Raw genomic sequence first — 70421 nt, 5'->3', positions numbered from 1 at the left:
GGCAGGTTAGAAAATACCAGAAAATCTGCTGAGGACAAGTTTCCATCCAAAAAGGCAAAGGGCTGCCCAGGAATGAGTCACTCAGGAACATTTCAGCCCAACTCCCACCAGGGATTTGCAGACAAAAGGGATTTATTTATATTTTTAGCTGTTTGGGTTTTTTTAACTCCCCCTCAATGTTTTTGCCACTTGAACAACTTCTTTCAGCACTCATGTGGAATTTTCAGAAGAAACAGCTCAAGGAAAAGCAAGAGGGGGGGGGGGGGGTGGAAAAGAGCTGGGGAGGAGAAAAGTTTGCACAGGAGTTGGACTTTGATGATCCTTGTGGGTCCCTTCCAACTCAGTGATTCTGTGATTTCACATCCCTCCCTCTTCCCCTGAGTCTGGCTATTGTCCTCTTCATCCCAAACCAGCATTTCTGACACACAGAGAGGTTAAACACTGACTATTTCATAGAAATAACTGAATGGTTTGGGGCGGAAGGGACCTTCAAAGATCCTCCAGTCCAACCCAATAAACAGTGAACATTCCATAGAAATTATAGAACTATTTGGACTGGAAGGGACCTTTAAAGATCATCCAGTCCAATGCTTGAAGGCATTCCAGGCAGTCCAGATATATGCCCAGGGATGCAGCTCCCAGTGCCTTGGGAGTGAGGTTTTAAATGAGGTCTGCTGCAAAATTTGGTGTGATCAGCACCGAGTAGCCCCGTCAGAAACCTGCATTAGTGACAAAAGGCACATCAAGAGCCCCACAGCAGCATCTACACCTCCACATTCCCTCAGAGGAGGTGGTTTGGGAGGGGCATCCAGCTAGGAACAGGTATCAGGAGCTCCACAGCCTTGGACATCTATGGAAAAGCACAAAGCTGAGAAATTCTGTCAAAAAAAGAGAAAATACAGCAAGCAGGGGACTGTGCAAAAATAGGAGACATAAACAGCTGAATTAGGCGAGCTCTCCAGGCACTCTGACCTTGCCAGTGCTTAACTTTCCCACCTTAACACCGTGCTCTCAGAACGCTTTTTTTCCCTGAAATTCCGTGGAAATAGCGCTGCCCACCCGCCTGCTCCACAGCTAGAGAATCCCAGCTGTGGCATTCACATTCTCTGAAAAATCCCTTCACCCAGGATTTTTCTCCTGGGAAGCTGAGAAGCCTCAGAGAAAAAGGAAAACAATTCTTATCTCATTTGCTTCTCCTCTGCTGTGCTCATGTGGAATGTGTTTGGAGATTGAGATGGTTTACCCACAGGTGATTGTTCCATTGGATTCTGCTGTGAGTTGTTTTCACTCATTGGCCAAACAGTGCCAAGCTGTGTCAGGGCTCTGGAGAGAGTCACAAGTTTTCATTATTACCTTTTTAGCCTTTTGTAAGTATCCTTTCTATATTCTTTAGCATAGTATAGTTTGGTATTCCTTAGTACAATATAGTATCAAAAAGTAATAAATTAGCCTTCTGAGAACGCGGAGTCAGACTCATCATTCCTCCCTGCCATGGGGGTTCCTGCAAATACAATACCCAGTGCTGAGTGAGTGCAGGCTCTCAGGGCTGCCCCAGGCACAAGGGTCTCTTTATAGAGCAGCTCTCCAGGCACACAGCACCCGGAGCAGCCTGGGTGAACCGGCAGAGAAAAATAAACATCCTTCTCCTGGAAGTGCCTCACACAATTTCATTAAGCCAGGCTGCAGCGGATGTGTGTTTATTGAATGGAGAGACAAAAAGGGGGGAAAGAAGGCCCTGGGCTGCTCTGCTGAGGGGGGATTTAATGAAACCCAACCAAGCAAGAACCACCTCCGCCCTGCTCGAAGCCCAGTGCTAAAAAAAGAACCCCCAAAGTCATTTTTAGCCACGATTTCCGTGAGCGCGCTGCGGGCTCCAAACCAATCCCTGAGGAAGGAAAGAAAGGTGTCTTTGGGAGGGAGGGGCGCAGGAATTCCAAGCAGCATTCCTGCCTGTTTTGCAGCAGGCCCTGGATGCTGGCCCACCTTCGAGGTGGGCTGTGAATACAAAACATTTCCCCCCTTGTTTACCCTGCTCCCATCCTGGCCTGGCTGCCGCTCGCTAATTAAGAAATTAAAATGAACCCTCGGCTCCACACATTCCTCCCAGGGAAGGGATTTCTCTTAAAATTTCAGGTAATTTTTCTCTTCTTGTGTTGTCTCTTTTTTCAATTGGAAGTGGCTCCAGGGACACTGCTTAAAATGTTTCAATTACCAAAACTCAGCTTCCAGTCTTGTTGCTCAGAGAGGCTGTGGCTGCCCCTGGATCCCTGGAAGTGTTCAAAGCCAACCTGGACAGGGCTTGAAGCAACCTGGGATAGTGGAAGGTGTCCCTGCCCATGGAATGAAAGGAGCTTTAAGATCCTTCCAACCCAAATGACAGGATACTGTGGAAAAATAATGCTGATGATCCTTTCTGCAGCATCTCTGCCACCAGTGATGCAACATTTCTTTTATCAAATGACCCCAAGTTCCCGTTTCTCCACTCAAAAAGAGGTCATGCAGTGGAGATACTTCACAAATGTCACCCTGCTGTGCTTGAGAGGCACAGAAAACACAGCCAGCCATGCCTGGAGGATGTAAAAATGTTTTACTTGTGATCAGGACAGAAATATAGCAATAAAAACTTTAAATGCTGCTAGAAAGGTCTGATTTTAGCTTTCAGAATCACAGAATGCTTTATTCCTGCATTCAAAAAGATTTGCAAAGGGAGGTGAGTGGTTTTGCTACACATGGCTGGGCCGGGGCAGAGGAGCAGAGACAATTATTATCCCTAATAAAGAATCCATACAAACCTATTAAGGCTTTGTTCCTCAAGGAGTGAAAGTTAAGCTCTAATCCAGCACAGTTCACTCTTACTTTTGTTTGTTTAATTAAAAGCTAAACCTAAAGAAAATGGCAAGAAAAGGGGAAAAAAAGGAACAAAAAAAAAAATCCCCCCAAACAGTCACCAGCACCTGGTTATTGCCAGAATCCAAGGGTATGGAATCTGACTCCCATTGCCTTCATCAGCTCAGGATTTGACAAATCAAAGATTATTTAGATTTTTCAGGGCCTCACAACAGCTCAGACAAGCCAAAAGCTGAGCACTCCAGCCTCAGCCTTATTAGCAGCCATTTTCATAGCCATAAACCAAAAGAACAATGTCTCATTTTCTAATTAATGCAGATTGTCATTAATAGATCCCAACAAAGCTGCCTTTCATTCCTTTCCTCGCTGGTGCATTTGGTGAAGCACTTAAAGGGGGCCAGCCCAGTGCACGCACAGAACTGTTTTAATTACATCCTGTGAATTTATTTTTCCAGGGAGAAATATTTCTCAGGGAAAACGTCTATAAAAGTAACTTTAGAAGCAAAGTAATTTTGTGTGTGTTTCCTATAGGAAATCTGTTTAGTTTAAGTCCCAGGTTCTAACACTCTCTTTCATGCAGCAGCGTGACCTGGAGAATGCTGCTGACAGCCACGGTAAAATCCTGGTATCTCCTTCTGAAATAAATTCCTGATGGATTTGGGAGCTGTCTCTTAATGGGACCTGGCCTCCTCCCCTTTGGTTGGATTTCCCTGGCAGGGGGGTCACAGACACCCCCCCAAAAGGAGCACCTCGCCTCCAGGGCTGCTCCAGGTGTGGGTGTTGTGTTTGTGAGTTAATTTTACTGTCATTTGTTTAACCAAGGGCTTGGTTGGAGTCTCCCAGCTCCAAGGAGAAAAACTTCATGGATTTTCCAGCCATCAAAGTGAGAGTTCCCCAGAAATGTATCCTCCAGGAGGGGCTGTGCTTAGGTTTTAGTGTTTATTTCTTTCCCTTAGGAAGCGACAAAGCTGGAATTTCCAGCCCATGGCCCCTTTGTCACCCTTAAACTTCTCCTTTATGGGTTCTGCTGTTGTTCCACCTTCCAACTTCATCCTGATCCCCTGGAGCTGCACCAGGAGCAGCTTCCCTCACCTGAGGAAAAGGGCCTGGCTTCCAAAGGGAGGGAAAAGCAGCTTTTCCTCTGGATTAACAACAAGGAATTGGAACAACTTCGGCGTGTGCAGTATGTGCTCTGGCTGGTGAGGGAACACGTGTGACCAGACTGCCCTTCCCAGACTGCAGCACTGGAAAATCCGCCTGGCTGTGTGCACGGAGCTGTGGAACTGCTGGGGCTGGAAAGGCCCTCTCAGACCACAGAGTTCAGCCATTTCCCAGCCCCAGCAAGCCCACCACTAACCACATCCCCCAGTGCCACATCTACACGGCCTTCCAGCCCATGAATAAAAGCCCATTTCAGGCATAAGGTAAAAAACTGAAAGAAAGTCCAGGGAAATCAGCAATTCCACTGGCAGAGTGTGAAGGATCAGCTCTGCCAGCTACAAAACCCTCTCCTGGTTCCTTCCTCCTTGTGGTGACAGAATGTTTCCACTTCTCACTCCGGGCAGTGCATTAGTGGTACCACAAATGGGTCTGTAAGGACCAGTTTTAATTTGGGGAAAGCCAGTCTTTCAATGCCACAAAATGTGCTGCCACATTTCCACAGCCAAACGCACGTGGGAAATGGGCGGGAAGTGCCAGAGGCCAATAATACAGGAGAACCATGGAATCACAGAGGGATTTGGGTTGGCAGGGACCTTAAATCTCATCCAGTTCCACTGTGGCCACGGGCAGGGACACCTTCCACTATCCCAGGGTGCTCCAAGCCCCATCCAGCCTGGCCTTGGACACTGCCAGGGATCCAGGGGCAGCCAAAGCTGCCAGGGTCTCAGCACCCTGACAGGGGAGGGTTTCTTCCCAATATCCGAAATAAACCCACTCCCTTTCAGTTTAAAGCCATTCCCCTTGAAGTTCTGGCTACAGGAAGGATTAAGTCCCCTGAATAACGCCTAGAACTCCTGGAGAGTGGAAGGTGCTGTGTTGAACAGAGGGAGCACAGAACAGGAAGGCTGACATTTCCAAAACACATTCCACTTGGATTGGTCTGAGGGACAAAGTCGATCTTGGGGCCAAGGGCTGGAGGTCTCCATATGGATGAGAAGTCCCAGGCTGGAACATCCCATCCTTCTGCAGGAGATTGACACTGACTCCAGGGGACACCTCAGGTTTGTGCTTTTAACCAACTCCCCCTGTAGACTGTGAAAAGATTTAGTGCCTAATGTGAGAAGAAATCATGGAAATCCTGAGGATGCACAGCAGGCTGCAGCTCTGCCCCTTGCCTGAGGCCTTCTTTGAAGGCTTCCATGCACCAAGGGTTCAAAACAGCTTTTTCCATGGCTGATCCTTCCCTGCTGGCTCTCCTGGCAAGGCAAGGACACCCAGCTCTCCGTGGCAGGGGACAGAGCAGGTTTTATGACCCATCTCCCAGGCTTGTCCCTGGGGAAGAATCACCCCGTGAGAGCGCTAGGATTTAGGTCATTTCCTCCTTCCTTCTCTCCAGGGGTTTTCATTAGCATTGCCATTGCACTCCTTAATTTGACCACACTCCTGGCTTCCAGGTTAAGCCCCCCCTTTCATTTTTCCCCCTTGTTCTGATCCCTTTAAGATCCAGCTGTAAAACTCTGCAGACCTCGTGTCGTAACACACCATAATCACACTCGGGCTGGAGTAACCTGGCAGAAATCAGCTCGTTCCTGGGGATCCATGGGGATTTGGAGCAGCATCCCATTCCTTGCTGAGCTCCAGCAGGGCGGCTGGATGCTTCCCACGGCAGGTTTTCTTGGCAGGGCTCAGTGGCAACCACTGGGATGAGATGAGGCACCTTGTGGAGGGTCCTGTATTTCTGTAAGACAGGAGGGGAAAAACAAGATTCGTTTTGTGTTGTGAGTGTCCAGGAAAGCGATCTGTGTGTGAAGAGAAAAGCCTGGGAGTAGAGAACATGGAGTCACGAATCCTTTGGAGCACACACACACACACGTGGGCACGTTCTTCCACCAAAACTAGGCTTTCACTCACAGGTCATGAAATCCTGGAATGGTTTGGGTTAGCAGGGATCATAAAGCTCATCCAGTACCACCCCTGCCATGGGCAGGGACACCTTCCACTATCCCAGGGTGCTCCAAGCCCCATCCAGCCTGGCCTTGGGCACTGCCGGGGATCCAGGGGCAGCCACAGCTGCTCTGGGCACCCTGTGCCAGGGCCTGCCCACTCTCACAGGGAACAATTCCTAATTCCCAATATCCAGACTAAACCTCATGTCTTCCAGTTTAAAGCCATTCCCCCTCGTCCTCTCGCCGATCCTTCCCTTCCTTTGCCCTGCAACGTGCTGCAGCCCTGTCCTTACACATTTTCCCTCCTGGCTGCACTTTCCAGGCCCTCATCCAACCCTCTGAGGAGCTTCCCATGGAGTGGAGCAGGTCTTGGATTAGGTGCCTGGAGTGAAACCCGTCCCAGCCAGATCCCATGGCGGTGGTGTCCTTTGGGAGCCTGGGTTTCAATCCCAGCCTTGGCTCCCTCTCCAAGCTCTCCACAAACCTCTCCTGGTTTTGCTTGGCCGCTCCAGAGCTGCCTGTGGGCTCCGTGGTGGCTCAGGTTACTCGCTGATGGCTTGCTCTCCTCCCTCTGCCTTTCAGGAAGGGTTCACTCCAGGATTTATAACAGGTTCTTGGTAGCACCCTCTGTACTTCAATCTGTGAAACCATTTCAGTTTAACCACCTGTTTTCACACGCTCATAATTTCACAAAGCATCCACCTTTTGGGATAAAATTTTCCATGCTTCAGCTCTTGCCTGAGGTGCTAGTTTGTTGGGTTGGGGTTTTTAAACTTTAAATACAATTCCAAAAGAAAAAGTAAGTTTGATCCAAATCCATTCCACATTTCTGTGCTTGGCCCCAGGCAAGAAACTTTCCCTGTTAAAAAAAAAAAAAAATTAAAAAATTCTAACCACACTTCTTGTTGTGGAACTCAAAGGGAAAAAAATTCTGCTCGAGAGCTGCCACAAACACTGCAGGAAAAGGATTGGAGCCCAGCCATGGGCTGAAAACCCTGATCCACCCCAAAGACTTGAAAATGAGGTGCTTCTCCTTGCCTTGCTGTCAGGCTGTGGGTGGTACAGAGCCTGGGGTTCCTCTGGCACCAGAGCCCATGGCCAGGCTCTGCCCCAGCCTCTCCTGGAGCTCTTCTATAAAAATGGAATTTTTTTCCTCATGCTAGCAAGTCCATCATTAATTATGGGTGGGCTCAGAGTGCCCTGGGATCAGGAGGAGCTTCCCGGTGACATCAGCCACTGGGCAGGCTCAAGGGATTGCCGGGGTTTGGGGGAGAAGCCAGCACAGGTTGTAAAATATATCCCAGGTTTTCCTTGGATTTTCCACTCCCTGCTCTTCAGGGCACCCTGGGAAATGGAACACAAAATAATAACAGCAGGCTGCGAGATCAAGCAGTCAAAGTAGTCAGGAAATGGTTTTTAAAAGCTTTCCATTGCTCCAGAAATAATGCCTCAGCTTCCCTGTGCAGTTTGTGTTCTCCCCGGTGCTGACAAACACATCTCTTGTCCTCACTCCTGTCACCAGAGCACCAGACAGGCAAACAGAACATTCCTGACCCCAAAACAGGGCTCTGGCTGCCCCCAACAACATTCCCTCCTCCTGCCCTGTCCCACTCATTGCCTCCATGGATTAACTCCTGGGGGCACAAACCTTCACTCTCTGCTCCAGCTTGGAAGTCCATAACCTGGAAGTATCCAAGGCCAGGCTGGACAGGGCTTGGAGCAGTCTGGGATAGTGGAAGGTGTCCCTGCCCATGGCAGAGGGTGGAGGCTGGATGGGCCTTAAGGTCCCTTCCAACCCCAGCCAGTCTGGGATTCTGTGATTCCTGGAGTGCAGAAACACAGTTCAGCCCAGGCTGGATATTTTTCCCAATATCCCATCAAAAGGAGTGGGAGCTGACCACATGCCCATGTTGATTAATCCCTGCTGGGAGCACTGGGAGTGTGTGAAGGTGTGGAGGTCACCCAGGACAGGCAAAGCGGGGCCAGGCCCACACTTCACTGTTTGATTTAACAAAGGGAACTCTGCACTTGCACAAAATAAGGACAAATTTTCTGGCCAGGCGCTGGGAATGAGCTGGAAGTGAAATCCAGTGGGCATCAGACACTTCACACAAACCCTTGGCAAATTTCAGGGTTACCTGGGCACCAAAATCTGCCCTTGATAAACCAACGCTTCCCCAAAAGTGCAACAGAACCTCCTGCCCGCCCGCTCCTTTCCTGCAGGGCCTGTATGGCCATCACTCCATGAATTTGGGAAGGGCTTCCTGCCTCCTGGAGGGGCTCCAAGCACACTTTTCACCATGGGATGGCTCCCCACAAAGCCCAGCCTGATGCTGAGGGCAGCAGCGGTAGCTCCCACATATTCCCCATCTCTGGAAGCAGCTGGATGCCTTGGGGTGGTCCCGTGCTCCTGGAGCTCTGGGCAGTCCCACACAGAGAGCAAACACAGCCCTGACACCTGAGAAAGTGACACTGGAACTAAATCCCACCTTCTCAGCGTTCCCACACGGCTCCCGGTGGCTCCAGCAGCAGGTCTGCAGGCAGCACAATAGAACAGTACTTGGGTGTGAGAGACCTGGGGCTCCCACCTTGCTCCAAAGACAAGGATCCCATTAATGGCAGCTCCCAGTTCCCAGCCCAGAGGGGTTAAACACAAAACCAGCCCTTTCTTGACACTTCACTGGAATGCCGGAGCTCAGGAGCACTGAAACTGGAGGAGAACACCTTCCCTTCCTGCCAGGTTACCTGAGCAGCACCAAGCTGTGGTGGGTGGCCTGGAATTCCTCCTGGCTGCAGGGCTGGTCCCCTGCAGGAATACTGAGACCTTTTATTTTGATCTCCTCTCCTTTTCCTGTGTGTGGGGACAGGCACAGTTTTCACAATGAAAACCCTTCACCCTTTGGAAACTCCACTGGCTCTTCTGCTCAGCAGCTTCCCCCAGCCAGGCTGCTCAGGATCGTGGCTGGATGGGGTCCTGGTCCAGTGGAAGGTGTCCCTGCCCATGGCACAAGATCATCTTTAAGGTCCTTCCCAACCCAAACCATTCTGGGACTCTGTGCTCACGTTAAATACAGGTCTCTTGGAGCATCCTCCAGAACTGACATCCCTTCGCTCCCCTCTCAGGACATTTGTGTTTGGACCCAAACTGTTGGGACCTTTATTCAGCTGCTGCCCTCCCAGGAGCAGCAAGAAGCAGGAATAAAGCTCATAGTGAGACTAGAACAAATAAACCTCCCTGTACAGCAAACTGCACATCCCCCAAAGGGCTCTGCATCTTTGTCCAACCTAAATAACGCCATCTCTCCTTGCAGGCCTCTCCTCCACGTGCAGCTGTCAGGGAAGAAAACCCCACACCGGAGCAGGGAGATGCCCAAAGGAACCTCTGGACCCATGGGAAGCTTCTCCTGGAGCAGGGTCCTTGCAGGACGTGTGGCCCCATGGAGAGAGGAGCCCACCCTGGAGCAGTTCCTACAGGACTGGCCTCATGGACAAAGGGACCCACGCTGGGGCAGTTCCTACAGGACTGACCTCATGGACAAAGGGACCCACGCTGGAGCAGTTCCTACAGGACTGACCCCATGGACAAAGGGACCCACACTGCAGCAGTTCCTGAAGGACTGACCCCATGGATAAAGGGACCCACGCTGGAGCAGGAAAGAGTGTGAGAAGTCTTCCTCTGAGGAGGAAGCAGCAGCATAGCCCATGAGTGATGAGTTGACCCCAGTCTCCATTCCCTGTCCCCCTGTGCCATTGGAAGGAAGGAGAGAAAACCAAGAGTGAAGTTGAGGCTGGGAAGAAGGGAGGGGTGTGCAGAAGGTGTTTTTAAATTTCGGGTTTATTTCTTGCCCCACTCTGATGAGACTGATAATAAATAAATCTAATTTCCCCAAACGGAATCTGTTTTTCCCATGACAGTGATTGGTGAGTGATGTCTCCCAGCCTTTATCCCAACCCCTGAGCCTTCCCTTACATTTGTCTTTCCTGTCTGGTTGAGGAGGGAAATGATCAAGCAGCTTTGGCAGGCACCTGGAATTCTGGGCAGCCAGGGTTAACCCACCGCAGATGGTCAGGGGAGTAACTTGGGTATTGTGGAGAGGAGCATCTGGGGCTCTTTCTCTTCCCACTGCCACCTCTCCAGTTAAAATAAAAAAAAGTAAAATAAAAGTAAGCAGCATTGTGCAAATGGTTAAGAGCTGTGTGTCTGCCTTTAGCAGGATGTGAGGAGACAAAGCTGCTGCCACAGGGTGCCCACAGAAGCTGTGGCAGCCCCTGGATCCCTGGAAGTGTTCCAGACCAGGCTGGATGGGAGTTGAAGAAACCCAGGGTAGTGAAAGGCGTCCATGCCCATGGCAGGGGGTGGAATGGGATGAGCTTTAAGGTCCCTTCCAGCCCAAATCCTTCCAGCCCTGGGATTCCATGAAAGCCCAGGTCTCTGTGCTCTGGCCATCAGTGTCACTCGTGGTTGTTTCTGTCCCCTCCTGCCTCCAGCCCCCGGTGCTGACCCAGGCTCCAGCTCAGGTTCACTCCGGTTTCCAGCCCTGTAACGTGCACTGGAAGTTCTGCCCAGATTTATTTGAATTGGACAGGAAAACTTCCTTTCTCCCTCCCGAGGTTAAAGCCAGAGTAGCTTGGAACCTCCAGCTCAGAGCAACTGCTGCTTATCCAAACAGCTTCTCCTTCCCAGATGTGGATCCCCAGCTCCTCCCTAGCTCAGCAGCTCTTGGGCTCCAGCAGCAGCAGATGCTGCTCCAAAAAGCAGAGAAAATCTGAAAGCACAGGAGAAATGAAGCACTCTTGCCACCGAGCTAATCCCAGGGAAAGCTGCTGGCCAGGAAGCAATCCCTGCCAGCCTGGGAATGAGGAGACACTGGGCAGCTCCTGTCCCACTTCCCACCCCTTTCCTTCTAGACCCACTCAGTTCCCTGTTTGTTATCAAAGCTCTCTGCTGAACTTTGAGGTTTGTTTAGGAGAGTGGGATAGAGGTGGGATGCCATAGTTTTGTCCTGGAAGCAAGAAAACATTTTCAGTTCAATGTAAGAAAAGCAACCCACCCTTTTTCAGGGAGGGGACAGGTCCTGTTACGCCCTGGCCATGCAGGATCTGCTGTCCTTCCCAGGGAAATGAAATTCCTGCTGTTTGTGTATCTCTTTAGGCTGGATCTGTTATTTCAGGTACTTTAATAGTTTCTCCTTTTCCTTCTCTGCCTGGGCCCATTGCCTCACGCTCCTCACTAGCCAAGAAATGCCCAAAAGAGGAAGACAGCTGTGAGGGCAAAGCCCACCTTGCACGTTCCCCCAGACCTGAACATGCCCAGCCAGGAGCCCCAGTGACCCAGCCAGCACCTGAGCAGGAGTGACCTGGAAAAAGCAGCCAAACCCATCCATCCCTGCCCACTCCTGGGCACACAACAAAGCCAAGCCTGTGGGAACCAGCAGGGCATAAAACAAGGCTGACCTGAGCAACCTCTGCCTCACAAGTCATAAATCTTGGTGGGGGAATTCCTCTCCCTTTTCTCCTGGGAAGTGTTTCCCTCCAGTGGCTGCCATCAGCTCATGGATTTGGGTAGGAGGGGGTGGGAGCTAATCCTTTTTTCATCATGTTAAATTAAACTATAAACCATACCTCTTAATTAAATTTCTCCCTGGAAAACGGAAATGTCATTTTGCCATGTTTTTTGACAAAACAGGGCACGGAAGAGATGAACCCTTGGTGTTGCAGGGAGTTTTCCAGGGAGTTGTGGGGGGTGCCTGGGGCTCTCCAGGAGCTGAAGGGGACTCCGTGGCTGGGAGATCTCAAATGCATCCCTTGTGCTAGACTGGCTCACCTCCATGAGGGCGAATCTGGGAGGAGGGAAGAGCACAAATTCACCTGAGGCAGAGTTCAGTCATTTTAGGTGACTGAAGTCTTAGTGCCAACCCATCCCTTTGGACTCTCCTGCTGGAGAAGGACACATTCCCAAAAATCCTTGAAACACTTCTACACAGCCACAGTGCTGCCTTTCTCTGCTATACCATCAGTCTGTGGTGGTTGCTTCCCCAGTGGATGGACCTGAGAGGAATGAGGGATTCGTCTTTACAAACCAGCTGTCTGGTTTATCTCCCAGGGTCTGCTGGGAGATAAAACCAGCACTGGGAGATAAAAGAAACAATGGGAAGGATTCCACTGATTGATGAAAGGAAAAATATATTTGCTTTTACAAATAGACTTCAGATTTGCTGACAAATGAAACTGGACATTGAAAGATGGAAGAAACAATGGGGGAGAAAAACCCCTAAATTCCATAAGAATTAAAAATTAAAAGGGAGGGTTATACATTAGAGAGAAATCTCTGGTATCAGGCAGAAGGTTTCAGGAAGTCTGTACCTCTCAAGTACTTCAGCCAATGGGGAAAGAGAGAAGGGAAATGAGGCTGGGAAACTGGGATAAAAAGGAGGCTGCATCCTCCAAAAATTGGAGAGACCCCAGGGGAATGCCCCATGGCCTCTCCCTTTATTCTAGCAAAGTTACAGGACTCCTCTGTCTCCTTTTTGGACATAAACCTCTGATGTTTGTGGATTAATTTTCCTAACAAATCCAAGGTGCTTTGGGGGGAAAAAAAAAAAAATATTAAAAAACATCACTGGAATATTTCGTATTTCAAGCAAAACTGCTGGAGCAAGACCAGCAAGAGCAGGCACCAGCTCAAGGGAGTGAGAAACCCCGCCTGGACTCGGGGACATCACAGCTGAGTTGGAGATGGGACGTTCCACACATTGCAAATTCCTGATCCCAAGGCAAAACCAGCAATGCTGGTGAGGATAACGAGACAGGAGCAGAGGTGGAACTCCTTTCCCAGGTCAGCAGACAGCCTGGAGCCACAGCCTGGGACGACACAAAGCTCCAGCAGGCACCGGAGGCCAAAGCCTGCACAGCACTTCCACACGCGCTCACTGCCCAGCACGGCCAAGTCCCGGCAGCACAGCAGGAGCGAGCTCTGTCCCTGCTGGGGACACTGCAGGGCACCAGGGGAGTGGGAATTTGGGGGTCAGGGTGTCCAAAGGACCCCCAAGGATCATTGATCCAAGCCCTGCACGGACACCCCAACAATCCCCCCCTGTTCATCCCCGAGAGCTCCTGGCAGCCTCAGGGCCGTGCCCATTCCCTGGGGAGCCTGGGCAGTGCCCATCACCCTCTGGGAGTGTTGTGGTTCAAATTTATTTTATTGATTCCTTGTTAAGTGGTTTGCTCTGTTGTACCCCCATGTTCTCCTCAAGTTGGTTTACCCCTGGGTTATACCCTCTCTCATGCCATTCCCCGCCCTTTGTTCCAGATCTTTCCCTGCCTGTCAGGGCAATCCAGCCCTTGATTCCCAAACCTTCCCTGCCACTTAAACCTCGGGCCAATCCCTGACTGCCCTACCCCTTTGGAATTCCCCCACTCCTGGAAGCCCCATTGGCCCCTGTGACCCATCCTCTCCACCCTCCTACCCCAACTGGCCCCAGACACTGGATGTAATCCCCTCACTCATCCCCTGAGGATTCCCTATTGGTAGCTGTTTGTATCCACCCCATGACTTGTATCAGTACAAAGCCCCTTGGACAATCCAGCTAGGGGCTTTTTGGCCTGCTCCCTTCACCTGGAATAAGCTGTTCCTTGTGGAACCTCAAGATGGAGAGCCTCCTCCTTTCTCCTCTGTCTGCTCCCTGTCATGGCTTGTGCCTGGCACCTGAGAGCAAGTGGCTCTAAAGGTTCTGCCTCTGCTAAATCCCCATCCCGAGGCAGTTCCCCATTCCTGGCGTGGCACCGGAGTTCTAAGAGCTAGCCCGGGTTCCAGCAGCCACTTCAGGGGAGAAAAACCTTTTTCTAATATCCCACCTGAGCCTGCCCTGACACAGCTCCAGCTGCTCCCTCAGGTCCTTGTGCTCAAGAAATCAGCAGGATGTGGAAGCAGCTCAGATCGCTGGGGTGGCTGGGACACTGGGCACTGGTGGTTCTGGGCAGCAGAGGGTCCCTCTCAACCTCAGCTGGACCCTCCTGTACCTGAATTCCATCCAAATCCCCCGCCACACACCTCAGCTCCAGCCTTCCCTTCCCTTGCACATGAGACCTCTGCCATTCCCACCGTCGGGAACAGCCTCCCACTCCCAGAGCCCTCACAGACGGCTGAGTTCCAGTGGAGACTCCTGAGCTCACCCCATGTCCCTTCCTTCCAGGCTCCTCTGTCCCCGAGTGCTCCTGGCCTGGGGAGGTCCTGTCACCCCCCCGTGTCCCTCCCTGCCCCAAAGCCACCAAAGGCGCTTTGGGATCCTGCCACCAGCTGCACCTTTGCAGCTGAGAAACATTCCCGGAGGCATTGGGGCTGGCAGCCCCTCCCGACCTGCACGGCACAGGAATGTCAGGCACGTCGTGAAACGCAAATCCCGCTTCCCAGAACTGTCAGGCTCCATTAGCGCCCCCGAGGCTGACAATGAGAAGGGCTTTCGATCCCAAACCACCGCTCCGGCAAAGTTTCCTTTGCTAATGAACCACCCACAGGCTGAAACCCAACTCCAGGGCTGTGCACACACACATCCCCAGCTCCTCCTCCAGGCAAAGCTGCTCCCTTGGCTTCTTCGGGGCTGCCTCCTCAACCTGCCTCAGCTCCGAGGTGTTGTTCCATGCCCGGAACACAGAACAAATCCAGAGAGCTAAGGCTGCGTGATGTTAAAATGATGTTAAACCTTAACACCAAGCATGTTTGAAGTGATGCTTGGTCAGCAAGCGCAAGAAAATGGGCATGTGAAGATGCAAAAATTCATCCCTGAGCTCTTCCAGGCCTCTGAGCCCAACCTCCCCACCCTGAGAAGGGACAGGCACTTCTAACACAAGGACAGATGGACACAAGGGTCACGTCACCAGGCAAAGGCCACCCAGAGCCCACCAGGAGGGACGCAATGAGGGGAGGCTGAAGGGGCAGCTGAGGGAAAGGAAAAACCATGGTTGAAATCCTGTTCAAGCCAGAAATCCCTCCATGTCTCTGGAGAACACCTGCTGCTGCTCTCACTGCTTTCCTGCCTATCCCAGGCTCCAGCAGCACCACGCTGGATTTTATGGATACAGAGGCCATAGGAGGGGACCATGGGATGACACAGGCTGGGGGACAGGTGACAAATACCCTTTAGGGGTGGCTTAGAGCAGTGGGAAGCTCATGGGACAAGAGTTTGAGCAATCCCAGCAAACCCCGTACTGTACCATCCGAGTTTGAAGGGAAAAGTGACCACCAGGCTTTCACCAGCAGTTCCGGGGGTGTTGCTGGACATCCTGAACCCCTTTTCCTTCATGTGCTGAGACCCAGGATGCAGCTGAGGTATTGGAACAGAGCCATGCAAACACAAAGAGCTCAGTGTCGCAGGCAGTTGTTACAAGAGATCAAAAAATTTCTCCTCTTCCTTCCCAAGCCCCCAAGTGCTTCTCCACCCCCTCCAAAACCCCACAGAGCAAAGCCTCCCACCCTTCCAAATGTCTGTATTTAACACCCTAAAACTCACATTATAATGATGATCATTTGGTAGATTTTTACGTCCAGACACCAGTTAAAGAAACCACGAAGGAAAAAAAAAACCAAACAACCCCAAAAAACATAGATACACCAATCAAAGAAGGAAAAACAAGGCCACTAACACTTCATCCACGGCCCAAACAACATCATAAAAACCTTGGCAACAGCCTTGCAGGGGACTAAAGCCTCTGCACCCAGCACAGAGTCACACAGTTGTGTCTGCACTAATACTCTTTGCAGATTTAGGAATCACTGATGCTGGACTCTCATGGGCAGAACACTCCAGGTGTCATTAGGAAAATGCTCCAGACATCTGCAGTTCACTAAAGAAAAATCAGTGGAATTATTCCTGTAGAAAAAGCTACAAGGACGTGCATTGGGGAGGAAACAGGTACTTAAATTAATCCTTTCCAAATGAACATATGCAATAAAAATGGAATTAACACCTGTGCAGATAAAACACTTCAGCTCCCTTACGTGGTGATGCTTGAATTGCATTTTCACTTGGTCCTAATCAGACTCCTGATAGGTCTGAACAGGATTCAGGAACCTTCTGACCTGCAGGAGTTTGGAACATTTAAGGGGGAAAAAGAATTCTTTAATACCCACTTACCAGGACAGTGTGTTCAGTGGGAATTTCAGGGGAGATAAGGAGAGGAAAGGAGATGTGGCCAGGGAGGCAAAGGGGGCTCTGGAAGTGAGAAACAGCAGCTCACAGTTAAACAAATAAACTTCTTTTAATAGCTCTGCAACTTTAGCATTCAAGTGAGTATCATTTTATCCTGCATAATATCAACATCTAAAAATCAATGCAATAACAGAGTTTTTCATAACATTTTCAGGGTTTTGGTCCCTAAACATTCTATATCTGAATAAGGCGTATCTGCTATTTGGGTTTTGGTTTTTTGGTAGCAATGTCAGTCAGTGAGTCCTAAGGCTCTTTAATTCCTTCTCCCTCTTCTTCACCTTCTTGAAGACACGTTTATGCTAAGAATCATCCTCTGGATTTTTTCGTCATTCCTTAAATTATTTGCTTTTGCAGCACAGATCTTGTCTTGCTGGTCTTTCATCAGCTGCTCCAGTTCAGCCAGCTCAGCCTTCAGTGGTTCCAGCGTGCTGTCTGTGATGCTGGAAGAGACACAGGGAATGTGATGTTGTTGGAAACTTTCAAGCTGCTTCAGGTTATTTAATCCTCCAAGAAAATACATTTCAATACCTGAAAGGCTGCAAAGTATTCCATGGAATCACAGAATTTGGGTTGGAAGGGACCTTAAAGCCCACCCAGTCCCAGTCCCTGCCATGGGCACGGACACCTTCCACTATCCCAGGGTGCTCCGATGGATTCATCGTGTTCTGGTGTGAGACAAGGCCAAAGAAGCTGTTTCACCAACTGTCCTTCACACCAGAAAAACTGCCATGCTCTGGGTCCAATATTTACATTGTTTGTAAGTTTTAAGGGCCCCTAAAATCTGTCCCCAGAGACAAGCCCAGCTGCCCTGGCCACACGCACCTCTGCTCCCTCCGCAGAGCCTCTGCGTGCTCCCTGTTCTCCTGGCGCCACATCAGCAGCTCGTTCCTCATGGCATCCATGTCCTCCTGGATGTAATCCACCATCCTGCCCAGCCTGAAGACATGCTGGCACACAGTCTGAATGGAGCCCTGGAACTTCTCGATTTCTTTGGCTACCAGGTCTCTCTCCCTCTTCCTGGATGCTTCTGAGGCAACTGGCTTCTCCTAACAGGAGGGACAAACAGGGGAAGCATCAGTATTAGGGAAAACTGTTGCTGTAAGCTGAATGATGGATGTTTGGAGACTGCAAACAGGGAAGGAGCTGGAGAAGAGTTCATGACAGTTTGAAATGGAAGAGAAGAATCATGGAATCACAGAATGGTTTGGGTTGGGAGAGATCTTAGAACTCATCCCATCCCCTGCCATGGACAGGGACACCTTGGATTATCCCACGTTGCTCCAAGCCCTGTCCAGCCTGGCCTAGAACACTTTCAGGGATGGGACAGCCACACCTTTCTGGACAAGCTTTGAAAGCAGCATCAAGTTCTGCGGCTGTGTGGGAGTTGCAGGGCACAGCCTCCTCTGAGTTCTCTGCATCAGCCCCTTCAAGATGCTTCTCTCCCTCCACTGCCTGTATCTGGATCTCCAGCTTCTAATGCTGCTCCTAACAACAGCACTTCAGTGCTGTAACAGCCGTGGTTACTCCCTGCCTTGCACTCCTGGTCACGGCTGTAAAACCATACAGGCTGCAGGTGTGGCCTCCATAAACTCCACTACACCAAAGGAATTTGGGCTTGTGCTCCTTCCCTCATGTGGAGCCAGCAGTCTCTGTGGTGCAGCTCCTGAGGCCTCAGCTCACTGCAAGTCAAATTCAGAGTTTGCTCCAATGGCAAAGTCAGCAGGAGCAAAAGGATGCTGTAAAAAGAGCAGAGTGATGCCACGCTGCTAATACACTAGAATAATCTTATTCCAGCAAAGCCATTAAGGCAAAGCCCGCTGGGATTTTCTCCCCCATGAAGAAAAAACAACCTCGTTTTTCTTTCCTCGTTTTTTCTTTTCAAACACTCCTGCAGGTCGAATTCCCAAACGCAGACACAGAGAGCTTGAAGTAGAGTTTATTTAAAGTAATTCTGTTCGTTTATTATATGCCAAAAAACTAGAAATGCCTTTCCCTGCCACCCCAACCAGAGGGTGAGCTGCTCCTAAGCACAAGTCCTGGTAAACACAGAGTGGGACAGGGAAGCCGTCCCCTGTCCCCTCCTGCCCTCCTCCCAAGTGCCTGGCCTCCTGTGCAAGCTGGGGCTGTTTGCTCAGCTGGCTTCGGAGGCTGCAGGGCGTCCTGCCAAGCACACTTCAGCAGCCCTGGGCTGGCTGGAGGCTGGGGACACAGAGAGATGTGTGTGAGGAAAACGCTCTGCCCAAGGTGCGAAGGCTGAGCCTCGCTGCGGCTTCTGCCCGCGCTCTGCCACACACGTGACGCAGGGAATGCTGCATTTCTGACTCTACTGGGGGTTGCTCTTTGCCTGGTTCCATCAGGAGCTGGGCTGAGCTTCAGGCTGCTGAAGCTGAGCCCTTTGCTGCCCAAGTCACCTCAGGAGAGCTGGCTGAGCTGTTAAAAACAACACAGCCCCAAGTTCCCCCCTGTTCAGGCCATGCCTTCGCAGCAGCAGCAGGTGTTCATTACACCACACCAGCCACATGATTCAGGGTTTTCTGGAGCCATCCATGCCTTTGCTGTCCTTTAGGACAGAAGAGCTGCAATCTCACAGCGTTTCAAGAGATTCCCTCTCTCTATCCTGACTCTTTTTGTACTCCTTTTCCTGCTCTGTGCTCCATCCACAGCACTGCATTTTCCACATGGGGCTGGCAAGTGAACTATGCAGACAAGCACCTCCAGTCCATCAGCAGAGTTGTATCAGGTCCAACAGCTTCCCAGGAAGATCTCTCATTCCCTTGTTTTTCCTCTGCTAAGTGCTCCAAACCCTCACCACTCTCCTCCCCGCCATCCATTATCCGAAGGCTCAGCCAAAAAATAAGGAATTTATTTCACATCCAGCTCTCTCAGAAGGGAGAAGACTCAGCCAGTCCATTATCTGAGGGTTGGTGTGTGAAAACCTGCTTCATTTCTATTTTTCAAAGGCCAAGTTCTGGAATGTTTCCCAAGGCATTCTGCTGGAAAAGCTGGCAGTCCATGGTTTGGCTAAGTGCACTCTTTAAGGGATAAAAACTGGCTGAAGGCCTGGCCTAGAGAGGGGTGGGGAATGGGGACATGTCCAGCTGAGACTGGTCACCAGTGGGGTTCCCCAGGGATCAGTACTGGGCCCAGCTCTGTTTAGTATTTTTATCTCTATCAAGGATCTGGATGAGAGAATGGAACACTTGGATGTGGCACTGAGTGCCCTGGGCTGGTGACAAGGTGGTCATCAGGCACAGGTTGGATTCAAAGATCTTGGAGATCTTTTCCAACCCAAATGATTCTGTGATTCTATTTCTCATCCTTGTAATGCTGGCATGACTTCTCTGATACCAAGACAGACCAAACAGCCTATACGTCCCTCCACAGGGAAGTACAGAATCAAAATAAAAAATGAAATAGAAATTAAAATCCCACAATTCAGTAAAGAAGCAAGCCAGAATTGGATACTTTAGATACAGAATATATCTACATAGAGATCTACACAGGTCTGTAAACACAGGTCCAACTCACAATTTGAAATATTCCAGGCTAAAATACACAGCTGCTAGAAAAGCTCAAGTGAAACAAAAAAAAAATTTGGAGTATTTTTCATTAATCAGTTCCTTAAAGTGTATTAGCAAATACTGAAAATTAATTATAGTGTCCCTGTAACTCCAGCATGTTCTTTGTGCAGTGGAATACTTCAAAAGTGAGATTAAAAGGAGAAAATATCCAAAGTCAGTCATGGAATTACAGGATTGTCATGGTTGGAGAAGACCCTTAGGATCATCAAAGCCAACTGGCACTGCAAGAACTGAAACATAACACCACTAAAAAAAATCTATTAAATACTATTTGAAATAAAAATCTAGTAAATACTATTCATACAGGTTCATCAATAGACTTGTTTAAAAATAAAAAAAAAATAAAATTAGTGTCTTTGAAACACATATGATACTGAACTGGTGTAAGAACTCCCAAGTTTCAAGAAAAATCCAAGAAAAATTTCCTCCCAAGAAAGGTTTCCCAACCACAAGGCACAGCAGCTCAACCCGTGAAAATCACCACCCTTTCTTTGTCTCATTAATACCTGTGCTAATGATCCCAGAATCCCAGAGTGATTTGGGTGGGAAGGAACCTCAAAGCCCATCCAGTTCCAAGCCACACCATGGGCAGGGACACCTTCCACCATCCCAGGTTGCTCCAGGCCCATCCAAGCTGGCCTGGGACAGCCAGGGATGGGACAGCCACGATTCCACGTCCTGCAGCTCAAGGCTCCGAATTATCGCTGTGACACTCCCAAGCTTTGCCAGCTCACACTGATTGTAAATAATTAAGGGAAGAGAAATCCCTGAGAGCCTGTTCCCAGCTCCACAGTTGCAGCTATGGGTTAAAATCTCTGGAATGATGGCAGATGGCTTCCCCCAGCCAGCGACGTGGGCGGTACGAGCCCCGAGTGCCACCTTTGCTCACTCTGCACAAACGCCTAACGGGAGATTTTCAGCTGGGAGGAAAATGCCAGAATCCGAATTGTTCCAGGCTTTTTCATCAGACCCTACACCTCAAGCAACTCCCCTTTCCCAACAGCCCCAGAATCAATAAATTATCCCCATGGAAAAGGCTGGATCACTTCTGTAGGCCCAACACGTTTCCTTTTCTTCGTGTTTTTCATAAGGCACCAAGATAAATGTTTGCTTTGGATTCCTGGAAAAAAGGCTGCTTTTCCCATTACCTCCATGTGAGCAGAACACAACCTGGACTCGGGTGCAGCCACCTGAGAAATCTGAAAGCAGGAATTTTCTTTTTTAATCAAGAAGGTGGAAATTATCAACAAAGCTCCAGAAGCCATCAGAATTTCAAGAAACAGCATTTGCTTACTTTTATACACCTTCCCCTTTGTTTCTCTTTTTTAATTATCAGGCTTTTAAATATCAATCAAATTAGTACAAGCATCCATCAAGCATTTCAATAGTTACTACAGCCCCTTTTAACACTATTATTATGTCCCACTAGGACAACAGACCCAAGTAATCACATTTTATTGAGCTCCACCATTTCCCCCCACCTCTTTCTACAGGACAGGGCAGAAACTTCATTTTGTGCAAGTAACTGGGATATATCCAGCACAAAACCAACAAGGTGGGGTGCTTTTTTATTGTATAAAATATATATTTTTGATCATAAAGGGTGTTTTCTTTTCCTGGTTTTTACAGAGTCTGTGTTTTAAGTAGATTGTAACTACCCACGAGGGATCCCCATAAGAAACTCTTTCACAGAAGCAGAGGGGAAACAGTAAATGTTAAAGCATTTCACATGAACAGGATGCTTTTTCTGCTGATGCCAGGTATGAGGTTCAGGCACAGGCCAAGGAGCTGGAGACACAATGTTCTTTATCACTGCACTTCCCAGAGTCAGTCTGACCTGCTCCTGAGCTGGAAGGCTCCACAAAAAAATAAAAGAATGGCTCTTTCAAGAGAGCTTTTTCAATCTCTTTTATTTATTGGAGGGTGGTGGTTTTCCATATTAACTGAAGTTCATACTCGATCCTTCCAAAAAGAGCAGGACTTTTCACCTGTCCATGAACACCCACTCCAGCCCACACACCCACCTTGCTTTCCTGGGGAGAAATCAGTTCCCAAAATCTCCTGTATTTGGGGCAGTATTCAGCACACAAAGCAAAATTATAGAACCATGGAATGGTCTGACTTGGAAGGGACCTCAAAGCCCATCCCATTCCAACCCCCTGCCATGGGCAGGGACACCACCCACTATGCCAAGGTGCTCCAAGCCCCAATGTACTACCTGGCCTGGGGCACTGCCAGGGATCCAGGGGCAGCCACAGCTGCTCTGGGCACCCTGTGCCAGGGCCTGCCCACCCTCCCAGGGAACAATTCCTAATTCCCAAACCCCATCTGCCCCTGCCCTCTGGCAGTGGGAAGCCATTCCCTGTGTCCTGTCCCTCCATCCCTTGTCCCCAGTCCCTCTCCAGCTCTCCTGGTGCCCCTTCAGGTCCTGGAAGGGGCTCTGAGCTCTCCCTGGAGCCTTCCCCTCTCCAGGTGAGCACCCCCAGCTCTCCCAGCCTGGCTCCAGAGCAGAGGGGCTCCAGCCCTGTGAATCCTCAGCCAGAGGAGACAAGCCAGGAGACGATTCCAGCTGAAATTAGTGACAGCAGAGCACATTTGTTCACCCACGATGCCACACTGGTGCCAGTTCTGCCCAGCCTTCCCTTTCTCCTCACACTTCCTGTCCAGAACCTCTTCCTGCTCAAAGAGCACCTTTTCCTGGTGAAAAAGAACTTGGAATAAACCTGCTCCTTGTACTAAACAACTTCCCTCCCCCCAGGCAGTGCCCCAGCACCTTGGAAGACGTGACAGGCCCTGTGCTGTGTCCTTTACACTCTGCACCTCTCCTGGGGGCAACCACAGCTGCCTCACTACTTCTACACGTCCTTTGTGTCCACAGATCCATCTGCTGTCTCACTTGGATTTATAGTGCACCCAGGACAGGAATTCCATGGTTTGGGGCACAAAGGAGCCCTGACACCAGGATTATCCCCAGAGTGGCCAGAGCCCTGTTCCTGTGTTCACAGCTTGCAGCATGACTGCTTGGGGGGCGCATTTTTGCTCCCTAGAGCTGGGAGCAGCGTAAGGACCCTGGAGCACACATTCCTCCACCTGAGCTCCTGTGCTGCTCAGCTGCTGGGTTAAAAACCCTGTTTTGGGGGAACTGTGTGCTTGCACCAGAGATTTCCCACTGAACTAGCATCACATCACCATCAACAGAGATGTGAAAACCCTTCCATGGGTAACTCCTCCTCCATTCCCCTGTCAGCATTCCTGAGGACACACCAAGCTGGCAGGATGCTGTGGTGGGAATGATGAGCCTCCCCCCAACACCAAACTGCTGGCGTTTCTGACTGCAGCTGCTGAACACAGCACATTCATTGCACGGACTGGAGGGCACACCCAGATGTGCAGCTGATGGATTAATGTAAAAATCAGTGACCTGCAGCTCTTCAAACAAACAGAATCAGCACTGATTACATCTGTCCTAAGCTCTGAAGTGCATAATGTACCGCACTGGTAATTCAAGTTAATATTGCCCAGGTGCTGAGCTATTCAACACCACTTGTTCCTCCCAGAAGCCTCCAAGCTGCTGCTTTTCTGAAACCCTTTTGGTAGTGCAAAGATGGGAATTCTGTTATCCCACTTGCTTCAGCTATTTAATAACCTGCCTACGTTTTTCCACACATCAAATAAATGAAGTGGAATACAAAATGGAACATCTGTTTCTTTCTCTGGTTGACATTAGAGGCTTAGACTCTAAACAAATACATTTAGGAAGTTTTTTTAGGAATTTGTTAGGCTGAACACAGCTAATCAAGGCAGCAAAAATCTTGTGTATTTTCAGAATGACCCCTTTGTTTGACCTCAAAATTGTGTATATTAAGTTTCTGCACATGCAAAACTTAGATGATGAAAGTCCCAGTTTTCTTTCCTTCTCCGCTGTTCTCCTTTATTAAAACTCCTTAAAAAGCAAATGCATGTTTGGGAAACACAGCACAGAAAGGGTTTTGGAGGAATGTTTTTAACATAAATAAATGTTCCCCAGGCATCAGCAGCTGGAAGGTGTGAAACATCCCTGAGAGGGCACCAGTGTTACATTTGGATTAAGCATTAATCCACCAACTTCACCTCATTTCTGGTTGATTAATCCCCAATAAATCAGGTGGATCCATTGATCATTTTTTTTTGCTGAATACTGGAGTTAATAATGTATTAACCAAAAGTTACAGCACTCAGCCTGCTATTTTTTTTCCCTCTTCATTTTCCCAACTGGCAGAAGATCAAGGCTTTGAAGACTAATGAATAGAAGTGGGGAAATACTTCATTTCTTTTGGATGTATTAGTTTAATAAAATGAGGGAAAATTAACATTCTAGTGACAGACAGAGGAAAGATGGAATTTCCCAAAGCAAGTTTTCTTTCAAGTATTCCCTGGATTTTTGGATACCTTACTCCAAAAATATAGCAGTACCCTTAACTTTACTCTGTGATGCACAACAGTTTGGAATATAGTTGCATCCTGATGCAGAGGATACTTCTGGAGAGTTTGATGGAAAAAAAATTAAATAGTCAGAGAGGCTTTCCCAGAGGCAAGGCCACGTTGGAAATTTGGGGTTTTTTTTTAACTTCTACTCTCACAACAACTCTATTCTCTAGAATTATTTCCCAGGATTCAACTGCATCTCTAGCTCTTGTTTTCTGAACTGTCAAGTGCCTGTCACACACTCCAAGCATTTTTAATCATCTTTTCCATTCAACTCTGCTGTCAGGAAAACTACACTTCTCTCTGGATCACAATTTCAGGAAAACCACACTTCCCTCTGGATACAATTTCAGAACTAGAATCCTGTCTGGATCACAATTTCAGGAAAATCACACTTCTCTGTGGATCACAATTTCAGGAGAGCCACACCCCTCTCTGGATCCCAACCCCTTCCACACCATAATCTGAAGAGCAGGAGCAGCAGAGGAACCTCCTGAAGCAGCAAGCAGCTGCTTGGCCAGGCCATCCCATGGTATTCCAGGAGCTTGGGCAGGTTTCCACGTGATGGACTGGGAAGTCAGCAGGTTTTTTTCCAGAATTAGTTCTCTATTCTCAGCACTGCTAACTCAGAGCAGGGTTTCAAAAGTGCAACAAAAGCCAAACAAGTGCTGAATGAATGTTTCAGGGGCTGAAAACCAGCAATGGGACTCAATGGTGATTGTAGAGGGTCATAATTGGCCATTTAGAAATATTTAAGGGGTTAAAAAAGGAGTGTTTTAGTTTGTTACTTTCAGTCAGGGAAAAAACCCAACCAGAAAATACAGCGCAGACACCAGAGGAAGCTTCCTGATCTTGAAATCCATGTGATTGTGTAAATCCTTCCCCATTATCCTGTTCCATGGCCAGTGCTGGACAGGACACACCACCAAAGAGGGCAGCCCACAGTGAGGGAGTGCTGAGAGACTAATGAATTCCTAATGCTGTTCCCAAACTGAGCTGGGAACTGATGATCCAACAGCACCATCTAGTTATAAACCCAGGAACAGGGACAGCTGCATGGCTTGGGCTCTAGTGCCTGCTCAGGAATGAGCTTTGGAGCTGCTGCAGAAACTCCAGAATCAACCTGGAACCCTTCTTTGTCTCCAAACAGTTCTCTAAAGGCAGAATTTCACCAAGCAGGCAAATCTCCCCATTGGACAATCTCATGCCAAGCAGCCAGAGGTGTTTCAGAGACCAAAGACACAAGAGCACATTTCTAACAAATGGATGCAATTCAGCAAGTTGGGTAAAACTAAAACCACTCCTAACAGACTGTGGGCAGCAATCTAAAGGTGTTTTCCTCTTTTTAGAAGGATTCCATTTCTTCAGCTCTAGAATTATCCCAGAGGAATTTGGGCTGGAAGGGACCTTAAAGTCCATTCCATTCCAACTCCCTGCCATGGCAGGGACACATGCCACTATCCCAGGGTGCTCCAAGCTCCAATGTCCAGCCTGGCCTTGGACACTTCCAGGGATCCAAGGGCAGCCACAGCTCCTCTGGACACCCTGGGCCAGGGCCTGCCCACCCTCACAGGGAACAATTCCTAATTCCCAATATCCCACCTAACCCTACCTGGGCTCATCAACCACAGCCCTTGTAATACATGAAAGGAATTTTCTTCCAGGCCTGTATCTCAGCCAATCCCGAACTCCAGAAAGGAGGATACTCCCTCAAGAGTCAGATCTGCCATCTCAACTTTCTCAACGTGCTGGAAAAGAGAAGAAAGCCAGAACAGGCAGACAGGAGTCTGCTTCAACAGTCTTCAGGAGTCACCACTAATTTCACTGAGCTCTGTGAACAGCTGGTCTCAAACACTACAGACCATTCCTGAAAAGCATACATGCAGGAAAACCCTACAGTACTGAATTAGATTAAAATAAATATGATTGGAAGATGTAAGAGCTCACGGAATGCATTCACCTCCCAAAAACACCATGTACTCATCTAATTTTACGAGACTTTTATCACTGCAGTGCTTCAGTGCCTCTCCCCAGCACATCAAAATGGATTTAGAAACTTTCCATGGGATCAGAAGAGTCCATCTCGATGTTCTGCCTTTGCTGTCTCTCCTACCATGAGCTCTGCAAGGCACACAAAGCCAGAGCTCTCTGTTGCAGCAGGAAGACACTCAAATATGGGGGGCTCAGGCTTTTGCTTGTGGTTTGTCACTGCTAGATCCTTCGCACACACTTTCTAAGTGATCAAAACAACAAAAAAAACCTACAAAACTCAGCAAAAACAAAACCTACCTTCCCCTTCTCAACTGTGGAAAAAATCACATAAGCAAGACAAGACATGACAGAGAAAAGCTTGATCACAGATGGAATAAATCACATTTAAAGCAAAGAAAAAGGTCACAATTGCAACATCTCATCTCCCAGTTCTTTGAAGGCCATTGCCACCTCACCCTCTCTGTGGTCTGTGATGATTTCTGTGATGCCTCATAATCCTTCTTTGTTTCTAGGATTCTTTTCACCAGCCCACCTGTTGAAAAACCAGGATTTTTCTAAGCATTGACGGACACTAAACAGTTTTAAACATTCAGACAATAAAATAAAACCCAACTGTTCTATTGATGCAGACAATTTTTAGAGCAGCATTTTATTTTGTATTTTAAACACTGACACACAAGGTATTTGTTATCTGACCTTTTTTCTCCCAAGCTTTTCTAGAACTTGTCTTTCAATCCAACCTCATATCTCGGAGCTGACAAGCTGTACCTGACACTTGAAGAAACGTTAATTTATGAGCTTTATGCAGAATTTTAAATCCTGCTGACATTGAAGATGCATAGAAAATGTGTCCTTAACACAGCTGTAAATCCAGCTGCACAGGAAAACAAGCCTGGGTAAATAAGTTGGTTTTCCTGCAAACGTTGCAAACTCCTTCCCTCAGGAGGGATCTTAGTGCTCTGTTCAGCACTTTTAAGTGTTCAGCATTTGGTTTAAACCCAGGGGTTGATTCTAGAGCTGTACAAATATACATAAAAGCAAACGTACCATGCTTTTGATCCTCAACCAGCTCCACTTCTGGCTCCTACACGTGCAGGAAGAGAGTGTTAGTTGCAAGAAGTTGGCATTGCTGTAATAAGGAACTATTCAAAAATATTCAGCTGGAGGATGTTTTAACAAGTCAGGGAATCATGGAATGGTTTGGGTGGGAAGGGACCTTAAAGCTCATCCCATTTCACCCCTGCCAGGGGGAGGGACACCTTCCACTATCCCAGGCTCCTCCAAGCCCCATCCAACCTGGCCTGGGGCACTGCCAGGGATCCAGGGGCAGCCACAGCTGCTCTGGGAATTCCAGTCCAGCCCCTCCCCACCCTCTGAGCCGGTAATTCCTTCCAATATGCCATCTGACCCTGCCCTCTGGCAGTGGAAGCCATTCCCTGTGTCCTGTCCCTCCATCCCTTGTCCTCAGTCCCTCTCCAGCTCTCCTGGAGCCCCTGTAGGCCCTGGAAGGGGCTCTGAGCTCTCCCTGGAGAGAGAGAGCCTCTCTCCAGGCTGGACACTTCAAACAAAATATGGAAAAAGGTTCAATCAGCTGCAACAGGAACAGACCTTTGGCATCTCTGGCAGGGGCGCTGCTGTCTCCACCACGAACTGCTCGTCCTCCTCATCAGACACCTGCTGCTCCCTGAGCACGGTCGGGGCCATTTTAGAGCTGCCGCTCCTGTCAGGGACACAGGGAACAGGGGAATGAATGGAAATGCTGAGATCGAGCCAAAATAAACTAAACTCAGCTAAAAGTCATCAAAAGATCACAGAATCCCAGAATCAATGAGGCTGGAAAAGCTCTTCAAGTCCAGCCTGTGAGCAATCCCCACACAGAGCACTGAGTGCCACGTCCAGGCCTTCCTTGGACACTCCAGGGATGGGAACTCCACCATGAGGTGACCATCCCAAACTGGCGATGCCAGAGGAGCTGGGAAGGGTGTGCTCCAAGGAACACCCTCTCTGCATCTCCCTCATCCCTCACCTTTCTGGGATTAAGAGCTCAGTGCTCTCCTGATGTTTCACTCGCGGAGGTGCCAGCCTCGCGCTGCCGGGACGGCGAATCCGTCTGCAAGAACAGCGGGAATGGGGAAAAATCACATTCACAAGGGACACAGTGTGGCATTCACATTCTCTGAAAAAATCCCTTCACCCAGGATTTTTCTCCTGGGAAGCTGAGAAGCCTCAGAGAAAAGGAAAACAATTCTTCTCTCATTTACTTCTCCTGTGTTGTGCTCATGTGGCATGTGTTTGGAGGTTGTTTACCCACGGGTGATTGTTCCATTGGATTCTGCTGTGAGTTGTTCTCACTCATTGCCCAATCAGGGCCAGGCTGTGTCAGGGCTCTGGAGTGAGTCACGAGTTTTCATTGTTATCTTTTTAGCCTTCTGTAAGTATCCTTTCTGAATTCTTTAGCATAGTATAGTTTAGTATTCTTTAGTATAATACAGTATGATAAAATAATAAATTAGCCTTCTGAGAAGATGGAGTCAGACTCATCATTCCTCCCTGCCACAGGGGTGCCTGCAAATACAATAACACAGCAACACAAGACTTTGCTGAGCCAAAAAAAAAAAAAAATCCAAACATTCAAATTAAAAAGCAGCTTCACCTCATCCATAGCACCATCCTTATGGAACGCACAGAGGAAATGCAATGTACTCCTCAAAAATTTTACTAAAAATTTTACTCCATGGAGCAGTTTATGGATTGAGAAGTGAAGAAAGGATGGAAACACACCTTTGGGCAGGTCGAGGTGGGACATCAGGAGGTGCTTCCCCATTTTCAGGCTTGTCAGGAGCTGCATTCTCCACTTCTCTTTCTATTAAACAGAACACCATAAAACTGGGGCTTAGCTGGGCTAGGAAAACCTCAGGTTTTTATGACAGTATTTGGAATCTTAGCATTGCATTAAAAAAAAAACCACTTAAATATCTTCATTTTTATAAGTTTCTTAACATTAAACTGGGGCTTAGCTGGGCTAGGAAAACCTCAGGTTTTTATGACAGTATTTGGAATCTTAGCATTGCATTAAAAAAAACCACTTAAATTTCTTCATTTTATAAGTTTCTTAACATTGTGAAATTCCCCCCTCTGTGAAAATGACATCATCTCACTCAATGCTTTTGTCTCCCTTAACCTCGTATCTTCCCCTACTGGGATTCTTGGTTGAGGTGGTGGCTACTCCTCGAGTAAAGTCTACTCATAGCATCTAAACTCAGCCAATTATGTTTAAAAACTCTATAATACATCACAAAAAGGGCAAAAAGCATTAGAGAAGAGCTTGATTTATTAAAAAACACTTTTTTCTGTTAAAAGTTTTCAACTATGTTTGATGCTGCTCTTTTGTCACTGGAATGTTACTAAGTCTCTGGCAAATTAATCTGTAAATAACAAACAGACTGATTTTTTTAGAAAAGTTCTATTTATTCTGCAATCTGATCAAGTTAGGCACGAAGCACACAACAGGAATTACATCCAGAACTTGAGAACTACTCCCAGGGCCAGGAAAATTGGGATACAGAGTCTTGTTGCTCTGCAACAAAATATAACTGAAACAGACAGAAATAATGCTCTAAAAGATCCAGGAAAATCAGTTTACTTCACCTAATAAACAATGTTTTATAATCCTGGGCTCATGGAGTGGCTTGGATTTGGATCTTAAAGGTCCTGAACCTAAAAAATGAGGGTTTACAATGCCTTGGTGAATAAAGCTGAAAAACAAGATCAGTCAATAAAATAGAGGTTGGACTTGATGATTTTGGAGATCTTTTCCAACTTTCATTATTCTTCTGATCCTGAATATTTGGTTCTTAAACCACCAGGGGATCCAATCCAAATCCATAATGAACCTGGGGGTACTCCTCTTACATCCATCCCAATTACACCATAAATTTATTTTCCACCCCAGATGCATTCCAAAGGACAAGACAGCTCCAAGAGATGAAAGGAAATTCACGTGGAAGTTCTCCCAGCTGGGGAAGGTCACACAAATGTCTTGGCCATCCATCCATATTTAATTAGGCTGCCACAGCCATGAGGCCCTGGAGACCAAAGGTGGGCTGGGAACACCTCCCACATCCATGGGATCCATCCTCCCAACCAGCCCAAGCATCTGCAGCTGGAGAGAACAAAAATGCAGCTTTTTGCTGCAATTTCAGCTCCTCCTCCTGCACTTTGCTGCCATGGCTCCATGTGTGTTGTAGCTGGATACACATCCATGTCTTGGGAGCTATATCCAGCTTGGGGCGGGGGGAAATGAAGGAGTAAGAAAGAATGCAGGGATGGAATTTTCCTCTGGAATCCTATAAAATGCAAACACTGAGACTCTCAAATAGTTGCACAAAAAGGCAACATGCAAAGATTCCCTTCTTACAGAGAACAGTCACCAAGGGATTCAGGTGCAGTCATTTGCCTCTTGGAAAACAGTAAAATAGGAAAAAGGAAAATAAAAAGTAATTGCTTTATCAGGGGATGGACATTTTTCAAGGCAGAGTACGAATGAGATGTGATTAAGCAGACAGCAGCACTTGGATTAAGTGCAAATCACCCTCCTTACATCATTTAGCAGCATGGATTTGACCCAAACACTCCAGCTGGGCTTTCCATGGCAGCCACACTTTAACTTTCCCTACCTTTCTGTTTTTCTGCAAGGCCTGGTTCATTTTTCTCCTGCAGCTCAGCAACACCATCCTCTGAAATCCCATCTGCCACACTCCTCATGTCCACAGCTCCTGTAACAAACCAGTTTATAGTCAAATGAAACCCAAGAACCAATAAAAATTCAGAATAAAAAGCCATGCTAAATACCTGCTAGGACTTCTTTAAGGGCTGCCCTAGTTTAACAAACCTTCTTCAGTGTCAATAAATCACATTCAAGGTGCACAAAGACTTTTTAAATGAGTGCTGACTGAACTCCTGAAAGCTGAAATATTCAGTATAAAACTCTATAATTTATCTGCCCAGAGAGAAGACACATTTCCTCCTGTTGTACATTGATTTATTTCCAATTAATAGAAGATAAAATAGAAAGCTCTGATCATCATCACCACTGTGCAACATGCATCAGAAAGTTTTCTGACACTCTGGATTATTCACCTGTGACAAGCCCACTGTGTCAAAAAAGAGGGGTAATGCCCCAAAATATTCCTGGCTCTGATAAACCATTTGAGTGCTGCATCAGGGAGAGAGGACTGGTTTTAAATACTCACCCTAAAGTCATTCCCTGTATTAAACTTATCAGGAAAACTGGATTTTGGTTTTAAATATGGTGTGTCTGGTCCTTACAGTTTAGTGCCATATAAAACAAATATAAAACTTTGGGAAATAAAAAAAGTTATAGGATCAGCTAAGGATCACTAAATAGTAAAAATAAGGCTGCAGTTTTAATGGAATCCAGACAGGGGTTTTTCAGCTGCCAAATTACTCAGACTTCACAGCACAGGAGATGTGACATAAAAATTTCAATTTTCTAGCACCAACTTGAATGAGGCTCCTAAATTAACACACATACAGGGGGGATTTTCCAACTTATTTAAGGTGCCCAAACAAGGCTATTCATTATCCTGAAAGCAGGACTGATGTAACTCCAGTATTTTGCCTCAGACGCATAGAAACCTAAAACAGAAATCAAAAAAAAAGTGGGAACTTGGGAAGACATCCAGCAACATATGATCTCTTTATATGAATTATTAATAATGAGATTGGAAAATTAAGTGCATGAAGATTTTCATGCAGCGATTTTTAACCAGAACTGCCTGTTATTAACAGGCATCAATTCACAGGTGTCACTGAATCTTCTGAATAGAGACATTAAAGTGACTTATTCTTTTATTCTTCTTCTTTAGGATTAAAATACCAGGGGCACAAAGCACTGAAAGGAAATTAGGACCAATCACGGAAATAGGAGGAGGAAAGGCACTAAAATACAAACAGAAATTGCAGTTCCACTACTGCTGTCTGAACTCTGGGTACGAGCCACTTTTATTCCTTATCCAGGAGTTTCTCCAGGCTCTTCCTCTTCTTTTCCTACACAAAAAGATGGCATTGCTAAGCTAAGATTCTTTTCCTCGTGATGTGCAATATTTGGGATATTCTGAAGATAAACCACTTCCCAGTCAGTGTGTAAACACAATATTCAAAGGCTGAACTACGGAAGCTGGTGACACAATGCCAAAGCCCAGCGGAAGCCGGGCTATCTCTGTGCACTCCAGTAGCCACGACAGGAGTCGGGAGCAGCTGGGGACTGGGGTTTGCCCCCAGCTGAACCTGAAGAGCTGCAAGCCCTGCAGTACGTGCTGCTACAGCCACGGCAGCGAGCAGGCAAAGGAGGAACGAGGAGATGCTTTGTCTTCAGGCTCCACTGGAAAAACTTTTGGCAGGTGAAGGAGGTAAGGCTGATGAACCACGTCTGTGCAAGGGGTTAAATACAGCTACGAACAGGGGGTGGGTACAGAAAACAACCAATAGGGGCACTTCAAGGGTGGAGCAAGGGGATTACATCCACACTGTGGGACCAATCAGGAGAGGGGGAAAGACACATGGGCCAATGGGGCGTCGTGGATTAGGGGAGTTCCAAGTGGGTGCTTCAATCAGGGGTTGGCCCCGGGGTGAGGGGCAGGGAACATTCAGGAAAAAGGGGCAGGATCACCTTGACAGCAGGGAAGGGACTAGAACGAAGGGAGGGGAATAGCTTGAGGGACAGCTTTAAGGGAGGGTACAACTTAGGGGAAAAAGAACTTGGGGAAAACGTGGGGGGATAACAGAATGAACCATTTAACAATAACTCAATGAAATAAACATGAAGCGTAACATCATAATTGCAAGGAAGCACCTCCACAGATAAATAATTTATTTGGAAAGTCTGGACCAACTGTCTGTTAAACCAAATTAAAACCATTTCAACATTCACTTTGCTCTGCTGTAAAAATTTAACAAATGTTACATGTCAGAAATAGTTGCAGACAAGTCCAAAAGCTTAATTACACAGAAATTACCAAAAGCAGGCTGAATTTCTGTCTGCAACTGCGCACAGGCAAAGAGAGCAAATTGAACTGAATCTCACTTCCTGTATCCCAAATCCAGGCAGGAAAACTGCCTCTCGGATTCACAAATGCAGGCTGGGAGTACAAACCAAACCCTGGCAAAAATAAACATGGATATTTAAGCATTTCTGCCATTCCTGTTCAATAACCCTGCAGCATATCTGATAGAAATAACAATATCCTCCCTGTGGTTACCTTCTCCTCCGGGCTTGGAGGGATGCCTTGATGCTTTTGCTGAAGGCTGCTTTGATATCCTTGCAGGAGTTTCATTCTGCAAGAAAACAAAACAAAACAAAACAATAAAAGACCAGAAATTTATATAACAGTAGATCTAAATATTATATCATTATATCTAAAATTCACTTCCTTGTGTTGCTTTTCTAAGTATTATACAGAGGAAATATTGACCCAAGAGTTGATCCACGTGTTTACGTTGAGTTTATATCCCTCACAGCCTGTGGATATTTTTTCCTGGATAAATGCCACCTATTTTCTTTCACATGAACTTATTTGATGGAAAAACAACTTCCAAATGGGAACTAAGAGTATCCCACCTTGTGGAATAAAAATGTTATAAAAAGGAGGAAGATTCCTACAATCACCTCTGTGTTTCAGCTGCATCAGATAAACAGCTTCTCTTCAACCTGCTGCAAAATCTTTTAGACTTCATTCCAAAAGAGAAGCAAGGATTTAAAAAACTGTGCTACTAGGCTTGCCCAGTCCATTACTTAAATGGCAACTTCCCTGGATAAAAATCCTGCCTAATATCCCAATTCCTAAAATATGTTTAGCACCTCCAGGGATCTCTTTCCTTATGTGATTTTTTTTTTCAGTTTTCATCCAAGATTTTTGTTAGATCTGCTGATCATTATTAAGGTTGGAAAAGACCTCCAATGTCCATATTGATAACCTGAGAATCACAAATTCTGCCATTTTTATGCCATCAAAGAATGGTTTGAGTAGAAGGGACTTTAAAGCTCATCACCTTCCACCCCCTGCCCTGGGCTGGGAAACTTTCCACCAGAAGGAAGCGTTTTTCCTCTTTACAAATTCTGGCATGTTCTAAGGAAAACCAGACACAATTCCAATCTTGAAGTGGTTCATCTTAATTTTAATTCTCCATAATAACCTCCACGAGCCCAACATTATGGAAGGAGGGAAAAGAAAGCTCTTATCCCATCAGGAGCACATCTGGCACACTACAGCCCCAGCAGCTCTCTGGGTGAGGTCATTATTAGCACAAGTGGGAAGGGAGCTGCCAATAGGTGCTGAGGCTGCTGCAAGAGGGGATTTGGTCATTTATTTATGTGGCTACAAACAGAATTTTTGTGGAGCCACATGTGCAGCCTGGCAGCAGGTGCAGGTTGAAAGCTGACGTTTGCTCACTATGGCAGCACACCAAAACAGAAAGCCCACAATATTTATGATTGAGGGGCTTTCCAAAGGGAGATAAAAGAGGTTATTCCCCTTCAAGACTTTGAAAAGCAGCCACCAGAGCCATTAAAGGGAAATCTTGCACTTCATCTCACACCATGCTGGAAAAACACATTACAGCAGAATCCTTGATGGATGCATGCACGCTTCCCAGTCCTGAGTAATTATGTTTCCACGTGGAGAGGATCCAGAGCCTTCTGCAAACCATCCAGGCTGCTGCTTTGTCCTCATTATTAACCTTTAAAGAGGGCAAATTTCACTTCAAGATAGAAGAAAATGTTTGCTGTGTTGCAGAGCTCATTACAAAATAAGCCACTGTGATTCTCTCCTCTAATTCATCAGCTCTACTGATGGTTCTCTAATAATAAATAAGAATTAAGTCTGTGAACGGCAATTTCATCCCACCAACCCTCCACATTTAATTTTTTCTTCTAATTAAATCCACAGTGCCGGGAGGTCTCTTTCCTTCTCTGCAACAGAAAGCACGCACGTGTAATTTTATATAAATAAAACCACATACAAGGAAAGATCTCCACTTGCTAAGGCCAGTTTGAGTGCTGTGCAGATAAGATTTATTAGGAAAATATCAATCAATTCTCTTTTCCTCACCTAAAGTCTGGCAAGATGATATTCTATTGGTATTAGACCCTGGAAATTAAAAGCTCACAAACACAAAGATCCTGCAAATTGGTATTAGATTGGTATTGGTATTAGATCCTGCAAATTAAAACTTCTCAAACACAGAGATGAGGAAAATCTCTGTTTTCAAAGCAGTTTAAAGGATGTATTTCTGATGTAATGACACCAAAGAGAGGGACATTCCCAGCTCCACAACAGAAATGTTTTAGCCACGTCCTGCAGATTTCCATGAAGTGATTCTCTCTGATGTCCTTTTTTTAATTCCACAGTTTCATTACATAACCTAAGTTCCAAGAGGAAGAGAAGTTCATTAGGCAGGACTTAGAGGCTGCTTTAAGTGACCACTTCCAGAGCAACAGAGTTTGCAGGGCAAATTCAAACCCATTCTGCAAGTGGCCAGAAATGACAGGATATTACAGAAAGCTTTAGCCAAGAGCTACAGCTGCCATGGGAAGAGACTTTTCCAAGGTGTTTGGCCTCAGGGGGAAATGATTTACCTGTTCTGTGGTCACTTCCAGCACCAGATGCTCTGTGACCTCCTCCACCTCTTGTCAAGCCTAAGCAATAATGATCTTCATTATTTAGAAGGTCCAAAAGGCCATTTTAAATCTGATTTTTCCCTGAGATAGACTGAGAGTGAACAGAACACGACTCAACCCTGATCCCAAACTGCAGGATGCAAGAGCCAGCCTTGAGGCAGCTTCTGATTGCCATGTGGTAGCCAAATGTCTCTTAATTCCTACTTAGCCCTGCTTTCTTCTAGCTCCAGAAAATTATGGATACCCATGTGATGACTACTGCACACTGGGTATAACAAAGTTTCTTTAGCAGCAGAAAAATACATTTAAATTACCAAAAAAAGTCAGCCTTAAGTAGATTTGGAAGCTGGTGCCAATAATTAGCAGCAAGAAAAACTGAGATTTGCATAAACAGAGAAAATCTCATTAAGCAAAGTCAGAGACTAAACTTTAAGAGACAGCTTTGCTGTACATGTAGAATACTAAAAAAAAAAACTTCTAAATTGATCTCTTCTCTAAAGTAAATGCATTAAAAAGGTAAATACATTAATCCTGAGGAGGAAAACACAGCGGCTGACTTGTTGGGTACTACCTCAAACTGCTTCACTTCTATTATAGTGAACAGATATATTCTGTAACTATCTACAGAAAAAAATACATATAAAAAGCTAAAAAGAGATGCTGAAGATTTATTAATTCTGCAGCAGAGACCACAAAATAAGATTCATAATCTTTCATGTGCACAGAAAGTTGTTTGCCTTCTTTTGAATACATTTGTTTCCCTGCCAGGTGATTCAGGTGGAGCCACAGTGGCTAAATTGAGGTAAATCCCTGGAAATAAAGGCTGGGAAACTCCTGGGAGGACCAGAAGATCAACCCCAGTCCATGAGATGCAATTTCCAATTAATCGCTGCTGGAATTTCCTCTAAATCACTTTGTGCAGCTATCTCAGCTCCCAAGATTCACTGGGCACGTTTTCATGTCACCTCTCCCTTCCCCAGCTTTAAAACGATGACATGTGCCGTGCTCTGCTCTCAAGTTTGTGTTTTCATCATCTCAGAAATGAGCAGCCTCCGCTGTTACGCAAGCGGGCAGAGGCAGGAATGTCATCTGGATTTCAGGTAATGATCCCAAAGCCTGGGAATCCCTCCCAAAAGCACTTAGGAGGGGAAATGAAACTTTACTGCCCTGCTGCATTATTGCGGTGCCCAAGAGCATGATGAGAGCTTGGGATGAGGCTCAGAATTTCCATTAGAGACCCAGTTTGCAGGAAGTTTGACTTGGCCATGAATATTTGCTGGAGGCTAAAAAAAACAAAACTATTTTATAAGCTTTCCCTCTCAGTGCCAATAACTTAAAGAGTTTGGCTGGACTGGAGTCAAGGAAGAGCCATAAATTTGTCATCTCGTGGGGAAGACATGATAATGACAGTGGGCCCAGAGACTCCTGCTAGAGTTGGGGTCCTGCCTGGTGTTTCCTCAGCCTGTGCTGCTTTAGGTTCATTTACTGAAGTCTCCCTCTTTAAACATTTGGCCACGTGGCTCCATAATTCCCCAAACTGCCTCAGGTCATCAGGAAGCAGCAGATGGAGTCACAGTGGTGACACAAGCAGCAGCTCCTGTGCAGAGGCACTGAGCTGCTCTTCCAGCTGCAAACCATGGACCCTGAAACAACACTGGACTCCTTTTCTTTCTAAAACAGTAACTTCTGCTAAAATACAAAAACCCTATCAGCAACCCTATCAGTTTTCCAGGAAAGATTCTGAAGAATCAGGAAAACTCTTGACAGGGGGTTGGAAGAGATGAGCTCTAAGGTTCCTCCCAACCCAAACCAGTCTGTGATCCTAAGAAGTGTCCAAAATATGAATACACAGAAATAAAATCTGCAAAATAAAATAAATTGAGTAGACTTGGTTTTTTTTGGTCCAAGCTCAGAGAAATTTTTAATAAATAAACAACCAAAAAACCCAGGGAAGCATCTATTTCATGTGTTTCCCAGCCCTAAACTTGCCATTTACCCATCTTTCAACCCCACATCATTTTTGAGCAGATTCCCAAATCAAAATACAACACTTTGGTTATTCCTACCTCCTCCACTACTAACCTCAGCGTCTGGCTGGCACTTGCTATCTTTAGTTGGCCTCTGTGGTTTTCTATGCATGGATTCTTCAGAATCTGAGGGCTGGAAAGAAATGAACTGGTTTAGATTCAAAAGAAGCATTTAGGAGCCCATCAATCCTGAATTTCTACCAACAGAATAGAAAGGCAGAATAGAAAATATTCAGAGGAAGAGGAAATAGAAGAGTAACAAAATGAAAGGCAATGAAAAGGTGGTTCTCAGGGCAGTTTAGGCCCTATAATCCTTAGAATACACAGGAATCCTAAACTGGTTTGGGTTGGAAGGGACCTTAAAGACCATTCAGTCCCAACTCTGAGAAGGCTCTCCAGCACCTGAAGGGAGCCAACAAGAATGATGGAGAGGGACTTGGATAAGGGCCTGGAGTGACAGGACACAGGGAATGGCTTCCCACTGCCAGAGGGCAGGGGCAGATGGGATATTGGGAAGGAATTCTGCCCTGGGAGGGTGGGCAGGCCCTGGCACAGGGTGCCCACAGCAGCTGTGGCTGCCCCTGGATCCCTGGCAGTGCCCAAGGTCAGGTTGGACACTGGGGCTTGGAGCAGCCTGGGATAGTGGGAGGTGGCCCTGCCCATGGCAGGGGTTTGGAACAAGGTCCCTTCCTGCTGGATGAGCAGGAATACAAACCTTGAAGGCCACTGAAACAAACACAGTCCCAACCACAGCATGGGGAAAGTTCTTCCCCAAAATAACATTTCAATTACCTTTTTCTCTGCTTTCTCCTTTCCGTGTTCCCTGAGATGTTCCCCATCTTTTTCTCTGTCCCGATCTCTTCTTCTCTCTCTGTCTTTCTCTCCTTCTCTGTCCCGGGCCTTATCCTTGTCTCTTCCTTTCAGCCTGTCCTTTTCTCTTCCTGCTTCATGTCTTTTCTCTCTTTCCTGTCCTTTATCATGCCTGAGATCCTCTCCTCGCTCTGGGTCTCCTTTTCCTTTGTTTTTTTCTGTTTCTCTTCCTTGCTTGTTTGTTCTGCTTTTGCCTCCTTCCCTCTCTTGTTTTTCTCCTTCCTTTGAGGTGTCTCTTTCAGATTCTTTGTGCCTGTCTTCATTATTCTTCTGGTTTTCCCTCTCCTTTTCTCTTTCTCTGCTCTCTTTCAAATCTCCTTTGGGTTTTCTGTCTCTGCTGGGGCTTCTGTCTTTAATTTCAGTGTCTCTCCTGCTCTAAAAAGAACGCAAACACTAAAAATTAATTCCATTGCATGGCAACTCAATCACACAGTGACTCTACAAACACAAAAATGCTAAAAATACCCCAAACAAATAAATCATGGTACCCCAGTACCCCTCAAAAAATGCAAATGCTACCTCTTTATCCTTATGGCTTTTTTGTTCTTCTGCTTTGGCCTCTCTGCTTTCTTTATGTCGAGGTTTAGAGGGTGGAGGTTTCCCTTTAGCGTCAGCTTTTTCCCCAGCCAAGACCCTTTTTACAGCAGCATCACTGGACAGCTGCAAGGAACAGAAAAACACCACTGAAATGAGTAAATTGTTTCATTAAGTAATTAATGTTGTAATTATTATTTTAAGAATGTAACAATTCAGTGTAAAAAACATAATAATTCCTTGAAAGAATGCAATAATGCTGTGTAAGAGCAGCCCCCACGGTAGTTTTTAACCACCTATCAAATTTCTCCATTATTGTATTTCCATAATCAAAAAAAGCACAGTAGAAAAATTACTTTCATTCCATAATTAAGAGATTTGACTGAAAGGAGATAAAGCCAAAGGTGAGCAACTGTAATGCATCTGTATCCCAAAATTTTAAAGGTTCTGGGGCTTCATTTTATGCTAGAAATCTAATAAATGTTATTAGGAGACAAACAAACAAAGTGAACAAAGTGAATAATAAAATCCTTACTATTCAGAATACATTTGGGACAATTGCAGAATGCAATGTGAGAAGCTGGCGCAAACTCTGGCCAAAGATCATGAACTCTCCATCCGCTGTTACTAAGGACTGACAAAATGTTTCTACTGCGCAGTTAATGACAGCAGGGGGTAATTAAGGCACAGAATCATTTGGGTTGGACAAGACCTCCAAGGCCATCGAGTCCCAGCTGTGCCTGATGCCTACCTTGTCCCCAGCGCAGGGCACTCAGTGCCACATCCAAGTGTTCCTTGGACACCTCCTGGGATGGGGACTTCTGAGCACCCTGGGCAGCCCCTGCCGAGGCCCGAGCACCTTTTCCTTGGAGAAATTCCTGCTGATGTCCACCCTGAGCCTCTCCTGGCCCAGCCTGGGGCCGTTCCCTCTCCTCCTGCCCCTGTTCCCTGTGTGCATAAAATCTGTGTAATTCTGTCCTACCTTATTCAAGCAACACTTCCCGATTGCCTGAAGGAATTCATTGGTTTTCTCAGGCTCGTGTCCAGCCACAACTCGTGCTGGTTTCACTGACAGTGGCTCCCCTGTCACCATCACAACAGCATCGATGGCCTTCTGAAGGAAGCTGATTTTGGATTCCTTATCCTGGTAAAAGAGCAATTAAGAGAAACTTTTATCTCCACGATTATTATCATGTTTCTTTTTGTTTCACAATTATACTTCACAAACAACCTGCCCCAACTGCTCTTCAATCTTCCAGTGATTACATAAAATCAGAAGTAAAAAAATAAAAGACCAAATAAACAAAGTAAAGCCAAGTGAAATTTCAGAAGTCCTCGCAATTAAGGAATCTTCATGATTCCAGTCCTCCTTACAGCTCTCTCCTATTGATTACTCAGATAAAAATTATTCTCCTTATCCTCTACAACTCCAAGAGAGATCACAGTAAGGAAGCAGACAAGTCTTCCTCCTGACCAGTTTTGGGAAGAGGAACTCAAGGTTGAGACATTTTCCCCCACACTCCAGGATTTTGATCTCCTCTGCCTGAGCTCTGGAAAACCCCATGGACTCATGGGCTGTGAAAGAAATTTGTGAAAGAAATTCTCAGAGTGGTAGCAGCATGTAGATGCAGCAAAGGCCTGCTCAAAAGCTGCTGGGAAATCTGCTTTTTGTGTCACAAAGGACACTATCAAAAAAACCAACAAGTCAGTTATAAATGACATAACTGTAGTTATCCTGACAGCAGTAGGAGCAGTCACAGAAATAAACACAGGCATTAGTCAGTGACTAAAACGTGCAAGAACTGGCTGGAGGGATGAGAAGTCAGAGCTCACACTTCAGTTGCTACGTTAAACAAACACCATGGGATCAGCTGCCTAAGTGGCAACACACAAAAACTGCTTTGTTTGCCAGGAATCAGCAACTAAAGCTCCCAAATCAGGCTGGGAGTTGGGGAACTCGGCATCAGCTCAGCCAAAACTCAGGGGAAAGCAGCAAACAGAGAGTAAAGTCACCCTTGGACCTAAGAAGAGTTTTCAGTAATAGTAATAACCTTCTCTTTCAGTAATCAGCCAGTTTTATACTGCAATAAAGCTACTGTGGAATGCATATCCTAGACAGGTGAGTCCTGGGACATTAAACAGAGATATTTAATGTATGTATCTATATACCATATATATATATATATGTGTGTGTGTGTGTGGGTGGGTGTGTTTGTACATACACACAAATATATAGAGCAGTAAGTTTAGGTCCATGGATTCTCTTGAGAGACCACAAGACTCTTTAAAACCAAAAATTTGCACACTAATCTATAGGTGTCCACCTCATGGAAAGTATAATATAACCCACCAGCAGGAACTTTCATAACTTCTTCACAAAAGTAACAACAGCTCCTTGGTGCTGAACACAGAAAAGACCAAAAGAATCTTGTGGCAAGTTGCAAAAATCCTGAAAGCTAAACAAATAAGGAAGTCCCATGCCCACCTTGACATTATCTGACTTCAACTCGAAATCTGTGTAAAGTCCTCTCAGAAAACCTGTCACTCTGATCACCTAAAAAAAACCAGAAGAAACTAGGTAAGTCAATATCATTTAAAGCCTCTGCTCAATAAACCTTGTGGGGCAGCAGGAAATGCGTTCATCATGGAAAGGGTGGTCAGGCATTGGGGTGCAGTCCCCATCCCCGGAGGTGCCCAGGGATGGCCCGGACGTGGCACTCAGTGCTGGAGCCAGGGTGGGCATCGGGCACAGGCTGGACTCAGAGATGCCGGGGGCTTTTCCAGCCTCAGTGATTGCGGGATTCTGTGATGTTTCACTGTCCCGGGCTGCTCCAAGCCCCAGTGTCCAACCTGGGACACTTCTAGGGGCAGCCACAGCTTCTCCGGGCACCCTGTGCCAGAGCCCGCGCACCCCGACAGCAACAACTCCTTCCCAAAACCCCACCTAACCCTGCCTCTGCCAGCGTGACCCCCTTTTCCTACCGCTACAGGTACCTTTCCACCCCGAACGCCCCAAACTCACCCCAAAACGCCGAGATTTACACACCGCTCCGGGCACGCCCCACAGTGCCGGGGGAGGCCCGCGGTGCCCCGGCTGCCTCACCCCCACACACCCACCTCACAGATCAGGTCGTGCAGGTAGCGGAAGGGCGGCTTGCTCAGCAGCGCGTCGGTGAGCGGCGGCTTGCGGATCACCTGCCCCAGGGTCTCCCGCGTCTGCCGCGACACCGCCTCGTTCATCGCGGCGGGGCCGGGCCGGGCCGGGCCGGGCTGGGGCTCGAACCGGGATCGCCGCGAGACCCGCCCGCCCCCGGCCCGGCGCTCCCGGCGTGCCCCGCGCGGCGCGCGCACGGCCCGTTGCTAAGGGGCACCGCGGCCATAGCAACGGGCCCGCCCCGCTCCGCCCTCAGGGGAGAAAAACCCCAGAAACAGCCCCAAAACCCCCGGAAACAGCCTTCAAACACCCGGAAACAGCCCCAAAACCCTGGAAAAGAGCCTCAAAACCCCTGGAAACAGTCCCAAAAACCCTGGAAACAGCACTCAAACACCGGGAAATAGGCCCAAAACCCCCCAAAAACCCCAGAAACAGACTCAAAACCTTCAGAAACAGCTCCAAAATCCCTGGAAAGAGCCCTAAAAGCACTGTAAACAGCCCCAAAACCCCTGAAACAGTCCCAAAACTGCTGTAAACAGCCACAAACCTCTAAAAAGAGCTCAAAAAAACCCCAGAAACAGCCCCAGAAACCTTGGAAATAGCCCCCAAACATCCAAAAAGAGCCTAAAAAAACTTGGAACACCCCCAAAAACCCCAGAAACAGCCCCAAAACCCCTGGAAACAGCCCTAAAATCCCTGGAAACAGCCCTCAACACCCGGAGACAGCCCCCAAACCCCTGGAAACAGTCCCAAAACCCACAAAAGAGCCCCCGAAACCGTGGAAACAGCCCCAAAAACCCTGGAAACAGCACTCAAACACCGGGAAATAGGCCCAAAAACCCCAGAAACAGCCTCAAAACCTTCAGAAACAGCTCCAAAGTCCCTGGAAAGAGCCCTAAAAGCACTGTAAACAGCCCCAAAACCCCGGAAACAGTCCCAAAACTGCGCCACAGAGCCACAAACCTACAAACCTACAAACCTCCAAAAAGAGCTCAAAAAACCCCAGAAGTAGCCCCAGAAACCCTAGAAACAGCCCCAAAAACTATGGAAACAGCCACAAAACCCCCAAAAAGACTCAAAAAACTTGGAACACCCCCAAAAACTACGGAAACAGCCCCAAAACCATGGTGATCATCTCCCCAAACCCCTGGAAACAGCTCCTAAACCTCTGTAAACACCCCAAAACACCTGGAAACAACCCCAAAAACCCTGGAAACAGCCCCAAAACCGTGCCCCCCACCTCTCAGCGCAAGAGGCAGTGAATAAAATGTGTTGGGGAGAGATGCTGTGTGTCAGCGGGACGGGAATCAGATCGGGAACAGTTGGGGTTTTTGCTTCGTCACTAAGCAGTGACTCTGTGGGACCCAGCACAAGAAAAACAGGGACCGCGTGGAGCAAATCCAGAGGAGAGCAGGGAGATGCCCCAAGGCTGGAGCCAGGCTGGGAGAGCTGGGGGTGCTCACCTGGAGAGCAGAAGGCTCCAGGGAAAGCTCAGAGCCCCTTCCAGGGCCAACAGGGGCTCCAGGAGAGCTGGAGAGGGACTGGGGACAAGGGATGGAGGGACAGGACACAGGGAATGCTTCCGCTGCCAGAGGGCAGGGATGGATGGGATATTGGGAATTAGGAATTGTTCCCTGGCAGGGTGGGCAGACCCTGGCACAGATTTCCCAGAGCAGCTGTGGCTGCCCCTGGATCCCTGGAAGTGTCCAAGGTCAGGTTGGACATTGGGGTTGGAGTAGCCTGGGACAGACGGAAGGTGTCCCTGCCATGGCAGGGGGTGGCACTGGATTACCCACTCCATTCCAACCCACACCCTTCTGTAAAGAATCGGATTTTGGGATGAAAAGAGGCATTACAAAGCAAATCAACCCGGTCTTAGTGGAGGCAAGGAGATTTTTCCAGCAAAAAGGAAGCAGACACTTCCATGCCAAGTGGGTAATTTCACCTGGGCTCCTGCCAGCAGGTGCTCGAGGGAAGGGAATTTTACCTTCCCCTCCAGCCCACTGGGCTTGCCAGACAGGCTCTGACTCCAGGACCTGCTGATCCTGGGAAGAGCAGGAGGTGTTGACAGCTTCCACATCCCAGGGCATCAGAAGAAGTCTCAGAGGAAGCAAGACGACTGGGAAGAAGCTGCTCTCGGGTAGAGGGATATTTATTTTGGGTTTGCGTGGTTTATCTTGGTTTTTCCCCTGACTCGCTAGGAAGCATCTGAGATTCTTCTAGAGAAGCATCTGATTCCCTAGGAAGCAGCCTGAGGAGGAATCTCGTGGGGGAGTTTAAATTTGGCCTCATTAGCTCATCTTCCTGCAGAGGCACCCCGAGGAAGCACAGCTCCATTTAACTGAAGAACCAAAACCCAGGGCCAGGCCTTCACCACCCTCACAGGGAAGGATTTCTTCCCAATTTCCCATTTAAACCTCTTGGAAATGCCATGAACTCTGCACCACACTTGTCAGGAAGGATACTGAGAAAATGTAGGAATGTTTCAGCTCAACTCTGGGAGATTTCCCTGTACCTGAAAACCCCCAGTCTCCAGGTCCAGAATCCCAGAAAGGTCTGAGCAAGCTGGGATGAGACAGCTGACAAAAAAACCCAAAACAAAACAAACAAAAAAACCCCAAAAAACAAACAAACAAACAAACCAACCAACCAACAAACCAAAAACAAACCTAAAAATAATTGATTTCCCAGAAAGTGGCTTAGTAGCCTCTAGAAGCAAACTGAATTTCAGTCAAAACTGGTTGCTCAAAGTAACCAATCCAAACAATGCATTACAATTGGGATTAAAAAAATTTCCAAGGCTTTTTTATAAGTCTAGGGCATCAGAATGGCTTTGTGTCCTGATGGAGGAACCTTCCCTGGCATTCTCAGTGCTTTCTCCACAGGGATTAGAAACGTGGGACAAAACAAAGCTGCTCCTGCACTCGGAGCCCTGAGCCAGGATCAAGCCAGGAGCCTCAGGAAAAAGACAACAGCCACAAGGAATGGGGGAACTTCCCCCAGAGATGGGAATGTTGGTCCAGGAACATTGGAAAATTAAAGCTAATTAATACTCATGTCAGAAACCCACTTGTGCCATTCCCAACCAGTGAGACATCCACAGACAATCCAAGTAGGCAGATAAAAATGACATTTTATTTTGTGAAGAACATTTGAAAAATAAAGATGAAAGCTCTTCCAGGCTTTGCAAGTAACCATCAGAACCCAGAGAGTCACCAAGACTCCATTTTCAAAAGGTGTTTCCTCTCCCCAGCCCTGTTTTCCATGAACTCTCTCATTGTGGAATGGCCCACAAGAGTTTCAAGGAAGAAAAAAAAATGCATTTTGAGCCAACAATAGAAATAACCCAAGATTGGTTCAGTGCAGGTGCTGCTACATTACACTTGAACAAAGGCACAAAATTCCCACTTGGAATTTGTATTTAAATTTCTCCAAACTTGGTGTTCTCAAGGAAAGACCAGAGTTATTCAAGCGGGGAAGGCTGAGCTCAGTCCAGCTCTCCAGCAAGAACCAGAGGAACTGAAGTGACAGCAAATAAATCCAATGGGCTGGAACCATGTGGGAACACAAACCTTTGGAATCAGCACCTCTGATCCCTGCTGTAAACCCAGGCTCCCAAGAACACCTGATATGGAAAGAAGGCGACACAAATTAAGATGGGAAAACATCCACTGCCCTCCTCTCGGGCAGAAAATGTATCCATGAAACTGGGATTTCAGAATCCAAGTCAGTGAGGACATTAAACAGCCCCAAAAAGCACAGGAGCACCTGCTGAATGCTAAAGATATGCAGAGAAATAAATAATAGTGTGTTTCATGGTGCTTTTCACTTCTTTTGTTTTGCTGCTAGCAAAGTGTCAGTTTTTACATTTATGGTGTCTGAAATACCAGAGTAGTGTTAACCTATAAAAGGTACATGAAAAATCTCACATTAGCCAAAATTTGAGGAATCTGCTCAACTGGCAGCTCCTCTTACATACAGCAAATAGGTCAAATATTTACTGCAGCCCCCAAAAGCAAACTTGTGTTTTGACCTGTCATTATCACAGATTTAATTCAGGATAATCAGGCTCAGTTTGGAGTTAATACTTCAGAGCCTTTGACCTGGAGCCCAGCTCAGTGAGCTGCTCAAAGTCAGCTCAGGACACCGAGAGAAACAGGTTCTCCAATGTAACAGTATCAGAAGACCTGGAAAGATGAGAAATGAGGGAAACTCCTCTGAAGAGGAGCACTGAAAATAAATCCCAGCCTTTTTCCTGAGTACAATAAAACCCACTGAAAATCAAACATCGGATCTGTCCATTTTTTCCAACCGTTTTCCCTGTTAATGAAGTTCAGGGACAACAAAAATGCCCTAGAAATTGCAAAATTAAGTTTATGGGCAACAAAACAAGCCCCAGAAACTTCAAAATCTAAGATTACATCACTGTTGTTCCATATCACAAGATGTCTCCAGGTTTTACATCTTGACAGATCCTGGACTTGTTCTTTTTGAGCAAATTTCCTACACTCTGCTCAGAGATTTCCACATTGCCTTCATTCTTAGGGCTGACTCCAGCTCGACAGACTTAGGTTTAGAGATAAAGAGAGAAAAGCAAATTCTGGTATCAGCAGCAACTTCAGTGATCAGAGATGGGAAACAATTCTAAAAAGAGATGATTATGACTGCATTAAATCTCAGTAGTGATGGTGCAGGAGGTCAGATCTGACCCAACAAAGCATTTTGGATGGTTAAAAAAGAGTCACTGAGAGGTTATACAATATATTAATCCTTTTCCTCCTCCATAAAGTGCATTTACTCAGCCTGAGAGTAAGTACCACACTGCGAAAGGGACTTGAAGCACTTCCCCAAGAGAGAGCAGAAGAAAATCAGAGTTATCCTGAATCCTACAGCCAGTTTGTGCCTCAGGGATCCTTGAGGACACTTTGGGAAAGCCCCTCTTGCTGCTGGAGCTGGCCCTGCAGGCCAGGTTAGCACAGGGTGGTGTGGGCAGAGCAGCTCCTGGTGCTATCTGAAAACCCCCACGCTGATGGAAAGAGCCACTTCTGGTTTGCGGGGCTTTGTGGGGAGCCTCTCCTCGGGGAAAAGGGGATCCTGGACATGCTCCTGGCGGCTGGAAAACACAAATAACCTGGTTAATGTTCAGTGCTGGGCCTTAGCAGGGTGAGCCTGACCTGAACTGTGAGTTCCAGTGAGCTGTGCAAGGCCAGGCCAGCCAAGGGTTCATTTTCATCTCCATGGTGTGTTCCAGGAGGGAAAACCATGAGGCTCAGTGGAGGAACACTGAGAGCCAGGAGTTTGAATTATCCAGGTGCTCCCTGCAGGATTACCATTGGCCTCAAAATTTATCCAATTAGGCTGAATCATGGAATGGTTTGGATTTCAAGGGACCTTAAGGACCACCCAGAGCCACACGGGCAGGGACACCTTCCACTATCTCAGTTGCTCCAAACCCCTTCCAACCTGGCTGTGGACACGTCCAAGGATTGGGCAGCCACAGCTTCTCTGAAAAGCAGCAAACACTTTGCATACTTCTAAAGAAAAATGAAACTAAATGCTCACTACCTTTTCCTCTTTTCCAGAGCCAGCTGCCTTTGCTTCTCTTTCCCAATGTCATCCCTGACAGTGCTGAAGTCCTTGGTGTCATCAAGGAGAAGGTTCTGTTACGAAAAAGGATTGGAGAGATCAAAGTCAAAAGGTAAAACTATTTCCCAGTTGACACAATAAATTCCCAGATTGTTTCTTTTGACTAGTTTTGCACTGATTAATTTCAAGATCATTAGAATTGCAATGGTTTGAGTTGGAAGGGATTTAAGGATGATCCAGTCCCACCCCTGCCATGGGCTGGGACACTATCTCAGGTTGCTCCAAGCCCCATCCAACCTAGCAAGGAACACTTCCAGGGATGGATTTCTTCCAACAGGCTAAACAGCAGGACAGGACATCACATTTTTCTCCTACTGCTCTAAACCCAGACAGAATGTTCTTTCCTTGTAACTAAGCCTGATTTCTAGCTGAGAGCTCAGTGCTGGGTAATTCTTTTTCACACCATAAAATAGAACTGTCATCATTCAGAAATCCACAATATGAAACAGTTTGTGTCTATAATGTGATTTTCTAAGGGCACTTCCTTGGATTTTACTATCCAGGAGAAAAACGAATAACAGCAGCAGCAAGAAATTTCCTATCAACACAATGCAGTGTCCAAACCCACATCCCAGTACTCCCAGAAATGCAGCAGGATGAGAGAATGAGAGAAAACCAGGAAGAAATGCAAAGGGAACATTGCCTGAACCAGATCCTTGTGCAATAATTAAATCCAGGGAAATTTACCTTCACTCCAATGATGTCTCCATCCTTCAGGTGGTAAGGTGCTGACTGCAAACTCGCCTGCTTTTTCCTTCTTTTCCTCTTGGAGATTTGCTGTGTCTGAACAAAATCAAAGCAGAAGAGTTTGGAATTCTCCTTAAATTCAATCCCTAAGGAACTGCAGCCCAGACCAACACGTACTCCTCTCCAATAATTGTTGGATTCTGTCATTCCAGATCTTACCCAGCTAGATATTGGCAGCCACTCAAATCTCTCAGGGAAGTATTTGGCTATTTCAATTTTATCTACAGGAAGACAATAGTGAGAAGCCACTCTCTGCCTCAGAGCCCAGGTTGTGCATTCCTTGGAGATATCCCACACCAAATCCCAGGAGCTGGAGTAGTCCCTCTCTCCTGGTATTCCCATCTGGACTCGAAGCAGCAGCTCTTGAGGGCTGGCAGCAGGATAAGAGAATGGAAATTCTTGTGAGCCATGCTTTCAGAATTCCCAGCTTTCCCCCCGCCACACCGCCCTCCCCTCACTGTTTGTGGAAAACAATAAACAACTTCTAAGGTTTTCCCACATCCTGAGAGCCCTGAAGTCAAAAGCTGCTCAGTGAAGGCTTCCCTCAAATGCAGAGCTGTAAGAAACAAGAGAAATAAAGATCTTGAGCTCTTACCCCAAATTCTCTTCTTCTTGCAAGGGTTCTATGCAGATTTCCACTCTGGCACCCAGTCTGTAGTCACTGAAAACAGAGCAGAGATTGTCTACATGGCTCTGGAGCTGAGCTGGGACAGCTGGAGGTGCTCACCTGCAAGGAGACCCCAGAGCCCCTTCCAGGCCCTAAAGGGGCTCCAGTAGAGCTGGAGAGGGATTGGGGACAAAGGATGGAGGGACAGGACACAGGGAATGGCTTCCACTGCCAGAGGGCAGCGATGGATGGGATATTGGGAAGGAATTGTTCCTGTGATGGCAGTGAGGCCCTGGCACAGGGTGCCCAGAGAAGCTGTGGCTGCCCCTGGATCCCTGGGAATGTCCAAGGCCAGGCTGGATGGAGCTTGGAGCAACCTAGGACTGTGGAAGGTGGCCCTGCCCATGGGACTGCTCGTCTTTAAGATCCTTTCCAACCCAGACTTGGCTGATGAATCCCCCCACAGTCCATCCCAGATCCAGCCTGCTGCACATTCCCCAGAGAACCCACCTGAGTCTCCTCTTGTTGTCCCGTAGGAGCTTCCCGGGGCGTTTGTTGTCCATTGTCCAAGCTCTGAGGAACGAGGGCAGGGGCACAACCTGCTCCTGGCAGCAGGGTAAGGTCAGAGCCTGAAAAACAGAAATACTTGGTCAATAATTTTAGCAGCCAGTCTCCCTGGAAAAATAGAAAACCACTGGATTGACTCTCAAAAAAGAGGGCAACTTATTGAGATTTATTCCACACCAGCTGTTGCTTGTGGCTGTGAGCAAAATACTCACTTTTCAACCTCAAAGGGAGTTGGATTTCCCTCCCTCTCAACAATTCTCAACTCAACTTCCATTTCCAAAGTACCCAATTTCTTTTTTTTAACCAGAATTTCAACAACTGGGAGGGAATGAGGCTGTGGCAGTCGCTGCCTCAGCCTCTGGCCAAGTGCTGAGCTCCTCTAAGCCCTTCCCGAGGGCACAACACTTCCCATGCTCAGCCAGTTCTCCTTGATCAAGCTGCAAACAGTCTTCCATAGCAGTAGCCTGGCAGAGCCCAAAACTGAAGTCACACCCAAAAAATAAGTGTTGGTATGGAGCAGAATCAGGTGAGAGATCCTTCCCCATGTGGTTCAAGTAGAACAATCACTGCTTCAACCACACAGAGCCTGTTGGTAGGACTGGGTTATACATTTTTTGTGGGTTTGGGGTGGGTTTTGGGTTTAGCTTTTTCTTTTAGGGTGTTTTGCTTGGTTTGGTTTTTAGTGTATTAAAACCATACAAGGGTATTTTAGTTTATGGCCGAACAAAATGAGCCAGACCTTCCTGGCTGCCAAACCTGTGCACCCCAAAGCAATTCTTCATTCATCAGATTCCACATACAGAAATTAAAAAAAAAAAAAAAAAAAAAAAAAGGATGCAGAAAACTAATACAGGAATAATGTGGAAATGGCAAAGTGGTTTTTTAGGAGGTGCTTGTTTTATGTGTGCTTCCCATGGAGAGATTTTACACTGAAATAAAGACACAAGCTGCCAGGCAGAGCTTCAGCTGATAAGCAACGAGGCTCCTGCAGGCCAGGACACATGACAGGAGGATGGGGACAACAGGGACACTAAGGAAGTGTCTGAACTACGTGCTCCAGCTGCCTCTTGGTACTTACCAGTGACCATGGCATAAACACCATGGCACAACAGACTGGAGACAGGGGAAAAGGAAATAGAAAAGAGCTGTTAATAGAGCTCGAGTCATCACAGCGCTGCTGCACAGTCCAACACAGGAGAACATCTAACCTGCATCTTCAGATCTTCCAGAGAGGCCTCTCCTGCTATCTCTATCCTGCCAGCATAACAGAGATCCAGGCCTGGGTGGGTGGGTTCTGGTGGAGCTTGGAAGGGGGGAGAGGGAGGAGGAAGAAACAAATAACAGAAGAGTCAACGTGATTTGCATAGTCCTGAGAGATAACAGCCACTTCATGGTCACATCTCACTTAAGAGAAGGAGTCTGGAGTCCACTTAGAATGCACAGGTATCCCAGACTGGTTTGAGTTGGAAGAGACCTTAAAGGTGACCTCATTCCAACCTCCTACCATGGCCATATCCAGCACACAAAATACATCCTAATAATTTCCAAACAGTTCCCATACAGATCCTATACTGAAAATTTTAGAGCTAGGAGCAGTTATTGCCATTGATAAATGGTGTTAGTTATTGGGTAAGCCTACTGCAAGCAAAGCTGAACTGCTCTTAGCTCCACTACTGGAATCAACAGGGGAGAAACTGAAACGCAGAAAAGGTTTGAGGTGGAAGGACAAAAATGCAAAGAAAACTTCTTCGAGGGGAGGGGTCCTACCTGCAGCACAACTCAGCATCAGAGGAGTATTACTTTTAATACAAAATGAAAAATAAATTTGTTCCCCATTTTCCAATTCTCTTATTTCCACTTCATTTTCTCCTCCCTTCTCAACCCTCACTTGATTTTGCTGCCCTGGCTGGTTTTGGATTTGATCTTTAGGAGAGCAAACACAGTTAAAACACTGCAATTAAGGTCTTTGATACTATTCAGGGTTTACCCATCCTTCCTTTTACAGCTTACCAAAAAGTAACACGGCCTGAAGGGAATTCATTGTGCCTTCAGGAGTCTGGCATTTGAAACCAATCACATCTAGGCTCATGAAGGACATACTTTACACTGCTGCCACTGCCTAACATTCTAATCTATGTTAGAATTTTATGAGACTGAATCTACAATTTTTTGAGACTGACAAATGACGAGCCCCTGCTATGAAATTTAGTGGTATTTTGAGCCAATCCATCTGAGGAACATCCCTACAACAGGATTATCCAGCACTTATGTCCAAAACTGCATCTGTCTCCTGAGTGGTCCTTTCACCATAACCTTGATGCAACTCATGCAGCCCATCCTAGGTTTCAGAAGGGCTTTAAGGCTTTGGATTAAAATTTGGATTTGACTTAAAGAGCAACTACAGGTGATTGCTTTCAAAGCCTGGCCAAGCTCACCTGCTGCAGCAGACACCTGTAAAGCCTCCATCTTCCAGGTGATCCCATTCACCTGGTCTTGTGCATTCTCTCCATGTTTCTTATGGCTTGAAGGCTTCAGCCACCAGATAGGGATTTTCAGGAAGCCCTGGAACGGAAAATACCAGGTGGCTCAAGCGTTGTGTGCAGACAAGGTGAAATTTCACCTTTAGCACAGGAAGAGAGAAAAGATTTGTTTAAAAGTAAGCTCCAAGTCTCCAGACACTGCCCACTCTCCTTTTACCTTTTCTGGAAGCTTTCCTTCAGTTATAACCAAAGTGTCTCCTCTGCAAACATTGAGCTCCTTCAGGGTAGCATTCTGCAGGAAGAGAAAGCACAGGAACCCTGTCAGCCCACAGCTGCCTTTCACCCCCGGGAGCAAAGAACCAATGGATTAAAACAGGCTGCTCTTACTTCCTGACTTAATGCTTCCCCTGCCTCGTAGCACCAGTCAAGCCTTCTCAAATGCCAGTTGTCACCTACCAAAACCAAAAAAGACACACACACAGAAAACTGATCAGTCAATAACACCAGTGTGGGAAAATATTACAAAACTCTTAACAAGTGTCAAGGTTCCTTTTTCTTTTGTTCTTTATTTTTATTTGCTTTTTAAACACAACTCTGGCTAAATGAATTATCACTTTCATCTTCCCCAGACCTTTTGCTGTATGAAAATAATCTTTCATTTGCACAGATCTCCCTTCTTCACCTATCTAATTATTTTCCCTGGTTTCAGAGGACAGAAGGTATTCCCATGTGTCAAATTATCACTTGAATCTATGTCAAGCTCTTTAAATAAAAACAGTATTATAAAAACTGCGTGTTTAGAATTCTTTCCCCTCCTCCCATTACAATGACATAGATCATTGAAAAAACTTACACAGTTTAGGGTAGGAAAACCTGTCTTAAAAATATTTAAAATTCCTTTAAAAAATATGGAATTAACAATACAACTAACCTGATAATCCAGATTTCTCCAGCATTAAATTGAGACACTGAAAGAAGAAATACAGGATGAGAGTTGTGTCAATGCTGAGGCTGGGAAATAAATTTTTCTAGCAAGCCTATGCTAGAATTTTCTGACATAAAGAATGACTGATTGCTGGTCAATTCTTAAAACAATATAATTAGATAGACAAGATGTATATGGGCTATATATTAAACCCTTCATGGATTAGATGGTTTTCAGGCAAAAAATTCACCACAGCAGCTGAGCCAGCATTCCCAAGCTGGTAAAAAATTAATCATGTGATGTCAGTTTCTTCCTTTACACAAACAAATTCTGCCCCACAGTTTGCAGATGCACCTTAAAAAAATAAATATATCAAAGCTGCAAATTCAACACTGGGCTGGTAGAACCAGAGTTGCCTTCACTCTGTGCATGGCTCTTGCCAACTCTTCTTCCTCCAGGTCTGTGCAAGGAATGTTGCCCAGGAGCTTGGATGCAGAGCTGTGGGAGCAGCCAGCCTTACCTCGCTGACAGAGGCAGTCTCCTCCACAACTATCTCCATCTCAGGGCTGCAGCTTTGGTCACTCCCAACCATGAAGTACAGGAAGAGCTGAAAATCCAAAAGCAAACTATCAGAACAAATAAGGAAGTGTAAGAACAATTCCTGTGGCAAGAATGTCATCAAAAAGCACTAAAATGGCACAAAAAGCAAAGATAGTTGAGTTATGGCCATCAACAATCCTCCTTAGCCACCTGTGGTCTCTAGAAATGCACAACTACTCCTTCCCATGCACATCAAAGCCAGGTTGGACAGGGCTTGGAGCATCCTGGGATAGTGGAAGATGTCCCTGCCCATGGCAGGGCATGGAATTGGATGAGTTTTAAGGTCCCTCCAACCCAAACAATTCTGGGATCCTGGGATATTTACAACTTGCACGTTCCAAGAGCAATATCCCCCCCTTTTTTCCTTTACTCCCTTTAGAAAGTCCCTGCACCAGGCTCCTCCCATCCCACACTGCTGTACCTGAGTGGAAGTTGGAGCTTTCCCACGGCACAGCCCGAGCAAGCTTCCCATCTTCAGTTCTGCTTCCTTGACTGTGTAATCCTCAGGCACTTCAGGGAGGACAAATAAAAACATCAATTTTATCATCCTCAGAGCAAGCTAAAACCCTTCAGTGCTCTCTGGAGAGCTTGTTCAGCCCTGACAGCAGATCTGTGAGTGTCCCATGAGGAGAACAAAGGCATGGAGATCTCCCAGAGTCCATCAGCAGCACAGGTGAATTAGGGATGTAAGCAATAAAACCAAGCTGAACATTTCAGCTTAACCCCTGACTTTGTATTGGTACTGTTAATTAACTTTAAAACTGGGAAAAAAACCCCACAAAACTGGTTCAGTTAAGCCTGGGACTCAGGGGAGTTATGTGTGGGTAACTTCTCCCAGCAGAGAACAGAGGCTCAAAATCTCCCCAGTGAGTTTCTTACAGAACAGTGATTCAATAAATCAATTTACCTGGAGACAGAAGTTTCCCATTGCCACTAACAGGTCTAAGACAGCTCTTGTTTGCTGCAGCAAAAAGGGCAGGAAAGAGAGAAGTATTAAGTAATTCAAATAGGAATAAAATAGGAATTTGACTCAGAATTTCAGACAAGTAACACCTTGAAGATTAATTACAACAGGTTTATCTTAGAGGTCTCCCTCTGTGACATCAAAAATTGAACTGGAGAGAGACTCCTCGAGACTCCAGAAACATTCTCAGCTTTTATTCTTTCACTGAAAGGAAAATTCTACCACTAAACCCACTGAAAAGCCAGTAAATTACAGCATTAGGAGACTGATAAAGCAGCTGAACACTTACCCAGCTCCTCCTCCAGCTGAAGCTCCCGGATCGCTTTCATTTTGATATCTGACATCACCTAAAAGACAGGGATGTTAAAAGGGGTATGAACATCTCCAGCGTGGAATGCCACTAACACCCTTGCTTGTTCAAGTGCCAGTGCACAAAGATAATCCTTCCCCTCTCTCCTAGCTCTGGTTACTGACACCATCTCAAACTTCCATTTACAGGATGGTGCAAAGAGAAAGGTATTTGACACTAAAACACTGCACTGGTTTAAGCCACCTGCAAATAGCCCAGGGATTGTAACTCTGAGCTCAGCACTAATTTCAGCAGGGAAAAGCTTCATCCCTGAGGCTACATCGAATGAGCCATGCCAAGTGCAGGGGCCAAGCTGTTCAGGAAAGCAGAGTCCTTACTGTTTCAATAGTGGCAGTAATTTTAACGTGTTTCTCCTCCTCTTCCCCCCCACAGAAGTTTTTCACTTGGAGCCAGCTGATGTCATAGGTGAAGGCAGTCAAATTCCCACTTGCCACGTTGACAAAGCTGTGGGAATCAGCAGTGCAAAGACAGTCAGAGACAGGAAAACTAAACATTAGCAGGGCTACATCACTCACCAGCACAGCTCCCAAATAAGCAATGGTGCCAAAGTCATTCACAGTGATGGCATCTCACACAGCAGAGGCCTCAGGGAGCACAGAGTGTCATGAGAGCACAAATTTGCCCCTGGGAGCTCTGGATTCACTGAGTGTGCGTTGTTCCCACCAGGTTTTTCCCCCTTTACAAGTATAAATCAAAGGTTGTGACTGCTGCTGCATTCTGAGGGCCAGAAAAACCTTACAGCTGATGAATAACTGGTCTCCAAAACTTAAGAGGAAAATAATTATATTTGTAAGCTCAAAGTGATAATTAGTTACGAGAATATATACTGTTAGTATAATTTGAAGTAAAAGGTTTTGCCAAAATTGCTTTTTTGTTTCATTACAATCATAATCAAAAATGTTACCTCTGGTCATGACTGTCCAAGATCAGCACAGAGCACCCATCCCTGAGCCCAACACTTCGGACTGTTTCCTTCATGTCTTCCTCATGGAAAACTTCCCAGTTCTTGGCTTCTGTTTCTGCTCCTGAGCCGTTTTTGAGGATGATGCCCCCGGCTGGAGCCAAGGCAGAGTGCAGCTGCCCCAGGCTGGTGCTGCAGGAGAACACGTGCTGGGCCTCGCTGAAGTGCTGCCCCTTGCTGCCCTCGTTGTGCTCGGCCAAGCGAAGCACGTTGAGCACCACGGGCTCGTGCTCAGGGCCCGCCAGCACCTTCGTGCCTCCAACCTGAGGGAAAGCAGGAAGGAATGCCAGCTTTGTGGGGGGCTGAGCCAGAAAATACAGGAGAGACTGGGCAGGGAGAAAATTGAGACCAAAGTGGACACTCTCCCCATACAAACCAACCTCCTTGAGCAAATTCGTACTGAACAACCAACCAGAGTAACCCACGGATGTTGGGAGGAGAAAGAAAAATGTTATCCAGAGAAGCTGTGGCTGCCCCTGGATCCCTGCAAGCATCCAAGGCCAGGCTGGCCAGGGCTTGAAGCAGCCTGGGATAGTGAAAGGTGTCCCTGTCCATGGCAGGGGGTGGAATGAGATCCTTAAGTCCCTTCCCAAACCATTCCATGGTAAGCAGCTGGAAAACCAGGGGACACTTGGCAAAATCTAGGACACAGGAATTTAGCCCCTCAGGACATTAAAGAATTAACCAAATGTGACTGAACATTGTGACTTGACATTTTAAAAGCTTGATTTTTCTGATATTCAACCTAAATTCAACCTAAGCTCCTTGCTGAAGAAAATTTAATGACACAAAAGCTGCAATAGAAAAAACTATACAAAAACCAAAACCAAGACAAAACTGACTCTGTTTCTAAATGTTTGGGTGGTTTTGTTTAGTTGGGTTTTTTTTTGTTTGTTTGTTGGGGTTTTTTTTTTTTTTGTTTTTGTTTTGTTGTTTTGTTTTTTGTTTTTTTTTTTTTTTGAGAAAGTCAATATCAAATGGATATTTTACAATAAAAATAATTTAAAAGCAGCATTTTATTCCACTGGAAAGAGAGAATAAAATGCTGTGCTTCACAACCACTTCCAGGTTAAGCAGAAGCTTTAATATTAAAAGGAAGATGGAAAACTACAAGAGCAGCACAGGATTTCCAGGAGACCTTGCACAGTCTTATCTCTTCAGAGCTGACAAAGAAGGAAATCTTGGTTCCTTTACCTCTTTCCCATTCCAGACAAAGACGTCTGCTCCATCAGCCAGCCCAATGCCATGCAGGGTCAGCTCATCTCCTAAAAAATAGGAGCAAATCATCAAGTTCTTGCTCCCCACAAAACACACAAACAGGGTCAGCAAGTTTTTAAAAGTCACTACTCTTAAAGAACTGTTACAAGTATGGGGAGGAATACTTAGAGCAGCTCTGAGTGTCTCTCTATTTTGATGTCAACACCGTGGAGAGTTGGGTTATGTTCTGGTTCAACAGTGATTTTCTGAAGCTGACCACAGAGAACATAACATTGGAAAGTTACTGAGTAAGTTGTTAAAGACTGACACTTAGAATTGCCTAACAAAGCAAAGTTGGAGACAAAAATGAGAGTTTGTAAAACTGATGTACCCTTAATAAATTAATGAACTCTTTATATGAGCATTTCCCTCTACAAAATTCCTACTTCAGCTGAAGTCTAACCTACATTTTCCTTTGATGTCACCCTGGCTCCTCTCTTCTATCCTCTCCTCCACCTATTAGGCCAATCGTATGAAAGCAAACATCCACAGGCAAATCAAGGGCAAGACACAGACTGATACATTCTTGTCAGCAAATGTGCTTAGCTTGCTTAAGATCTACATTTCACAACAAGGATTTCACAGCCAAGTCTCAAAATCATTCATTCCACTAATAAGAGTGAAATAAGTAATTTAAATAATTAAACATGAGTTTGAGCTGGAAGAGTGTTCAGTAATACACATCTCCAGGACAGTTTATAGATGAAATCTTTGATGGCTGCAAGAATTAAAATACAGCAATAGCATGGAGGCCTGGCATGCAGTGCTCTTACCATCAAGCACCTGGTACAGGTGTAATCCTGCCGGTAAAGGCTTGGCCATGCTGAGAACCATGTCCCCTTCCCAAGACTCCAACATCTAATTGGGAAAAACAACCAGAAAAGTTAAGTCAAATAACAGTGAGCAGTAACTCACAGCACTCACAATAACTTCAATCTGCTGAAAGCTGCCACAGCCTGGCTCCCAAGCTCACTTGGTGACACTCAGTTGGTGAGTCCTTGACAAGACAAAGACAACTCTGTCACAAAATGAAATATTAAGAATAAGGCTGGAGTTCTGCAGTGTCAATCCATGGCCATGCACATGCTGCCCAAATATAATAAATTAGCTCATGTGAACTTTGAAGTCTCCATTGTTAAAATTCCAGCAATTTCATGGCTTCAAGAACAGACCCCACACCACTCTTTCCTCCCATGTAAACTCCTATTAAGTTTTTAGCCTCCTAAGCTCCATTTACTGTTGAAAGTTTCTCCCTGACACAAAGATTGCAGCATAAATCTATTTGTAAAGGTTGCAATGGCTCAAGTAAAAATGAAGTTTGAGTTTATTTGATAGAGCAGGTACCTGGAACACTGCCTGCCGGAGGTCTCCCAGAGTCTTCCTTCTGTCGATCGTCAAATCCACCACACTCTCTTTCCAAGAAAGAGAAGGATGCAAAGCCCCATTGTGGAACTTATAGCAGGAGCTCAGGTGGAGATGTAAATCAATGCCATTGTTTGCTGAGTCACATTCAGCTCTTTGGGAGAACAACACAAAGTGGTGAATTTAACACCAAACAGATGTTTCTGTGCAGCTCTCCTGGAACTGATCGCGCCAGGTTAAATTCCCTGCCACATCCCCTCCTCCTTTATACCTGTAGCAGCAAACCTTTATTTTTTTTAAAGGAGTGGAATTCACTCAGAAACAGAATCCCAGGATGGTTTGGGTGGGGAGGGACTTAAAGCTCATCCAGTCCCACTTCTGCCACGGGCAGGGACATCTGCCCTGACTCCAGGCTGCTCCAAGCCCCATCCAAGTGGCCTTGGACACTTCCAGGGATAGGGCAGCCACAGCCTTGTGGGAAATATCCCATAAACTGTAACTCTTGTGTCTGTATTTTGATATCTTAACTTTGATTCAGGTGTATCAGCACCTGTGTCCCTCAACACAAGGGAAAGTTTTGTCCAACCTGAATACCACAAGCTCTTCACCTTTCTGGCAGAGAATATAATTTCTCTGTAAATTCACCATAAACCAAGTCCTTCGCCCTTCTCCCAGTGAAGAATTCCCTCTACAAACACAGTTAAGATACCACATTCCAATCTCTTTCCAGAATTGCAGTGATTTTTACCAGAGAAATGGTACCATTTGAAACTGTATCTTTCCCTTGAAATTCTGTAGGCTGCCTGCTAACAGGGAAGGCAGGGAACCAGCAGAATATGGACATAGAAATTATATTCTTCAATTAACCTCTGACATTGAACCATCTCAGTTCTCAAAGAATTTCTTTCCTTTTGAATCCCTTGGGAGTCCTGCAGGTAAGAGCTGTTTGAGTACAGTGACAACAGTATACCTCTTTTTTTGCAGCTCTGTATTAGCAGCATTCATTTCATTCAGCAGGTGCTCAGGAATTTGGTACCTTGGATTTCCACGTGCTGCAACAAAAAAATATAGGCTTAAAATGTGGTTTAGAAAACAAGAAAATTATCAAGAGGAGACATTACAGTACAATAATCACTGAAAACTCAACTGCAGGATGATATAAAGAACAAACAAATGCTTTTACTCCTTCCAGTTCAACCTTTCTTTAAGGGAAATTAACACATAAATACCATTAGCAGCAAGCTAGTTTGTTTCAGCTGATGCTCTGCCATTATTTGTGGAGCATGCTAAAAAAATTAGTCAGATACAGCAAATCAACATATCACCACCTCCTTATATCTTCATTTGAATCTTTTTTCAAATGATCACTACAAGGAAAACAGTGGAAAATAAAGCTTGGAAAGGACAAAAAAGTGCTCCAGAAAACATGTTAAAAGCAGGAAGCCCCCCCCAGAATCTCCAGATGAGCTTTGTGTACCTTCAGGAGGCCTCTTCAGCTGAGCTTTTCTGTAGAACAGCATGTAGGCACTCTCTTTACCCTGGAATTGCTTCTCAATATCCTTCTCCTTGATGGGCTGGACTTTGGAATCATTCAGATCAAACCAGTGGCACCCAGCAGAAGCAGCCCTTGGCCTTGGGGGGTTTTTCTCACAGTTCCACTGGACATCATTCTTCTGGGAAGGGCTCTGGAGATTTTGTCCATGAGAATCCAGCTTGAACAGGAGCTTATGTGTTTCCTTCAGGCTGACCTTATTTCCATCAGGACTCAGCTGGAATATCTGAGGATGATTCTGCAAATACTGAAAGGGAAGCAAGGACAGGATGAAGAAGTTTTAAATGCAGCAGCCTGCATTAAGCTGCTCCACCTGATTGTCCTCGAAGTAAAACACAAACCTCATTAATTCAACCCTCATTTTATGGTGCTTCCTCACGTATTTTCACAGTTTACCTCCGTAAAAGCCTCACAGCTACACTTCACACCTACATTTAAATATTTATTGTGGAAACTGCAAGTAGCTCCCTTCAAAAAACAAGCAAATATCAGTTTTCCACCTATCTACAACACAAGTGCTGAAGTATTTATCATAAGACATCATAAAATACAGCAACCAACTGGAAAACTGCACTAGAAAAAAATACACAAAGTCTCAGGCAGACAATTCCTTGGGAATCTTATGCTCTCCAGCCTGCTAATTGATATTACAAACCTCTCCTTGCACATGCTAATCCCAGGGTCCGTATTCTCAATTACCATCCTCCTAACTATTCAATAATATAAATGATTATAAAAGCTATCTAAAACCAAAGGTAGCAAACCTGTGATTACCTTTCGTAATGGTCCATATTGCTTTCTGTATTTCTTATTCCAGGACACCCCTTTCTTCTCCAGTAATTTCTGCCCTAATTGATCCACGGGAATTTGTTTAGCTTCTTCCTGCAGAGAAATGAAAAACTACGATAACAAAGGCTACAAAAGTCAAGGGGTCAACACAAAGCCAATTTGGAAGTGTTTTAATCATTCCTGGTTTTTAATAAGCTACTGTAGCATCATATGGAGCTGCGCCAGGGGGGTTTAGGTTGGATATCAGAGAAAGGCTCTTCCCCCAGAGCGTGCCCAGGGTCCCCAGGGAATGGGCACAGCCCCGAGGCTGCCAGAGCTCCAGGACAATGCTCTCAGAGATGAACAAGCTGGGATTGTTGGGGTGTCTGTGCAGGGCCAGGAGCTGGATCAATGCTCCTTGTGGATCCCTTGCAGCTTTGGATATTCTGATTCGTTTTGCAACAGCTTTGGTGAGCAGCTTTAGAAATACTCTAAAAGGACCTCTGTCTGTACCAAGAGCCACTGTTAATATTAAAGCCAAGTTTTAAATGCCTCATGCCAAGCTCAGAAGAGCTCTGGACACTTAAGCCTGCCCACTCTCACAAACGCCAACTCCCTGCAGGTTCCCTAGCTCCAAAACCAAAGCAATGAACTCCTTACATACCATACCTCTAATAAAATCCCTTTTAAGACTGCCAGTGGATTTTCTGTATCTTTGGCATTCTCAGTGTCTCTTAAAGCCTTCTCTTCAATCAGCCCATTCTCTTCTTCCTGGGTGAGAAAGACACTCACAAATATTGTGGTTTCACACACAAACAGAGGACTGGAGTATTCTGTGCTGACATCATCATGCACAATTTAGGAGTGTGAGGACATTCTGTTAAAGTGCCCTTCTCAATGAGGCAAGACACACAAAGCCTCATTAAACTATTAGTTAAGTTTGGATGCCACATTCATCCACTAGCTCTTAATACTTTTCTGAAAAGTACAACCTCTAAAGCAAGGAAGAAAAGCCTTTAGGACTTACTTGGAGTTGCCAGTTTCCTAATTCATCCACATCTCTGATATAAACATGATAGTGTCCTCCATAGCAGCCACCTTTGTGTATAATAACAGAGAAGAGCTCATACATGTACTCTGAATCATCCATTTCAGTCTTTAAAGAGAAAAACAATAATTGTAACAACAACTGAGGTCAGTCTCCCACACAAGGACAGCTTTATACCTTTAGCATCACTTCAGAGATTTCTCAGTGTGTGTTTGCACACGCAGAGACTGAAATGGCTTTTGAGGGCTGGGGACACAAGGAAGCACTGGCACAAGCCACAGAGCAATGCACAGGCTGATAAATCATAAAATCCCAGAATGGTTTGGGTTGGAGGGACCTTAAAATTCATCTGGGCTCCTTCCAGGGGAAGGGACAACTTCCACTAGCCCAAGGTGACTCCAAAGTCCAGTCCAAGCTGGCCTTGGACAGTTCCGGGGATGGGGCAGCCACAGCTTCCATGGCAATCTGTGTTATTAAACAAGCAGGATTCTGAGCCATACTGGAAACTCAAAATATTTTCAATTTCAGTGTTTGTTCACAACCAAACCTATTTTGTTTAAAAGAGGAGAGAGAAAAGAAGCAACACTTAGAAACCCTAAAACTAGGGAGGGGGAAAAAGGCTTCCTCAAATTCTAACACTGAGAAATTTCCAAGCTTGCATTGCAACACTTCAAGAAGAAAAATGTCTGTTCCATAAGAGTGCCTCTGTTGTGTTAAGAATTAAAATTTGTCATTAAGCCATGGCATAGCTCAGTTCATAACCAGAAACATATTTATGAATGCAAACAGAGATTCCAGAGAAAAATGGAATAACTACAGGCACCTACAGCACATATAGCTCAATTTATCCAAGATGCTATCAGAGAATAACCACACAAAAACAAATTTCAATTTCCATTTCCAGATAATTATCTTCCTCTCGAGGAAAGGTTCGATAACTTTTGGGTTATTATTTTACCCTTCCCCCTTGTAGCTACAAGGTTGCTCAATTCAAAAGTGGAGGAGGACACCACAAAGTCACTCAAATACCTGACAAAATGCAAAATAAAAGATAACCTTGAGCTGTGGGTTCTCTGCTGAGCATACAGAAAATTTTAACAAATGTTAACAGTGCTCACCTGCTCACAGAAAGGCTTCAGGTTGATCTGGATGGGGAATGTGTAGCAACTTGTTTCCTTGTACCTCTCACACTTCTCAAAGTCAAAGTTGAACCTCAGGAGGGAGATAGTGAGGAAGGGAGGCAGCTTGCGTAGTTTAGCAGACTGGGAAGGGATTTAAGAAACACTCTAAGCACAGACCCAGAACAAAACTGTGCTTCCACCTTGCTGTGGTCAAATCCTTTTCCACCAAAGCTTTGTTACCATCAGAGACAAGATCAGTGCTCTGACGGTCTTGGTGAAGACATTTTGAAATGTCTTCACCAACTATCAATTTCCCTTCCAACTACACAACTTAAAAGTGACCCAGCTCTTCTCCCCCTGTTAAGCCCCACATCCTCCTTGACTAGTGATCACCAGTCCCACACCTGATCCTGCCACAGCAAATAAAGGACATTGGTAAAATTCCAGTCAGTAATGAGCCCACGGGCTCTATACAGACAGTCATAGAACAAGCAGGAGCTAAAGTCTCTCTCATTTCTACAGGGGAGCACCCTCCAGGCAGGAAAGCCAGCATAGTCCATTTTAATGATTCCAGATTAATCCAGATCTGATCACTTGATGGATGAGCCCATCAAGAACCCCCATGAGAAGTAAAACCAACTATCTTATACCACCTGTGGCAGCAGGTGTGGGCTCCATGGCCACATTTCTGAGCCTTTCCAGTGTCTCCATCCTCCTCTCCACTTCCAGAGCCATAACAGGAACACACACCGGGTTTAAGAAATCCCCTGCATTAGGAATTCCATTTGCATCCATAGCCTGGCAACCCCCAGCTCTGTGATTTCCTACCAAGATTCAGAGTTCCCACTCTCCTCCTGCATGGATGAGCACTTGTGAGGGGCAGAAAACTTACCCTATACTGCCTTGAACCCAGCTCAGTTAAACCTCAGCCAGCCCTTGCAACAAGACACGCGAGGCACTGCTCAGAGTTCCTGAACTCCCAAATCACTGATTAACCTGGCCTGACCTCAGCTTCCCTTTGAACTACTCCTTCCACATCCAGAGGGCCGCAGGGTTTGGATTTCACCCATCCTGCAGGAGGCCAAGGAGCCCTGCTGCTGTGGCAAGGGCAGAGCACAAAACCAGCCTGAGTCTCCACAAAAGCTTCCCTCCACAAAAACAGAGCAACAGATCCCATTCCCTGCACAGAGCAACAGCTGCCCGTTGTTCTTCTCTCTCATTTGGGTTCTCCTGAAGTAAGTTTCCATGATTTCTCTCATTGCACATTTTTATTTTATGCTCTAACTTATCTTTTAGCCAATCCTCCAGAATGCCCAGAGCAAGGTGCAGCAGGTGTTGAATGAGTCAATACTTTCCAAATCATACCACACCCCATGGTAGGGACAAAAAACTGCAACAACATTAGGGAAATGAGCCGCAGGAGCTTTTCTTGACATCCCTGTTGAGGCTTCATAGAATCCCAGAACGGTTTGGGTTGCAAGGGACCTTAAAGCCCATCCAGTGCCACACCCTGCCATGGGCAGGGACACCTTCCACTATCCCAAGCTGCTCCAAGCCCAGCCTTGGACACTTCCAGGGATCCAGGGGCAGCCACAGCTTCTCTGGGCATCCTGTGCTGGGGCCTCCCAATTCTCATAGGGAAGAATTTTTTCCTAACACTCCAACTAATCCTACATCATCCCACCCCAAGGTGTTACCTTTGAAGCTTCAACCAGTTTATCACAAGCTCCACATCGATACAAGTTGTCATTCTCAAAGTATTCTTCCTCCACATACATGTTCCACAGGGCCTCCTCCAAGCCAGCCACACCTTTCACTGCCACTGTGAGGTCTAAGAAATCCTCCTGTGCAGAAAGGACAACAAGAAAGTAGTTCTGAGGGGTGTAAGTTTGTGGGGTTTAGAAAGATACCCATCCTCTTCATCACAGTGGTGGGCAAAAAAACCTCACACAGCCACAGAAATTAGTTTTTAAAAACTAATTTTTTAAAATTACAAAGAGAATACAAGACTGTCAAGGTACGTTTTGCTGTTACCTCACTGCGCTCTGTGCTAACCACATCTATTAAAGGCAGGGCTTGTGAACTCAGAAGATGCAAAACATTTGGGATTTTTACCTCTCATTTAGAAAATGCAGCCCAAGACCTGAAGTCCAATACTCACTACCTGGACTCAATAAGGCACTCAACAAGGATGACATTATTTTTGGACTTTAAAAACAAGAACATTTAAAGTCAACAGCCTGAAGAGAACCCCCCAGTGGAAGACCCCTAGCTTTACCTGTCTCTCACTGACGTTCTTGCACTCCTTACAGACTATCTGGTTGACAACAATGCCATGGTACAGGCGGTTGATGAGGTCGTGGCCCGATGTCCCCACCAGGGAAGTCTCCAAAGCACTGAAGAGGATCCTGTTCAACTCCTGCACATCATGCTGCCTCATCTCCTGCAGGAGGGAAACCCAAACAGGAAGGAATGAAACACTGCTGTGCTTGGCCTGTGGCTCAAAAATAACATATCAAGTGTCCCAGAGTCTCAACATACATTTACTCCTTGAGTCGTAAAGTACTACATCTATTATTGTTACTTTGGTCATGCTACAACCCATCTAAGACACTTCCACCTGGGTAGAATCATAGAATTCCAGAGTGGTTTGGACTGGAAGGACCTTAAAGATCATTTTGTTTCACCCCCTGCTATGGGCAGGGACACCTTCCACTGTCCCAGGATGCTCCCAGCCCCAGTGTCCAACCTGGCCTAGGACACTTCCAGGGATCCAGGGGCAGCCACAGCTGCTCTGGGCACCCTGTGCCAGGGCCTGCCCACCCTCCCAGGGAACAATTCCTCCCCAGTATTCCATTTACACCCATTCTCTATCAATTTGAAGCCATTCCCTAGATTTAGATTAATCTCTGACTGACACAGTTCAACTTGGGTAAGAATCTAAGTATCTGAGCCTGTTGGAAAAACACTCTTGCAAAAACAAAGGAAAAGCAAATGGAATTGTATCTAAGAGCACAACCATCTTCTGTTCCTCCCTGCAAACAGCTGCCATGGAGTCCATGTCGAGATCCAACAGGATACACCAAGAGCTGACCCAATCCAACGTAATCTCCACAGGTTGAATCATTTTAAGGTATTTCCCAAATGCCAGACTTCCAGAACCCATCTGTGTGCAGGGAGAAGTGAGTGGGGATGGAGAAGGGCACCTCGTGGCTGCTCCAGCCGAAGCTCTCGGTGAGGTCAGCGGTGGATGCAGCCTGCTGGTCCAGGAGCAGGAGCTGAGCAAAGAGGCGCTGCAGCTGCAGCGGGATGATCCGAACCTGGCGCGGCAGCAAGGAACAGAGCCAGCACGTCAGGCACAGCCCGCGCAGCGGCCACCCCAGCACGAGCAGGGCAGCTTACCACAAAGCCGCTGCTCAGCCCCCCCGGCTGATAAACCACCCCTGGGTGACGAGCTACCCCCGCCTCCTGCATAACACACGTCACTCGGTGCACACCAAGCAGGCAGACTCAGCTCCCAAAATTCTGCAGTGCCTCACCCTACACAGCCAAGTGGAATGGGTTAGGGTGGGAGGGACCTCAAAGCCCATCCCATTCCACCCCTGCCGTGGGCAGGGACACCTCCCACTACCCCAGGTTGCTCCAAGCCCCAGTGTCCAGCCTGGCCTTTGGCACTCCCAGGGACCCAGGGGCAGCACAGCTGCTCTGGGAATTCCATCCCAGCCCCACCCCACCCTGCCAGGGAACAATTCCTTCCCAATATCCCATCCATCCCTGCCCTCTGGCAGTGGGAGCCATTCCCTGTGTCCCTCCATCCCTTGTCCCCAGTCTCTCTCCAGCTCTCCTGAAGGGCTTGGTGGTAGGGTGGAATGAGGTGGGAGGGAGAACACCTCAGCAGAAACAGACTCCATGTCTGATTTCTGAAGTAAAACCTGATAGCAATGAAAGCTTAGAATGCTGTGAAAAATCCAGTATCAGCCAGACCAAACTGCCTCCCAGTGTCAAATTTAGGTTTTCACTCATTTTCATAGGTTTCACATGAACTGCAGCCATATTCCTCCAAATCAACATCAGACAGTGATGAACAGGAAAATTCCCAGCACCTTTGCATCTGGTTTCCTGCTGTCATCCAGAGTGCCGAGTTCTTCAGGTCCCAGGGAGAACAAAGCCTCTGCAAACGGTAAAAAATTGTTATTTAAAATGACAACATCCCCTCTTTAAAAAATTTAATGTATTTTAATGTCAAACACTATGATTTTGTTCTGCAATAATTTATTTAAAGTGAACTGTGCCCCAAAATCACCTGAGTTCACTGTGTTTCTTAAATAAATAACCAGAAGTGCAAGTCTCACTAAAATATCAATCCCTACATTATTTTAAGAAGGTTTTGAGCACCTTACCTCTAAATTCAGGTGTAAAAAGCAGAGTCTGCAGAAGGGAATTGAGGTAGCAGGTCCCACCCTGATTTTTGATTCCACTGAGGTTGGTGAAATCCCTGGGAGCTGGAGGCTCAGACTCTCTGGGCTTTGATTTCTTCCCTTTCCCATAGTGATTGTTGGAAATAAAGGAGAAATCCTCTTCAAATAAGTCCCCAAACATTGTGAAGGCAGAAGAGCCCTTTAAAAAGATACAATAAATATCTACTATAAAAAATGCAGTTGAACCCAGCCACCTCAAATCGTCCAAAATAAACCTGGAAGCCCTGACTAAAGAATTTGTTTAGATTTTCTTCCATCTTATTCTGGTCATTCTAAAAATAAGCCCATGTAAAAGTGTAAATTAATTTAACAAAAAAAGGGTGAATTAAAAGCATTTCTGTTGCCACAGGTCTATGCAGCCCTTTCACCAGGATCCAACCCACCACAATTCCATTTTGCACAAAGCTGTTATTTATTCCTGCAAGTGAACTACCCCCTACCTTGGATTATCCTTTTCCACCTCCTCCAAACCCCTGGCACTCTTTCATCTGAGACATTAAAGCTGAAAGATTTTGAAGTTTCACTTTCCTAATGAACATAAATAGGAACTAAACCACCTTGCATCAGCTTCTCCTCCTCTGAATGCAGCTCCTGACTGCCTTAAAATCTCTGTGAAGTCCCCTCCTCCCAAGCTGTTGCATGGAATTCCTGGGCTTGGCACACAACCCAAGCTGTCTCCCAGCCTTCCTTCCCCTTTCCAGTCAGGTCTGCTGCACTTCAGATTCTTCTCCTCCCTGCATCTCCTCCCAGCAGCTCCTGAGTGGATGGTTTGTCCCAAAAAAGGGCCATATCCAGGAGACACCACCCACCCACCTACCTACCACTCTGGAGAGGCACTCGAGTGCCAAATCCTCCCTCGCTCCTTATTTCTGGATCCTCCTTCCCTTAAAAACCACCCAGGAACAGCAGCTGGAAGGGATTCTGGATGGCCCAGGGACAGCTCAGAGCACAGGACCTCAGGCTGCAACGAATCCATGGCAGGAGAAACCAAAATCCTGGAATAAATCCATGGCAAGGGATCCCAAAACCTCTCTAATAAACGCATGACAGGATTCCCAAAATTCTCTAATACTTCCATGACAGGAGGTCCACAAACCCCTGTAATAAACCCATGAGATTCCCAAACCCCTCTAATAAACCTATAGCAGGAGATGCCAAACCCCTCTAATAAATCCGTGACAGGAGACCCCAAACCCTTTCAATAAAGCCATGGCAAGAGATCCCAAACTCCTCTACCAAACCCATGGCAAGAGATCCCAAACCTCTCTAATAAATCTGAGAGGAGATCCCAAATCCCCCTTATAAACCCATGGCAGGAGTTCCCAAACCCTTTCAATAAACCCATGCCAGGAGTTCCCAAAACATTCTAATAAACCCAAGGCAGGAGATCCCAAACTCCTCTACCACACCCATGGCATGAGATCCCAAACCCCTCTAATAAATCCATGACATGAGATCCCAAACCCTTTCAATAAACCCATGCCAGGAGTTCCCAAAACATTCTAATAAACCCAAGGCAGGAGATCCCAAACTCCTCTACCACACCCATGGCATGAGATCCCAAACCCCTCTAATAAATCCATGACATGAGATCCCAAACCCTTTCAATAAACCCATGCCAGGAGTTCCCAAAACATTCTAATAAACCCAAGGCAGGAGATCCCAAACTCCTCTACCACACCCATGGCATGAGATCCCAAACCCCTCTAATAAATCCATGACATGAGATCCCAAACCCTTTCAATAAACCCATGGCAGGAGATCCTAAACCCTCCCAATAAACGCATGCCAGGAGTTCCCAAAACTCTCTAATAAACCCAAGACAGGAAAACCCAAACCCCTCTAATAAACCCATGGCACAGGATGCCAAATCCATGACAGGAGACCCCAAATCCCTCTAATAAACCCACGTTAGGGAATGCAAAACCCTCTAATAAATCCGTGACAGGAGTTCCCAACACCCTCTAATAAACCCATGCCAGGGGACTCCAAACCCCTATAACACACCCATGCCAGGAGCCCCAGGAGCCCAGCAGCCTCCCCCGGGCCGGCGAACCCCTGCCCCTCAGGGCCCCCTACTCACCGTGCCCAGCCCGGCCCTACGGCCACGGGCCGGCGGCCGCCGCCATACTTGTTGTGTGGCGCAGCGCAAAGCACGCCGGGACCGGCGGCCCGCGGGGAGGGCGGCGGGGCGCGGGGCATGGCGGGAGCTGTAGTTCCACCGGCGTGAGGGTAGGGGGAGTCGTGGCCATCTGTGGGACCACCATCCCTGGAAGGGTTCCAGGACACATTCGATGAGGGCTTGGAGCAAGCTGGGATAGTGGAAGGTGTCTCTGTCTCCGTTCCACGGGGAGGAACGGGATGAGCTTTAAGGTCCCTTCCAACACAAACCATCCTTGCATTCTACAAACACCAGCTCCCTCTTTCAGACAGCTGTTTTCTGTCGTGGAATTATTACAGGGATTTGAGACATCCTGCCATGGTTTTATT

The 70421-nt window shown here is 46.5% G+C and overlaps 2 protein-coding genes across 8 annotated transcripts; both read right to left on the bottom strand.

Moving 5' to 3' along the window:
• Positions 1–16186: 16186 nt before the first annotated feature.
• Positions 16187–42637, bottom strand: TRAF3IP1 (TRAF3 interacting protein 1). Its single transcript, XM_041400242.1, has 15 exons — positions 42442–42637; positions 41810–41878; positions 40307–40468; positions 39310–39450; positions 38713–39165; positions 37976–38053; positions 33477–33552; positions 30873–30971; positions 28978–29059; positions 28223–28306; positions 27805–27916; positions 27244–27280; positions 26652–26728; positions 16982–17205; positions 16187–16599 (listed from the first exon to the last, which is right to left on the bottom strand). Exons 1-15 carry the CDS (start codon positions 42562–42564, stop codon positions 16434–16436), a joined length of 1983 nt encoding a protein of 660 aa, XP_041256176.1. The 5' UTR covers positions 42565–42637; the 3' UTR covers positions 16187–16433.
• A 2954-nt stretch (positions 42638–45591) lies between these two features.
• On the bottom strand, positions 45592–70063 carry USP40 (ubiquitin specific peptidase 40). Of its 7 annotated transcripts, none has more exons than XM_041400249.1 (33): positions 70015–70063; positions 68749–68926; positions 67854–68070; positions 67557–67624; positions 66660–66773; positions 65732–65896; positions 65151–65297; positions 63451–63594; positions 62312–62440; positions 61954–62055; positions 61291–61398; positions 60442–60763; positions 59935–60016; positions 58947–59118; positions 58376–58460; positions 57540–57610; positions 56289–56608; positions 55702–55828; positions 55304–55361; positions 54958–55011; positions 54472–54560; positions 53971–54057; positions 53457–53493; positions 52913–52977; positions 52743–52817; positions 52481–52607; positions 51254–51348; positions 49989–50107; positions 49467–49532; positions 49031–49241; positions 48812–48907; positions 48044–48138; positions 45592–47591 (listed from the first exon to the last, which is right to left on the bottom strand). In XM_041400249.1, the coding sequence occupies exons 3-33, from the start codon at positions 68050–68052 to the stop codon at positions 47486–47488; spliced, it is 3735 nt and encodes a 1244-aa protein (XP_041256183.1). In that variant the 5' UTR covers positions 68053–68070; positions 68749–68926; positions 70015–70063; the 3' UTR covers positions 45592–47485. The 7 variants fall into 7 exon arrangements, 6 of the variants coding, with proteins under 6 accessions (XP_041256183.1, XP_041256179.1, XP_041256182.1 ...); XM_041400245.1 differs by lacking the exon at positions 66660–66773 and adding an exon at positions 66473–66619; XM_041400248.1 differs by lacking the exon at positions 66660–66773 and adding an exon at positions 66473–66619 and having other exon boundaries at positions 51254–51339.
• Between the last annotated feature and the right edge of the window lie 358 nt (positions 70064–70421).

Source organism: Onychostruthus taczanowskii, unplaced genomic scaffold (genome assembly GCF_017590055.1).
Source record: "Onychostruthus taczanowskii isolate IOZ18803 unplaced genomic scaffold, ASM1759005v1 scaffold176, whole genome shotgun sequence".
In the NCBI taxonomy this organism is placed as follows: Eukaryota; Metazoa; Chordata; class Aves; order Passeriformes; family Passeridae; genus Onychostruthus; species Onychostruthus taczanowskii.
The sequence above is the reverse complement of the archived record's forward strand: the minus strand, read 5'-3'. Positions and strand labels throughout refer to the sequence as shown.

Bases quoted from the DNA above. Each gene is read 5' to 3' on its own strand.
- TRAF3IP1 (XM_041400242.1), bottom strand. From the start codon at position 42,564: ATGAACGAGGCGGTGTCGCGGCAGACGCGGGAGACCCTGGGGCAGGTG. The intron at 39,451-40,306 runs GTAGGACAGAAT...TGTTCCTTGCAG, and splicing joins GGAAGTGTTGCTTGAATAAG to CTGTCCAGTGATGCTGCTGT. The intron at 28,307-28,977 runs GTGTGTTTCCAT...CTGTTCTTGCAG, and splicing joins CCACCTCGACCTGCCCAAAG to ACGGATTCGCCGTCCCGGCA.
- USP40 (XM_041400245.1), bottom strand. From the start codon at position 68,052: ATGTTTGGGGACTTATTTGAAGAGGATTTCTCCTTTATTTCCAACAAT. The intron at 49,533-49,988 runs GTGGGTTCTCTG...CTCTGTTTTCAG, and splicing joins GACAACAAGAGGAGACTCAG to TGACTACAGACTGGGTGCCA. The intron at 48,139-48,811 runs GTAAATTTCCCT...TTTTCGTAACAG, and splicing joins GAGACATCATTGGAGTGAAG to AACCTTCTCCTTGATGACAC.